Source organism: Vanellus vanellus, assembly GCF_965231255.1.
Source record: "Vanellus vanellus genome assembly, chromosome: Z".
Taxonomy (NCBI): domain Eukaryota; kingdom Metazoa; phylum Chordata; class Aves; order Charadriiformes; family Charadriidae; genus Vanellus; species Vanellus vanellus.
Window position 1 is genome coordinate 26,178,911 of NC_138908.1, and position 60,948 is coordinate 26,239,858.

General features: G+C 40.4%; 1 protein-coding gene across 1 annotated transcript; it reads left to right on the forward strand.

Annotated features, from left to right (window-relative positions):
* Positions 1-40,735: 40,735 nt before the first annotated feature.
* On the forward strand, positions 40,736-58,702 carry PJA2 (praja ring finger ubiquitin ligase 2). Its single transcript, XM_082497746.1, has 9 exons — positions 40,736-40,842; positions 41,745-41,942; positions 43,120-44,173; positions 45,170-45,358; positions 46,788-46,973; positions 48,867-48,975; positions 56,272-56,386; positions 56,689-56,804; positions 58,016-58,702. The coding sequence occupies exons 1-9, from the start codon at positions 40,824-40,826 to the stop codon at positions 58,145-58,147; spliced, it is 2,118 nt and encodes a 705-aa protein (XP_082353872.1). The 5' UTR covers positions 40,736-40,823; the 3' UTR covers positions 58,148-58,702.
* Positions 58,703-60,948: the final 2,246 nt, after the last annotated feature.

Genomic DNA, 60,948 nt, shown 5'->3' on the forward strand with positions numbered 1-60,948 from the left:
TTACACTCTCTCTTTGTTCCTGTTGGACAGCATTCTGCTCTAAAAACACATGCCTCTCATAGGTGTGAGGGAGAAAAGGCTTGTGGCCCTTTACTGCTAGTAATGCAGCCAAGTAAAACCTGGGTTAGCTGCTTGGGCCAGAAATGGAGGACAGAATCCAGTTAACATTATGCTTGAACGTCTTGAAGGGCACATGGGACGAATGGACAAGATGCTGATGGGGATACCACGCAGAGCTGGTCCACAGAGGTTGCTGAGGTCACCAAAGCTAATGCAATCCTGTCCTTTGAAGACATCATCTTCTGCTAGGATCAGTTCCTGGGGAGGCCAAAAGTCCTTTAAAAGCTCTTAGTATGGCACTCTTCTTTGCTAAGCGTGGCCTCAGGAAGAGGAGAATGTGTGTCATTGAGGGTTTACCCTGTGCATTCACCCATGACAATATATGGAGCACGATAAAAAACATATTGGAAGAAAACACCTGAATGCATGCTGCCATCTAAGACCTCCAATTACCTATTTCACAAGATGGCACAGGTCCTCTCTTGCCTTCTGCTGCACAATGACACAACTTCAGCAGCTTTCCCACCCACCCACTCTTCTAACCACAGTAGCTTACACACAACAAACTCTTAAGAAAGGCATAAAATGTGTGTTTGTATCCTTGGAGGGGGAGAACAGAACTGAACATGAACACAGAAGGAAACACGGTAACTCACTTCAAAACAACATGAGTGCTTTGAAACAGGCTCTGAGGATTTGCCCTGGATCGCTCTGTAAAGGGCAGCACCAGGTATGTCACATTTAGGTTCATTCAGGATCGTAACAAGTACGGATCACCTTTCAAAATCCTAGTTGTAGATCAAGATACTTACACCTCCACACACACTAAGCCCCATTTTAGGTGTATAAATCTTCTACCACAGGGCTCTGCTATCTCGGTTCACCAGCCAGTGCTGCAGAGGGGTTAAATGGATAAGTAACTTTTCTTGGTCACACAGAACCTGCTCAAAGTGGTCTTTTGTGGAAACCTTCAAGAAGGAGTGATTCATCTCCAAGTTTCATCATACGGGGCTTTGTTGGCCTGGGGGAACTATATACATTGTCAATGGTAGGGTGAATTTTCTTAATGGCACAGGAGAACAAGGCTGTGAGTTAGATAAAGCAACTGTTCAGGTGGAAAAGCTTATGAAAAAATACTAGTCTCTAGGCTCAGGCGAATAATTTGAAGAAATATACAAATAAGAAAGATGGAGACTTTGCTGAAGATACAGACATTGCAATTTGAGGTTAATACATTTCCCAAGAGTTTTAGAGAGTGATTCTGACATTACAGAAGTCTTCAAGCTGTTAATATAATACAATATTTATAAGATGTCTTTGAAATGTTTTAAAATGGGTGTTTGGAAACCATGATGATTTCATATATTTGATAATGATAGTGCAGTAATTACAAATTATTCTGTTTCCACTGAAGACTATGAATGATCAACACCTAGAAAGAAAAGCAATTTTACAGATTTCAAAAGGCAAAAGGAGCTACATCCAACGTGCATTACTTCTCCTTTAGATCCTTTAAGTGTAGACTCTAGTCTCTTGTAGGCACTAGAACAGAATTACTGAAATATTGTACTTTTAAAATATATAATCCTGAATGTTTCAGAAGCAATTTATAGAAGTTTGGAAACTTACCTAAAGCAGTAAAGCCAACTTGTAATGTGCTGGGCCCAAAACTACTGCTTTGTGAAAAGCATAGTCTGAAAAGCTGGTCCTGTCCAAGGCTTCATTAAATCAGCCTCTGGCTAAGACAGAGAAAACAACCACCATGCTGAACAGCCAGCAGAAGAAGGGAAAAAAATTCTCTCTGTTATTGCATGCATGCAAGTGTCTGATGCCATCTATGTATGTAAATAAAATAATAATGGTAAAGCAAAATATGGTTTTGGAAAAATCATTGAGGTCTTGAAAAAGTACTGATAAACAGATTAAATCCATGTTTCCAGTGGATGTTCAGGTGCTTTTGTAAAATTAACATTATATATAAACACAAATCAGTGTTTAAGTGCCAGATGGTTAATGAAGGCCAGCCAGGCAACTTCCATAATTCACAATAATGAGTATGGTAATGAGCCTGCATTATAAACTGAACATCCAAGTGATACATAGTGCCTACTTGAAGTAACAAAGCATTTGGAGTGTTTGATATTAGCGAAAAATTTTGCATTACCACAAAAAAAAAAAAAAAGACAGGGAATGTAAGTGATAGATTTGGTTAAGTTGAGTGAAAGGTTCCTCAAAGTTTGTTACTAATATTATAAATGAATTTAATCTCCATTAATAGCAAGCAACTAGATTTAAAATGAAATGACAGAAATTTAAACATTATATTAGTTCTACTAACGCTTCCAATAACAAACAGCTTTTCCATTCCAGCATTTTCTGTTTTCATTGGCTTCGCCAGTTGCAACACAGACTCCTAATGCTTTTTTGGGGCTTCATTCTTATGAAAGTCAGATTTGTTACAACCATGATAGCGGCACATCTAATACTTGCCTGTGATAATGAATTGATGTAATGATCTATTTGCATGTGCAGCTACAAGATGACACCTGCAGATTAGTCCTACAGTTGAAACAAACCATTCCCATTGTGGCCTCTGTACGGTTACGCTTTCTAAAAGAAAATAAGATTGAATTCTTTTCTTCGTTATTGACAGGGACCAGTCTGGATCATAGATCGTGCCTCAAATACTTAAGAGATGGCTGGGTAAAAACTGATGCTAAGACACAGTTACGGGGTAAGAAAAGCAAAGTCCTGTAGTTCTACCTGAAAGCTGATGAATTGTGAAGGTGGTTCCACCTCTTCCACTCATGGGTGGTCTCTGGTGGGAACTCTGTACTCTCCAGCTGTCAAAATGCTGTTCCCTTTCCTTAGACACAGGCTTTTGTCTTCAAACCATGCCTGAATAGCTGCTTTTATCTTTGCAGCAGACACCTTCACCTTGACCCTTTTCTTTTTCAGACAGCCTTTTAGCCTTCTGAAATGCTCATGTGATCTGACACATCTGTTTTGCTTTTCCTCCAGAGTAACCTTCAGAGTAGCAAAATTTCGATAAAACAAAGGCTTCTTCTTTCTTTCCCTGTTGTCTTCAGGATTTTAATGTCTGTTTTACCAGTACTCACATCTTCATTTTCTGGCTAGCTGTTCATGCTAGGTACCTCTTTAAGAAGAGATAAATTACAAGGCGTTGGTATTTTCACCAGTCAACATCAATATGTTAATAAACACAGGCTCAACAGATCTATACTACTACCAGTTCTAACATCATTATTTTTAAAGCTTTTATTCATGGAATAGCTAAAAAAAAAGTTAGAAATTGATTAGAAAAATCTGGATAAAGTCTTCTGTTTGGCCCATAGAAACAGGGAATTAAGTGCAAAATCTTCACTGGATTCAGTAACCCATTTATCATTGATTGAAATTCTTACTTTTTCACCAAAATTATTCTTGATCCCTTAAAGTCATTAAAGTTTCTGCAATTAATCAGTTCATCATTTTCATACCAACAACTTGTAAACTTCCATGGTCTATTCACTCACTTCCTTGCACCTTGTATAGCCCTCACTCAGTTGCAACCTGCTGATTTTTCTGGAGTCTGCAGATTTTTCTGCAATCTGGGCTGGTGAGAAATATGCTTGACACCATTTTATTAAAAGTCAGTTTGGAAATGAAACTGCTGCTGAAAACAGACTAGTGGCACCCTGCTTCTTCCAACAGCTCTGTGAACTGCCTCTTTTTACTACTCTACATCCTTCCTCCCTACCCTTCTGTCTTGTCAAACAGACACCATGACACCGCACTGTCAATAGAAAGCAGTTTAAGATGCCTATATAAGAATACTACACTTCCACAAAGTGGGTGCCCTCAGAATGAAAGTTCAATATTCCCTTTGGTTTCCTTTCACAGAAGGGTATCAGGGTGCAAAGATTTTGCTTTCTTAGCCTTATGTCTAGGATTAGACAGCCTTATGTCTAGGATTAGACCCCTAGACAAAAACCCGCTTGTTTCAAAGAAGTGTCAAAGCAAAAACAGTGGAATGACGGGCTTTCTGCAACACCTTTGCTTTAGCCACACTGTTCTTCCATTTCCTTCTTTCCTTTCATTATTATTATCAGGCACTTCAGGAGCCCATTTTTTCTGTCTGCCTCATTAATCCTTTTCTTGTATTTCATATGCTATTTCAGTCATTTCTGTACATTATTGTATGCTGTTTGTATTTGCTTGCTCTGCACAGCATGCCTTCCATTACCCAGTTTGCTTTCCCTTTGTTTCAAGCCATGTAGTTTCCCTGGATTCCTTTCTGGATGTTGGTTGCTTTGTTGCTTCTCAGCATTTCTACATGAGTCATTTCATTTGGGCTTTTGAGTCTGTTGTTCAGTTTTGGTATATATTTTAGATGTATTATATTGCAAAGTGTTCATAATTCTACTTTAAAACTGATGACTGCCATTACGGTATTAATTGATTTACTTCAAATTTCAATGTACCAAGGAAATTTTGAATATTAGTAATCAGAATTCAAGCATGATTTGATGGGGACTGGATATTATTGTGTCAGTGTTATTAACAGACTTTGAAAATTGTTTTTCATTATCTTCCATACACAATTTAAATAGGATAAATCAAATTTGATGACTATAAGATTTCTATGCAAGTGAAAGAAAAACACTGATTTTCTGTGGGAGGAATAATGATTGTTTACTTGTAAGACATAAACCTCCGGGACAAACCTGAGAGATGCTTTAAAATCCTGGCAGTAACAACCTGCAAGATTTCAATAGCTGCATAAGAAAAGGGTCAAATAAGAAGGATAACACATTACTGACTGAAATAGTCTGAAGCTACTTCAGACAGAAATCTTCATCCTAAATACTGGTGGGTTGGCTTTGCTTTCTTCCTTTACTCTACACCTGTCATTCTAACTTTCTCTCTCTTCCGCTTTTTCTCACTCCCCTTTTTCTTCCCCCCTCCTCTCCTTTTTCTCCTGAACATTTCTCTTTCTCTCATTTCGCTTATCTGTATTGATGGTTATCAGATTCTTAATAGTCCACAGGTCTTTTAACCCATTCTGGTTTTACTACAAGAAGAAACCAAAAATGAATAGATTCTGCAAGCATGGCCATCTAAGACAACATCTTGAATCAATGTTTTCAGAACAAGATCACTCAAATTCATAATATTATGAACTATGTTCAGCATAATTTTTCTTCTGTGTTGTTTTTTTTTAACTGCCAGAATATAACTGTGTTGTTTTCCGGTACACATGCTTTTTGCCATTTAAATGGAAGGATAATTTGTTGCATTCTAATTCTAATATACTTACAGGAATATATATAACTACAACTACTAAAGCCTTTGTCTAATACATTTGATATATACAGTATATGATACATGATAAAATATAAGGTATAAAATTGTAAAGAAATACAATTTACCTCATGGAATACAATATTAATGGGTTTGCTACTGTTGTTACTATGTTTGTGTAATGAGCTTGGGGGTCCTGGTAATACTGAGCTCTGAGCCTTTGTTTTGAAGAATTAATAATATATTCATTTCATTCAGGTATAGGTATTCCACTATAAACTTACACAAAGTTTATATACTCAAGATGATTTATAAATCAATAATGTCCATACTGAATGACTCCAGAAATATAATTTTAAAAGGGAAATCCAATGTGATTTAGTCTCTCTAAAAGGGATTTTAGTCTCTCAATGGGATTTAGGCTCTCTTGAAATTCAAGCTTTGTGATTATAAAATTGTATTTTATTAAATGTCTTACAGTTATGAATCTAAAATGAGTTGTCATTATTGCTTTTCAGTGTTAGTTGTATAATCAACTTGCTTCATTTGAGGGAAGTCAGGGACTAGCTATTTCTTCTTTAATGCCTTCCTGAATATTCTGACACACTTTGATTGAATACACATGATTTTTCTATACCTTCCAGGGATTTTTGCTCAGACCTGTGTCTGTGAGGATGGGATAGGAGATCAGTACAATGTCCTCACTGTTACTTTTTGAAGAGCATTAATTACTGTATATATAATTTAAAACATTTAAAATTAATTGTGAAAGATAGTGGAAAATTAAAAATGGATTCAGAATACAGAGACTTTCTTATGTGTGATTTGTGAAGGAGGAAAGCAGGAAAAAAGATTGTTTTCTGTCTTATAATGATTAGATAAAAAGCAAGAATAATTACCAGCTCAGTGGGTAGGCTGGTACAAAGAAAGAAACACTCATCGAGCAGTTGTTTTTTCAGCTTTGGCAGATTGCGCACATAAACACACAGACACCCCCCCTTGGTGAGTTTTGCGATCCTGTAAAATCTAATGAATTATCTTCACGGCACATTTTGATGCATATTGTTCCATACGATCGGTTGATGTCATTTCAGCTTTTATATTGTCTAAGACTCAACTAATGGCTGCAATTCAAATTAAGGATAACAAGGTAGGTATGGAAATGATGAGTGCATTTTCCCAAGTCTTTTCAGATTAAGCTTGTTACCAGCATGAAATACAATGATGATTCTATGAATAATTCTTAATAATCTTGAGTATAAAATGTAGACCAATCTGGATAAACACTAGTGAAATAAAGCTTCTGTTTCCTCACTTGGTATTCTGGAGTTTCTTCACATAAGAGGTTACTTCTTTTATCAACTATTTATTCAAGTAAATTTCAGAGTAGACCTAGGAGTTCTGTAAATTTGGTACACAGTAAACACTTTAATATTAAACAGTATGCTATTTGTCCAAAATTGCTTGAGGTACCTTACATTCTCCATCAAAATGCTCCGAAGGGTATCACGTGCATGGCTCACAGGAAGGGGACCTTTGGAAAACCAGGTTACAGAAATCCAGACTTGGTATCCAAGACAGGAATTGACAGACCAACACAGACCAACACAAAACACCAAATACAGAATTAGGTTCGTCAAGTTAGATAGTTCAATGGCTATAGTTTATTTCATTAATGTATGTCTGTTGGGAGACAAATTCTCCCTTAAGTGTTGCACAGACTTCTAAGTCTGAATCCACCAAAATACTAAGTTTCCTGCCTTCCATATCAGCATAGCTTCTGAGGGTTCAGCTGGTTATAATTCTTGTTTATGGAGTGGATATCATTAGTTTTAAGATGAGGAGAGGACATTTACAGAAATTGACAGTGGAAATATATCAGCAAGTACTGGAGAGGAGGAACAAGAAAATTTAAAAAGTATCCATCTTCTAGTCCCTTCCTCCTAGCAATAGGCGTGGGGGCTGCAGAGCCAAGGATTAGTGTCAGGAGAGAAGAAAGGCTTACTGAAATTCATGGTTCACATCACCCTGGTACCAAAGCATGCTTAGAAGATGTTTGCCCCCCCATTTTCTGTTCCCTGTCACTTAAAGCAATGCTTTACTCTCTTTAGAGTACTGGGTCCAACATAAACCAAAGACTGCACATAATCCTTTTTCCTTTTTTTTTAGGTTCTTTCACATCCTGTAATGATTTAAGGAACAAAACTATTTGCTTGCTAAACTATATGGTGCAACACACAGTTAATACACTGTCCATGCCTCTTTCAATGAAAGATCAAAATGATGTACCTAATTCCTTTCTCATTGGTACCAATTTTAAACCCATCATGGGAGTATTATGTGACATTTTACTGCTGTTCTAGTTTGTTCTTCTCAGTGATGCATACCACGTACTTAGATTTAAACAGATCTTAAACATTAGAAACACTCAGACCCAGTATTCGTTACAGGGAAACATCCATCAGTTGAATTATTTCAAGATATTAATTTGTGTAAAAATAAAGGGTCTGTACAGTAGGGAAAAGAGATGGGTGCAAAGCTTAAGACAGTAAAACTCAAGCAGATGAGGAAAAAGATTTTCCCAAAACAGAAAGTATAATCTGTCTTCTTTCGACTCACCTAATCTATGCAAATTTGCAATGTGTTCAGCAACCAGTAAATGTGGTCACAGTAAAGATGGATGTTCCATATAAAGGAAAGGCAATGCTTACCCAGATGCTGCAAAGCTATCTTAATTTGTGGCTCCTTTAGACCAAGAACAAAGCAGATTGCCTGCAACCATAGCTACTAGTTCAAATGTCAAACTTCTCTCTTAAATGTACTACGGAGGCGGCAGCAGCTGACAGGCAATCCAAGTGTAGAGGATAAGTGGATAATGGAAATTCCAGGAGAGATCCCTTGCAACAATTGAGGAAAGCCAAAGGTGAAAAGAAATGCTACAGTCACTTGGGTGTGAATGTTTGTGAATATTGCTGTTACATTCTGCTGTGAGCAGTGCAAATTCAGTATTGTTTCTGTCGTCTTCCTGTTGCCCTGCCAGAATACAAGATTCTTCTTTTTTTTTCTTTCTTTTTTTTTCTTTATTACTGGAAATGCAAGCTACAGCAACAACATCAAGTGAAAATCTGACCCACGCAGCAAAAATTGAGAAACGCAGCCAAAGATTCTCAGTTACCACCTCACATCTAAATGCAAAGAAATTCTGATATCTACCCAGGCAGAGCAGAAAGTTGTAAGGCTCCTTTACGTACAGTGATCCTGCATGAACACACTCCAGAAGTCAGCATCGCTGCCTAGCAGGCTTACTGGGCCAGGTGGCAAAACACGTAATTTTGAGCAGGTTTAACTTTTGCTCTGTTTTATACTGCTTTTGGATGGAGAGATCTGCCCTCACATTGCTTTAGAAGGTCATTCCTATTTCTACAACTCACCTTTGAGGAAGCAAGTGAAGATTTATTTATCTTTTGATATAAGATAAGCCAGATGAGAGCAGAAGAAAATTCCAGAGAAAAAGTCCCACTGTGAAGCATAGGGGTAGGACAGAATAGTTCAACTCGAGAGCACCATTTTTTAAAATGAAGTTCCTTGCTTAATGTGAGTTTTAACCATTGTCACACTGACAGCTGGGGTGCTGAATATGCTTGTTTGCGATATGAGCAAGCATTTGCATGTGTATGTGCTTACGTGTAATTTACATAGTTTTTTTGAGATACATCACAATTTGCATCACTTTTTCTAACATGCTTGCAATATACCAGATGGAATAATTGTGTTTCTTTTCTCAAGGATGATTTTAAAACAAGATCCAGTGCAGTACTTTATTTATAATCACAGAGAAAAGTAACAAGGAAGACATGAAGGAACTATATGAAATACTATTTTATTTTGTCAGAGTTCTTATATGTCATTTGACCTCAGGGAACAATTCCTGCTTATCTCCTTTCTAGGCTAAAAACCTCTTTTTTCCATATCCCAGGTTTCATTATAACAAAGTCAAGTGTCCTTTTGTCGTGGTTTAACCCCAGCCAGCAACTAAGCACCACGCAGCTGCTTGCTCACTTCCCTCAGTTTGGATGGGGGAGAGAATCGGAAGAGTAAAAGTGAGAAAAAACTCGTGGGCTGACATAAAGACAGTTTAATAAGTAAAGCAAAATCCGCGCATGCAAGCAAAGCAAAACAAGGAATTAATTCACTGCTTCCCATAGTCAGGCAGGTGTTCAGCCATCTCCAGGAAAGCAGGGCTCCATCACATGTAACTGTTTCTTGGGAAGACAAATGCCACCACTCTGAATGTCCCCCTCTTCCTTCTTCTTCTTCCCCCAGCTTTATATACTGATCCCATATAGTATTAAACATCCCTTTGGTCAGCTGGGGTCAGCTGTCACGGCTGTGTCTCTTTCCAAATTTTTGTGCGTCCCCAACCTGCTCGCTGGTGGGGTGGTGTGAGGAGCAGAAAACATCTTGACTGCTTAGCAACAACTAAAAACATGAGTGCGCTACCAACACTATTCTCATCCCAAATCCAAAACATAGCACTGCACCAGCTGCTAGCAAGAAAGTCAAATCCCATCCCAGCCGAAACCATGACACCTTTATATGCATTAGAATTTGAAATGGTCCTTTTTCACTGGAACTGCAGTGTTCTGACAGTACTGTCTGTTGCTTCAAAAGAAAACACAAGTATTCCTGCAGCAAATGGCTTAAGGAGAAAAAATATAGTTCAAGAAAAATCTTTAGCTAGGAGAACGGTTTGGTGTACCATAGTCCACTTTAAACCTTCTTGAAGGGAAAGTTAACCATGTGAAGCTTGGCTTTAGGCACCTTGTTTCAGATACCCAAGCTGGCTCATACAAAGCTAGTCAGGGCACCTCTGTAACACTTTACACCAAAAGTATACCTTAGCTTTGCTGCAAAGTTCATATAGCCTTCTAAATATAGCAAGGTTATAAAGTCAGTTTGCTTACTGACATAAAAAAAAGTATTTTTTTCTTTCTTTTTCAACACATTCAATTTGGTTACATATCATAAAGCGTATTTCACAAGCTATGTACAAGCTGATGGGTCTGACTAGATGGCGTAACAAAAGAAATACTGTTTGAGAGACAAACAATACACTCTCCAAGTTTTATTCCTATAGATTTTTGGAGTGTGCTGATTAGATGACAGACTGGTATGACAGACACATATAAATAAAATTAACAAAGAAATCTCCCGCCTTAGGGCACCATCTGATCCTCCTGCAACCCTGTGTGAAAGTAGTCAAAAGTCTAAATTTCAAATGTTATTATTACCCTTTCCCCCATATCTTCTGAAGGCCTAAATAGTGCATGACGACCTACGTGCCCCTCTTTCTGTCATATAGCTGAAACAATGACAGTACTCCATGTGTTTTATAGATTCTTTTGTCTAGGTACTACATATTTTGAGATCTGCATAATCTTCACAAAACCAAAAGGAAAATAATCCTTTTGAAACTATTTTGCAAGGCATATAGCTGTCATATAGCTGAAACAATGACAGTACTCCATGTGTTTTATAGATTCTTTTGTCTAGGTACTACATATTTTGAGATCTGCATAATCTTCACAAAACCAAAAGGAAAATAATCCTTTTGAAACTATTTTGCAAGGCCATCCTGAGAAAAGGAAACAAATTACTTAAAATTACTCTAAAAACTTTTTTGAAAGCTAAAAGCCTTGTGAAGTATGATATCACACAGCTCTTTTGCTTGATTAAACTAAACCTTTTCCAAATAATTTTTATTTTATTAGAAACATGACCTGCAAATTCTCATATAATTAAGATTTACAGTAGATTAGGGACAAGGTAAAATTTGCACTTGTTGTAGGTTTAAAAAAATTACCATCCTGTTTCTGGTAGACATACCTTTTTCACACATGTTCCTTAAAATTTTGTAGTAATACCCTGCAGTGAAATCAGTGAAAATGGTGCTGAGTCACAAGGACATCACTATTCATGGATAGAAACACCGAAAATAAGATAGTCCTTTCCAGCAGCGAATTGTAGATAACACCTTTTTCATCACGTCTCTCTCCTTAGTGTCTACCTATAATGCAAGCACAACTACTGTAAAAAACCAAATACGAAGTCCTGAAACAAGTCCCACTAAAAACCCTCACAATATTAAGATACAATGCTCACTTTGCAGAAATGATGCCAACAGCAACAGCTGTAAAAATCTATCATTCCTCATGTTTTTGTGAAGCTGAGAATATGGATAGCCTATTAGCTTGTGTGTTGTGCTGCTATTCCAGAGCACAGCAGTATTATTCAGAGGGAATTAGCTGTAACTGTACCAGTAGGAGGGTATTTGCATGATGAAAGGAGCACAGATGTAAGAAAAGACTTTTTAATGTTTTGGGAACTGAGAATTTGTTAGACCAAATCTGTAGCAGAACACATGCAAGAACTGCTACTGGCATGCTTTCTTTTAACGTACTGCATCTAACATTAGGATGCCACATAGAACAAAAACTTACAGTGCTATTTTATTTTAAACATTATTCTTGTAAGGTGGCTTTCCATTTTCCAGGAAAGCCATTCTGTTTCATTTTGTTCCTCACTCAAATGTTCAGAAAATAACTGACCCTTGAAGGATGCCTGTGGAAAAACTTGCTATGTTATCCTGAATGGACACAGTCCTAGTTGGGATATTTGGTCAAAAGAACAGCTGGAGACTAAACACCCATGGGGAAATTAGGAACAAATTGTTAAGCTCTTAGGACAGCACTCTGCACCCTTCTTGACTCCTCACAACTTCTACCCATTTGTCCCTTACTGATAGCAGTAATTCTCAGGCTGCAAAGTATGACCTTTGGAATGGCGTCATTGCTGGGCATCACAGCTATTACCTGACCCCTACTCCCACTAACAAGACCAGTCAACTTTTGGAAGATGTGAATGGTACAAAAGAGCTTTGACAACTACGAAATAAACGCAGTACAGTGCAGAGCCATCTGCCAGCCACTTTGGTAAACTGTTCCTCAGCCACAAAGCTCTGGCTGCTTGTGACTACCATGCTTTGCCACTCTCTGTTTACCATCTCTAAGGAGAAAGCACTCACACTGAATATGGTAATGAAAGTCAGTATAAGGTATATATAGCAGAAATTATATAAAAATATAATTTAGTGAATAGTTTATGAAGAATTTATCAGCTAGAATTGAGGGAGAAAGAGCAACTAGTGGCACTGACATGGGAAAAGGAAATACGGCATACAATACAGCTTGAAAGGAGAGGGGAAGTTAGCAAGATACAGATGGCAGGAAACGCAGAGAAGAAAACATCGACGACAATGGCTTGCACAGTCTGCAACAGAAAAAAGAAAGGAAGCACGTTAAAAAAGAAGTTTAAAATAAAAAAGTAAATTATGGTGGACAGGCAAGTTAGGGGCTATATCCGAGATAGTGGATATACAAGTTAGGGGCTATATCGGAGAGGTAAACTGCAGAAAAATTCATACAAATTTTTAAAAGAAAGAGGTGGTTTTGAACTGGATTCTAAAGGGTTGAGATGTCAGTTCAAGGTGATTTGTTTCTATTCTTAGTCCAAGTGGTAAGATCGGTTGCAGACTTCTGCAGGTACGAAGATGACAGAGGAATTTCAAGGACAACAAAAGGGAATTAAAAGGAATGTAAAGACAAACGGGACAGAAGATTTCAACACTGTCAGACAGTGCACTCAAACAGAAGTATGTGCTGACAGTGGGAAAAGCAACATAGTTCGGGATCCAGGACTCCATTGCTCTGAGAGAAGTCAAAGACAAGTAAGCAGGCACCAGTTTCCTCAGAATCCTCCTTAATGTTGTCATACAGTATCTTTAGCATTTTCTGGCATTATTTTCAAAGGAAGCCAGCACACCAGCCAGAAGCAGAAAACAAACAACTTTTGCCAGCTACCCACACTACCTGCCAATTGCAAATGGGGCCTGAAACTGCAAGAGTGACCATTAATGAGATTCCAGTATTATTTAACAACCCCTGGGTTTAACAACCTATCTCTAATTTAAAAATATATTTTGCCAGAGTGGCAGTTAAAAATTTTCTGAATTTTTAACGCTAGTGTGTACATTCCTATTTTACACAGTAGCCTCCACACTTCTAATAGAGATGTTTTCACCACGTGCTTGCATCCTGCTAAATAAAATAAATGCTTTGGAGTATCCAGAAGCCAGTAAGTCAGAAAGCTGGAAACAGAGTAAGCATTCACTGGTCTATGTAACAGCTGAAGTCCTACTGATACACAAAGGATTTCTAGCCCTCTATCACTTTTTAGAAGATTGAAGTTGTGTTGTTGTTTAATGACATTTACTCAGCTGAAGAATTCCATACAAACTTTACTCTGCATTAAAAAAAACACCAGACAAAAATATTTTTGAAATAAACTCCTCACCTTTAGTCTTTCTAAAAGAGCCTTTCTCTCTTCTTGGATACACCAGATACCTATTTCCAGCTTCCTAGTTTACAGACTTCTCTGTATAGTAACGTTTTGGCCTGTCAGCTGTGTGTCTGTTGACCTTATGCACTGTTGCCTTTATGGGTCTTAACCATATGTCCGGATCCCACAGCAACTGCAGCAGTGGATTATCACGAAGGCTTTACAGATAAGAAGTGACATCATGCTCTATTGTTTCTGTCTTTGCTAGCTCAGCAATACACATATCCATGCAGCCAAATACTTCATGGACTTCCTCTCCATGTTGCGTTCCAGTCGTTGCAGACATGACGCGTGGGACGGTCACAGAATTATCCAAACAGTTCTTCAATAACAGTTCTAATTCCGATACAAACTCCTTGTGTTACATATTTCTGTGCTACAGTAAGAGCTGTAATCTGTATGTGTAATCCTCTTTATGTTGTGACGCAGCACATGAGTTGGCTGTCTGATACAGTATTCCTATCCTCTCTGGACAAAGAAAAAAAAAAAAGAGCTAAATCACAGCTTATTAAGCTGTTTGTATCATAATGCCTTGGATACTCTCCACATTCTGAAAATATGGATTAAATTATACTTCCCACATCCTACCCTTGAAGAAATTAAAGCCATAAATAAGCATATAAAAAATAATCATGACACCGCAGCACCAATTTTACAGAAACACATGTAACCACTGGGCAGCTGCCAGAGGCCCAGCACCACCTTTCGCTGCTTTGCTACCTGTGTATGAAGTGTCCCTGGACACCGCATTCTTTGAAGGCGAAGCCCAGGAACAGAACTTCATTCCTTAACAGTTTATCTTCTTCCTGGCATCGTATCAGAATCAGTCCTTCCAAAAACACAACAGGGATTGTATTACAGCAAGGGAAAATTCCGCTACTGCAAGAAGGAAGTGATACGGTTCACAGATTAATGGCTCCTTATAAAAGAAAGTTAAATCTTTTCTTTTTTTTTTTTTTTATTAAGTAGTTTTTATTTATAAATACTCCAGTCCTCCAGAGTCGCTGAATCTCACCCTCTTTCTCTTCTCAACAAAGAGTTCTGCACCTTTTAGAAAGCCTCCTTCACTAAACGCTCCCCGCCGAGGGGCACAGCGGACTTTCGCCCTGCCGGTGGAGGGGCGCGGGTTCCCTCAGGGCCCCCACAGGCACAGGACACCCCCGCTCCGCCCCGGCCCAGCCCGGCCCGGTCCTGACAACATGGCGCCCCTCACCTCACCCCACCCCCGCCCTCCCCGGTGCCGGGGAGCGTTTCAGGGCTTTCCGGCGAGGCAAACCCGCCGTGGCTACTCCCCGCCCCGCTTGCCGGAGCGAGGAGAGGTTTTTTGCCTTCCTCCCCCACCCTCACCGAAGGCTCGCGGCGCACCCCCGCCCCCCGGTGCCCCGCCGCCCTGCGGAGGGGACGGGGGGGGAGCAGGGGGAGCGCGCGCGCTCAGGCCGCACAGCAGCGGCGCGGCGCCACCTGCCGGCCGGCCGCGTCCGGGGCGTGAGGGAGCCGGGGGGAGCCCCGCCCGTACCCTGGGTCGTGGAATCACGGAATGGTTTAGGTTGGAAGGGACCTTGAAGATCGTGGAGTTCCAACCCCCCTGCCATGGGCAGGGACACCTCCCAGTAGACCAGGTTGTTCAAAGCCCCATCCAGCCTGGCCTTAAACACCTCCAGGCATGCAGCCTCCACAACTTCCCTGGGCAACCTCACCACCCTCAGAGTGAAAGAAATTCTTCCTAATATCTATTCTAAATCTACCCTCTTCCAGTTTGAAGCCATTACCCCTCATCCTATCACTACATGCCCTTGTAAAAAGTCCCTCTCCAACTTTCTTGTAGGCCGCTTCAGACACTGGAAGGCTGCTACAAGGTTTCCCCGGAGTCTTCTCTTCTCCAGGCTGAACAACCCCAACTCTCTCAGCCTGTCCTCATAGCAGAGGTGCTCCAGCCCTCAGATCATCATTGCGGCTCCCTCTGGACCTGCTCCAACAGGGCCATGTCCTTCTTATGTTGGAGGACCCAGAGCTGGATGCAGTACTCCAGGTGGGGTCTCATGAGAGTGGAGTAGAGGGCAGAATCCCCTCCCATGCCTGCTGGCCATGCTGGCCATGCTTCTTCTGATGCAGCCCGGGATGTTATTGGCCTTCTGGGCTTCATGAGCTCATGTTGAGCTTCTCATCCACCAACACCCCCAAGTCCCTCTCCTCAGGGCTGCTCTCAATCCATTCTCCACCCAGACTATATTTATTCATGGGATTGTCCCAGCCCACGTGCAGGACCTTGCACTTGGCCTTGTTGAACTTCAGAGGTTGGCATGGGCCCATCTCTCAAGACTGTCCAGGTCCCTTTGGATGACCCCTTCCCTCCAGCATGTCAACTGCTCTACACAGCTTAGTGTTGTCGGCAAATTTGCTGAGAGTGCACTCCATCCCAACATCCATGTTGCTGACAAAGATGTTAAATATTACCAGTCCCACTACCAATCCCTGAGGGTTCATTAACCACAGACATAAAGCTGCTGCCTGCATTCCTAGGGGAGGCTTTTCCTTTCCTTGCTGAATGTCCCTCGCGAGATTAAACATGTCCTCATGGCAGCTGGGGCCTTGGGCGCCTGAGCTTGGCCACCTTGCCTGCCCAGTGCAGAGGGCAGCTGGCCCTGCTGGGTGCTACATTGTGTCTCTGGGGCCAGGGTTTCAGGAATACTTGACAAGACGAAGCTCAGAGGGGAAAAAACATCCTTGAAAATGGCTGCAGCGCAAGTTTGAGGCACTGAAGCTGGTTATAAGTTCACTTGCTGAGGTGCTGGTTACAGACATGGCAGCTGGGAGCTCAGCAAGCATTGGCTAACCTTCTGCTGCAACCTACAGCTCTACCCACCAGCCAGCGTCGTTAAGCTGGATCCATGTGATGCTGTCCAGATGTGGTGGTTTTCTTCTGGAGCTGAAAATGTCGACCTTTGGCAACAGCTGTCTCCTCTGATGATTGACTTCAGGGGCAGCCAGCAGATGCTTCCCCCACACCTCTGCAGCTCAAGTCCCAAGACCTAGATCTGCTACTGAGTGTCTTTATCTTTGACCAAAACCTCCCAGTTTTGACTCATTTAATAGCTGGATGCTTTGGAGCATTGTGATAGCCCAGAAGCTGTGTGAGATACAGTTATCCTTTAGTATTAGCTTTCCTTCTTGTGAATGGCAGGGGTAAAGTGCATAGGGAGACTCTGCTGGAAACCTTGACATAGCTGGCTAGCAGGCCCAATAGACAGCAGTGCAGTTCACCCTTGATCTTCTACAGAGCAAGCGGGGGAATAGGCTTTCAGCATAATAATTGGCTGTAATTTGAACTGAAGTCCACAGGAGGCTAGCTGACCATTAGTGACAGGTTGTGGGAACGCATTGCATACTGAACTCTTTGAAAAATATCCTTCCATTTCTAAAAATTTATATTGAGCGCTTGTAGCCAGTCACCAGCTGATGTTCTCTTGTACTGTGAGAATTCTCTTCCCTTGACTCAGTATCATTACACTGCAAGCTCTTCAAGGCTGGGGCAAACATGTTTTGTTTTGTCTGAAAAAAATAGAAAATTTTAAACATAGATAATATGTATTCACGTTGTGCTCTGATGTCTGCATATTCATACAGGATAAGGAAGTGCTCTAGGTCTGTGTGTGTTTGCAGGTCAAAGACGCTTGAAAATTATCTCTGTTTTGAAAATACCGGTTTTCAGAATGAACACCTCTGTGGAAATATCTCCATTCAGGAAAAAATCCATCCAGAAATTAATAGATAAGGTGATGGTTTCATAAGGTGAAACTGTGAAATTTCATTCTGGAAAAAAGCATTTAATTTTTTTCTGTTTCAAAAGCATATGATATCCTTTTTAAATTTTGTATGATAAAGCCCCTAAAAGCTGGAAATATACATTGGTTTGCAAACTATTCAGAACGTTCACTCACTCACTTTTTGTTAGCTGTATAAGGTATTGCTGACTTAGAGAGAGTTTTTACAGGCAGAGTAGGTCACCAGGGTTTCTTTCAGGATCTTCTGCTTAAGTGAATGTCACTCCAAATTTAATTGTTGACTCCTGCAAATGTGAGAGACAAAATTTTATTTTATTATAACTCTCTTTGTAATAGTGGGCTTTATTTTTTCTATGTTCACTTTGAACAATGAGCTTCTAAAATCTGTAAATTATCTACATAATGTAGATAATGTAATAATGTTGCAATATTTTCCATGATTTATTTTAACATAAGAGATAAGACTTTGGAAATTCTGCAAGTCAGCCTTCTGTGTGACTTGTTGGTTAGTTTCTCCCTAAAGCCTTTTTCTGAAGGCAGATAGTGAGACTAGTACCACCATATTTATTTTCTATTCTGATTTACATAAGGACAGTAGTATTGGATCTCATCCCTTAACGTTATCTCCGGGGCACACAGGACTGAATGCTGTCTCTTCAAATCTGTCCTGTGGTGCAGCTTCTTAATCAGAGCTGACTGGTAGTTTTTCCATTCCTATATATGTGGTAGGTGAAAAATATCTGAACTTATATGCTTATAAAGGTAGAATGGTCATTTGAAGGCTTTTCTCTTTTGAAATTAGATGAGATGTTGCTGCAGTGAAAACATTCTTTAACTGTTTATTTTCTGGATGAGACATTAAAATACTGTCATCAGGAAAATCAATACATTTTATTTGAAAGTGCACATAAGCAGTAAAAAATAAAGTTGAGCATAATTTTGCATGTTACAGCAATTGTTTTAAGTGAGATAACTGTGTTTTGTATGCTTATTAACTGGCTTAATTAGAATAGGCAATCTGACTGGCCAGGGAAGATTATAAACTCAATAAATAAAGAAAATTCAGACTGTGTATATATTCCACTTTCTCTGCCAGGAAGCAAATTAGCTTGAAGATGTAATAGAATAAACAAAGTAGACTTGGCTCTCACAGCATGATCTGCGAGGGTTGCAGAAGTTACGCAGAATGCTCTGATACTGCCAACAATCTCCTGATGTTTTATACATAAGAGATATGAACATAGCCAGCAGTTTCCAGAGGACAGGTAAGTATCTAGCAATCAATAGTATAGTAGATTATCAACAAACATAACAAAGTGGCTTGATTGGAAGTAAGTCAATATGTATACCCATTTTAATATTTTCAAGTTGTCCTACACAATGACTGCATAAAAATCAATCACTTTTTTTCTCAAAGATTTAGCAAAATTGCCATCTGGTTTGCTAGTTACATCAATAAAATCTTACAGGTGCTGTTACTGAAACAGAATGAAGATAAGTAGCAAGATAATTCCTATAATAACTCCTAGACAGATTCTAGTTGGTGAAAAAAATTCAATCTCTAGCAAATGAATTATACCATCCTATTTAATTTGGAAAGTTTACATTTTGAGTTTTCAGCCCCACTGTTAATTATCTTGTTTGTATCATTTTAAAATCAGTTGTTCCATGAAGAGAAGAACTGATGGGTCTGGTCTCCTGCGGATGAAAGAACTGATGCTGAACAAACATGGGAGTTACGCCACATGGGGTGAACTGTGCTGCTGTTTTTGCAGTGAAGGCTGTCCTACTCACTGCCTTTGCAACATATAGAAGCTGAAAAAACTCAGAGGCAGGCAGACAGAAAAATTAGGAAACCAAACTGCACAAATAAAAATATGACATATTTAACCATAGAACTTGAATATTTTAACTTTCTAATAGGTAGGCAGCATCAATTTTTGGATCAGTTAACTTTTTGATGAAGCTATATCTGAGAACTGTCAGGTTTTATCTTTCTCATAAGTTAGTTTTCATTACAACAATATTTGCCTTTCTTAGACTAATTTTAATTAAAGGGATAAAAATGTTTGTTTGCAAAACAAGTGTAGACTTTGTCTGGAGCTTCAGCCAGACTATCAAAGACATCTCTGCTATGCAATGTTAAGGAGAGAGGACCCTGTGATATTTTCCATGCAGTGATATTGTCAGACTTAGGCAGCTGTCTGAGTTTCTCTAGGGTGGTATGAGCAGAGGCTATATAATTACAGGATGGGTATCTACAGGGAGACATCTAAATTCCTCCTTAGCCCTTCAAATGAAGACTTGCTATAGCACTACCTGCATAGAACAACTTGTAAAGACAAGTAAAGACAGTAACTTGTAAAGACAGTCCTGAATTTGAGAAAAAACACACACTAAAAGGTATGAGAGACCAGAATCTATCAAATGTAAGCTCCCTATTTTGGTGGTGAAGGCACTGACACACCTATTTTAAGCCTGGTTGAAAATCTTAACCACAATACCTACAGGTAAGATTGCCATCCGCGTAATTATCATCTAAAATTGGCTGATCCCCCTTTGTTAAGCCAAGACCTATTTTGGTACATATGACTGTGAACATACTTTAAAAGTTCATTACGGTACCCATAGTCGGTAAGGAAAAAAATGCTGAAGTAGTGGAAAATAGATTCAAAGACCTATGGATTTGTGTTACTGTACTGGCTAAGGATTCTTTAACTTCAGTAGCCGAAGTTAACTGGAAAAAAGCTCAGTTCACTCTGTCAAGAAAAAATAAAAAAACAAACAACCCCCCAATCCTCTGTTGACACAAATACATACAACCTCACAAAAAGCAGGCAGTTTTAAAATAATAGGTTTTTGTAGTAATTTCTGAACAATTATTACATACAAGGGTTTGAAAGACATGCTTGCAGCAGCTATACCGCTCATACAGTTTTTTCCCTATTTAATATCAAGTCTTCACCAATAGCACCTACTAAATGAAAAAGTGCCTTAATGCATTAGATCTGCCTTCTCTCAAGTCCTATTTTTCATTATTTCGAGAAGGGGAAAGGAGTGTCTTTAGCAGTTGTGTATTCCAGGGTGTCAATAAAGACACTGAAAGAATCATTTGGAACTTGGAAAAAAATACAGTAACTCAAACTTTACTGTCAGTTACACAAATACAACTCCCAGGATCACCTTGTCTTTGCCAGAAATGCAGTCAGCAGTAAAAATGCATCAATGTTGTCTATGCTTGAACCTGCATCTCTGCACCTGAAAGCAGAAATTGGTTCAATACTTATAAATACATCTGCCAGACAACCAATAAGCTAAGACAAACTCCCCTTCCATGCTGGTTTAAGCTAAAATGCCAGGCTGTGGGCTGGACATCCTGAGACACAGGCACATTTTCCATTACGACTGCTCAAGAAAGGTAATCTTTATCTCCTCTGAGCTTGGGAATGGTAATCTTTATCTCCTCTGATCTTGGGAATGGTAATCTTTATCTTCTCCGAGAGGCAGAAATCCTTGCACTGTGCAAATTCAGAAGACACTTTTATTGAGCTTTTGAGGAGCTTTCCAAAACTTTGGCTCTTTCTACTTGACTAGGCTGGGATTTATTTTTTAATTTAATCATTACCATGATACCAAGAATGATAACACAGCAGACCTCTTAACTTATCTAGCTCCTAACAGATTAAAACCATTACTTATCTCTAAAGCTTTGAGATCCCTCTCTCAAGAAACAAAAAATTGCCAGCTTTAAACTGCAAAATTGTTTCTTTTTGCCCCCCTCCCCCCAAAAAAAACGAAAACCTGTACCAAAATGGCCTCAGGGTGCAGCAAGGCCTGGCTGCTCTGCAAAGGAAGGTGAGCCAGGACCCGAGAGTGACAGCAGGTCAGACGGGAGCAGCAGCCTCACCAACAATGTTGCAGGGGTCAGGATCAGGGCCAGAGATGATGATCACAGTCAGGCACTGTCCAGCAATGCCCTGGCAAGGCTGTCGTGCTGGTGCAGGTGTAGGCTGAGCTGGGAAGCCCAGTCAGTGAGTCCAGGTCAGGGCTGGACTCAGGGAGGTCCATGACTGGGTGCAGACCAGCTGTTGCACAGCTGTAGCACCAGTGGTAAAGCCACTGGTGGAAACAGCCCCCTTGGGGGTAAGGAGGAGCAAGTGCTTGTCTCCAGCTTTCTTCACTGCACTGGTGAAGGCACCCACCTTGAACGCAGCCAGCTGTACTCCTTCGCCCCACCAACTGAACACCAGAAGGGGTTCATGCTCACAGCCCTGACAAATTGGACTTTGTGCCAAAGTTTGAAGATGTGCATAGGCACACAGTGGGCTTCAATCAGTTCCAGAGAACACTGACAGCATTACTTCAGCTACCCTGGGCTTTGATATTGGAAGTATTTTGTAATTCTATTGTGAAAAGCAAAAATTAACCATTTTAGAACAATGGTTAGGCCTTTCCAATTAAGCTGGTTAGCTTGCTATAAATGGCCAAAAGTGTAATCTCTTGAAACTAGAGACCAAAACATTCTGCTATATATTTAAAAACTAATTCTAGTATCGCTTCATTTTTTTGAGCTGACAAACCTAATCAATCATTGTGACAGTATTGGTTTCTCTTGGTGGGCTTACAGGATGAAGTGTGAAGTGTCACCATTTTGCTGTGTTACAATAGCACACTGACACACTCGAGTAGAGGGGATCAGTTTTGCCCAGTTACAAGCTTGTATCTCACCCTTTTTGTTGGATCTTCCGTGCCTATTTTTAAAGTGTGTTGCATGCCTAGGATGTCGCAAGTTCAAAGCAACAGCTGTAACTACTACAGTAAAAGCAATTAGTTGTCTTTTAACATTTTTTTTTCTTTTTTTTCAGTACAGAAAAAGTTGACTGCTTCTGTTTAAATTTGATGCAATTTAGAAAGAAGGTGCAGGGAGAGATTTCCACAACCACAAGTGTAAGAAATACAAGAATCTAGGAAGCTAGCAGCCTTTGACTCGTTCATGCGTATGCCCTCATCCATCTGTTTGAGTGCTTTCCTGACAAAGAATATCCTCCTCACTACAGCCCTTTGAATTTTAATCCTAGTGTGTAGTAGGTTGGTGAATAAACAGGAATTATGTTTGTACATCGATTAGGATAGTCTTAGGTCTGTAGCTATAAATAGGACAGTACCTGTTTATGTAGTAGGTTTTCTGTGGAATTTCATGGGAGTCTGGGAGAATGTTGTTTGTTGGGGTTTTTTTTAATACAGAGCTGTTTGCTAGGATCTAAACTTTGAATGAACATATCACTGCTGAATGAATTGAATTAATCAGAGACCTTGCCAGGAATTTACGTTATAAATTGGTTTTATTTAGACAGTACTTTAGGACATAGAAAGATTGCATGCAGTACTTTGCTCATGCTTTATAGCCTGTATACAACTTGGTACATTATTATGAGCTATAAATACATGTAGAGTGCATTCAGTCTCTTTAATGAAACTTTAATTTGTTTTGGTTGCCCTGGGAATTTTTTGGTAGTTAGGATCTCATTTACTACTGTGAGTTATCCTGCACAGCTCAGTTTTTGTTAATGCGTACAGGAGGTATTTTAGGAGGCCTGGGCAATAGGAACATGGCTGAGTCAATAACATATAGTAGACAGGTGAGTTAAGTTCCCATCTAGCATAACACTGGAACAGGCTTCCTAGAGAGGTGGTCGATGCCCCAAGCCTGGCAGTGTTTCAGAGGCATTTGGATAATGGCCTTAATAACATGCTTTCACCTTTGGTCAGCCCTGAATTAGTCAGGCAATTGGACTAGATGGTCATTGTAGGTCCCTTCCAACTGAAATATTCTGTCCTGTCCTGTCCTATCCTATCCTATCCTATCCTATCCTATCCTATCCTATCCTATCCTATCCTATCCTATCCTATCCTATCCTAAGTAATTGCAATATAAAAGATATATTTATTAATCAGTTACTAATTGCTATGAATAGCAACCACATCTTACCAATAAAGCAACCATTTCAATATTGTTATTCTTTAATAACTGGTTTAATTATTCAGCCCAATTTCAAACTATAAGAGCAGAGGGAGGGGAGGGGAGGGGAGGGGAGGGGAGGGGAGGGAAATTTCTGTTGGAAGGGACCTACAACGATCATCTAGTTCAACTGCCTGACTAATTCAGGGCTGACCAAAGGTGAAAGCATGTTATTAAGGGCATAGTCCAAATGCCTCTGAAACACTGACAGGCTTGAGGCATCGACCACCTCTCTAGGAAGCCTGTTGCAGTTTTTCCCCACCCTGTCAGTAAAGAAATGTTTCCTAATATCAAGCCTAAACCTACTCTGATGCAGCTTTGAGCCATTCCCACACATCCTTTCACTGCATCTCAGTGAGAAGAGATCAGCACGTCCCTCTCCCCTTCCCCTCCTCAGGAAGTTGTAGAGAGCAATGAGGTTGCCCCTCAGGATCCTTTTCTCCAAACTAGATAAGTCCAAAGTCCTCAGTCGCTCTCACAGGACATGTCTTCCAACCCTTCCACCAGCTTTGATGTCCTCTTCTGGATGCATTCAAGGACCTTCACAGCCTTCTTAAATTGTGGTGCCCAGAACTGCACACAGTATTCAAGGTGAGGCCACCAACACTAAATACAGCGTTGACCAGCTGGCTATGCTGTTTGATGCATCCCAGGATGAGGTTTGCCCTCTTGGCTGCCAGGGCACACTGCTGACTCATGTTGAGCCTGCTGCCAACCAGCAACCCCAGATCCCTTTCTGCAGGGCTGCTCTGCAGCCACTCCTCTACCCATTTACACTCATGTCTGGCGTTACTCCGTCCCAGGTGCAGAATCTGGCATTTGGACTTGTTAAATTTCATGCCACCTCAATGCTCCAGTCTATCTAGATCCCTCTGCAAGGCATCTTGTCCCTCAAGAGAGTCAACAGCACCTCCCAGTTTAGTATCATTGGCAAACATTCAACTCCTGCATCCAGGTCATTGACAAACATACTGAACAGAACAGTCCTAGAATTGAGCCCTGAGGATCACTGCTGGTGGCCGGTTCCCAACCAGATGTAGCCTCATTCACTACAACCCATTGAGCTCTACCCTTCAGCCAGTTCTTCACCCAGTGCACCATGAACCTGCTCATCCCACAGATGGACAAATTGTCCAGATGGATGCTGTGAGTGCCAGTATCAAAAGCTTTACTAAAATCCAAAAAGACTACCACCACCTTCCCTTCATCCACTAGGTGGGTGACCTTATCACAGAATCACAGAATCACAGAACCACAGAATGGTCAGGGTTGGAAGGGACCTCTGAAGATATCTAGTCCAACCGCCCTGCCACAGCAGGGTCACCTACAGCAGGTTGCACAGGACAGCGTCCAGGTGAGTTTTGAATGTCTCCAGAGGGGGAGACTCCACAACCTCTCCGGGCAGCCTGTTCCAGTGCTTTGCCACCCTCAAAGTAAAGAAGTTCCTCCTCATGTTAAGACAGAACTTCCTATGTTCAAGTTTGTGCCTGTTACCTCTTGTCCTATCCCTGGGCACCACTGAAAAAAGACTGTTCCCATCCCCCTGGCACCCTCCCTTTAAGTATTTATAAGCATTAATAAGATCCCCCCTCAGTCTTCTTTTCTCTAGACTAAAAAGACCCAAGTCCCTCAGCCTTTCCTCATAAGACAGATGTTCCGATCCCCTAATCATCTTTGTAGCCCTTTGCTGGACCCTCTCCAGCAGATCCCTGTCCTTCTTGAACTGGGGAGCCCAGAACTAGACACAATTCTCCAGATGCGGCCTCACCAGGGCAAGCAGAGGGGAAGGATGACTTCCCTGGACCTGCTGGCCACACTCTTCTTGATGCACCCCAGAATGCCATTGGCCTTCTTGGCCACCAGGGCACATTGCTGGCTCGTGATTGTCCTGTTGTCCACCAGGACTCCCAGGTCCCTTTCCACAGAGCTCCTCTCCAGGAGGTCAGCCCCCAACCTGTACTGATGCATGGAGTTATTCCTCCCCAGGTGCAGTACCCTACACTTGCCCTTGTTGAATTTCATAAGGTTCTTCTTATGTGGGATATCCACAGAAGGATATCCCATTAGTTGAACAGGACTTTCTCTTTGTGAACCCATGTTAACTGTGCCTGATGATTGCATTTTCCTTTAAATGCCTTTCAATAGCACCCAGTATTATCTTCTCCATAATTTTTCCAAGTACTGAGGTTAGACTAACAGGTCTGTACTTCCCTGTATCTTTCCTCACACCCTTTTTGTAAATTGGACTAACACTGTCTAGCTTCCAGTCAGACTGGGCCTCCCCAGACTCGGTAGATGACCAAGAGTAGTCCTGCCATAACATTAGCTAGATCCTTCAGTGCCTGGGGATGAATCCCATCAGGCCCCATGGACTTGTGATCATTCAGCTGATACAGCTGGTCCCTTACAATTCCAGTGTCCACAGATGGAAAGGTCACTGTTCCCACTCTCATGATGCTCTGACTCAGGGGACCGGACAACCCAAAGTCTGTCAGTTTTATTAAAGACTCAGGTATAAAAAGCATTGAATGCCTCCACTTTTTCTTCATCCCTATTAGTCAGGTGACCATCTTCAACGTACTTAGATTAAGTTCTGCAAAAATTAGCAGCTATGTAAAGAAGAAAGCAAAGTCAGCACTTCTATTGAGCATGAAATCTCTTAGCCATTTATATTTATATAAAGTTTTTAATATATATTATTTATATTATAGTTATATATTTTATGTATATATTATGTACATATATAGAGTTAGCCATTTATATTTATGTTTAGTTTCCTGGCTAGCAGTCAGCATACATGTACTGGCTAAGCTATTAACACATAAAAAGCTAATAACCAGAGCATGCCTTCTTGCTTTTCTTGCTTAAAATGGATGGACGTGAAAAATAATTACAGAAAATATGGAAGGGCAAAAGAGCCAAAGGGCGAGAACTGAACTGGTAATGTGAGCGAGGACAGGAGGAGTTGTAAGAGAATGGATGATGGGGGACTCTTGATGCTGAGTGGCCGTAGGAATATGGGACACATTCATAGAAATCACATTTCATTAGGTCCAGTGTTCACTTGTTTTCTTCTTTGGAGATGAAGTTTAGTCTCTGTCTTGGTTGTTATGTTTCAACAAGTGGATATTGGTGTTCATAAATAATTAATTCCTAACTGTTACATTTAGAGTGTACCCAACATAATACTGGAGCTTTTGTTGTAGATGGAAGCAGGCTATGATGCCATTATCTCATATCTTTTTTTTTTTTTCGCAAGAACTGAATCTGTTTATTATTGGAACAGACTATAGGGATACTTATGCTGACAAGAGTATCAAACAATGTAAGTGTATGCTAGTTGGAATATTCTACATGAAGTTGACAATGAGAGATTTCCCTGAGGAATAACTAATCATATTAATAAAAAACTATATTCAAACTTTATGAAAACAATAGTTGAAAACAGGTGAAGCTCCATCACTGCAGACAACGTGCAGCATGTCTTCTCTGGCTTTGTTTTTGTATGGCATACTCTGTGCTCTGCCTTCATCCCAAATGCTGCGCGCTTCTCCTTTTTTCTGTACGCACAGAACACACCACGGTTCTTCACGCGTGCGGCCATTATTTTTCTTTTCCCTTGCTCTGCCCCTGTCTTTGTTTTCTCTCTCAAGTATATGTCTTTTTGCTTATCTCCCTCTTTAGTACAATGTATATCGCCTGATGTTCTGTGTAAATCTTTGTCCGGCCGTGAGCCACCTGTCCCCACTTCTCCACAGTAAGACTTGAAACTGCTGTCTGCCTGCCTCTGAATAATAAAATCTCCTTCTAAATTCGGGTAAAACTCACCGGCCCGGAGGTGAACTCACTCTGCATGATTAAACGACTAATTAAAAGTAATTTATGGAGTAACAGACAACACATAAAGACCAGAAACACGAAAACCGAGCAGCTCGGTGGTGGCTGGCGGTGATGAGGCACGCTGGCCGGCCCTGCTCCCCGCCGCGGCGGCCTCACGGCCGGCCCGGCCTTGTCACCTCGGCGGTGTCCGTCCCCCTCGCACGGCTCGGGAAGAGCAGCTCTGCCGCGGGAGCTCACCTCAGTCGGTACGGCCGCCGTGCGCCGCCGGCCTCCACCCACACCGGGCACCACCCGGGGGTGGCAGCCAGGCCACACGAGCCGGTCCTGCCGGCCGAGGGCTTAGGAAGGGACAGCAGCGGCCCCCGGGCCAGACCGGGCCGCGCCGGGCCGGGCCGCACCCCACTGCCCCACTCCCCCCGTCCCGCTCCGCACAGCGGCAACGCCCCCGCCCTTCCGTTGGGCGGCAGGGGCGAGCCCTCTGCCTCGGTTCCCGCCCCCCCGGCCGGGATTGGTCGCTGCTCCTTCACCCAGGCCATGTATTGGCCGCCTCTACCGGCTCTAAAGCTCTAGGATTGGCTGTAGTGGCGGACGCGGGCAGGCCGGCGGTTGCTGCGGGGAGCCGGGCTCGGGAGGGGTGAGTGCGAGCCCCCGCTGGGGCCGGCCTGGACTAGTCCGGCCCGGCGGCTGCGGGTCGAGCCCGGGACGGCCTGGGCTCTATCCCGGGGCTCTGCCTGCGGCCTCGGGCTGCGGAGGAAGGGCGGTAGTGGAGCCAGGCAAGGCCTGGCAGGTCTTCAGCCGTCGGGCGGTCGCTTGGGCCGCGCAGCTACGGTCTCTCCTCAGGGCCAGGCTTACGGGGAGCGGCCCGGCCCGGCGCGGGGGCGGCCCCGCTGGTGCTCTGGCCAAGGAAGGAGAGGGGCAGCGCAGCTCCTCCGTCTAGCGGGACGTGGGTGGCCCGACGTGTGCCTGTGCGTGAGGGGCTCCCTCGGTGGGCGGCGGGGAAGCCGGCGGTGCACGCAGCCTACGGCGCAGGCACGGGCAGGCCTTCAGCTCAAAGTTTGTTTGTTTGTTGGTTTGTCTTTTTTTTTTTTTTTTTTTTTTTCTGAAGTTGTTTTGGTTTTTTGGTGTCTTCCCCCACAACATTATGACGGTGACTCGGTATCCCCGGGCGGAAGGGGGAGCCCGCTGCCTGGTGCTGGGGCCGGGCAGCCGTCGGTGATGGCGAGCGCGGGCGCCCCGTCCTGCGCAGCAAGCCCCCGGGAGCAGCCCTGCCGGGGGGGTTTCCGCCGCGCCCCCTCAGACAAAAGAACGGGTGTGAGCAGGCTCACTTCTAAAGTTAGCCCCTTGACACTGCCTGAGCTCACTCACGACGCGCTGGCAATGCCTGCTCGCTGAAGGAGAGGTGGTACCACCCCCACGTTCAGGGACAGGAGGAATGTGTCTTGGGCCTGGAATCCAGAGGGGATGTGTTAAGCTGCATCAGCTAAAAGTGTGCATTTCTCTACACACGGGCGAAAATGCATTAACCTGCAGTTATGGTGCGCAGGATGGGTTTTGCACCTGGATGAAGGTGTTTCCTGTGTGTGCTTAGATGTTGCATCTTTAGTAGGTTCACTTGAAGTGCTTGACTTCAGTTGCACTGACTGCGGTGGAACTGAGTTCTCTCAGAATCCTGTGCACTGCAGATATGCTTGACTGGATGCTGCTGGTGAATTAACACTTTTATGAAGAATATGTATCTGTTGTGCACCATGCAGATTCATATGCTATACAAAGATTAAAAAGGTATCAAAAGTTGATGTTATAACTGTGATGCTGAGTACTTTATAGGATGTGTTTGAAAGCTTAGATACTGCACATAAGTCATTTTTCTATACTGACATGTTCAGAAACTTCCTTCTTTCAGTAAGGTTCTTTATTTGCAATTGTTTGTACAGTTAAGTGATTTAGAGGAATGATTTTTGATTAAAATTCTGTTATACTGTATCTAGAAAAAATAATGTCCTGTAGCAATAAAGAGTGCTGTCAGACTACTACTGTTCTCTCTTAATGCACAAATTGTGATGTATACATACTTCATAGATGTAAATTTCATTTAGGAGAAGTATGCATATTTAAATTTCTGTAAGCAAATATATGTAATTTCAGCTGAGTCCCACTTGCACAGAATTGATTTCCTGCTCTTTCTCATCCGTTACAGAAAGGAAAATGTCTGAAAAATGTTGTTCAGAAAAATCATTATTTTGAAGTTGTATTAAAATGCAGGATCAGGACACTTCTATGAAATACACCTTTTTTGTTTTTATTTCCTTTGCCAACTCAGTGAATTGCAATGCACTGTCAGTAGTGTGCAGAAGTTCTTGACAGATCAAAGCTTCATCAAAATAAGACATATTTATGAATTATTGCCTTGTTAAGCTTGCTGCTCCCATGAGGATGTTTACTTCTGCAAAAGCAGTTTAGCACAGGAAATGAAAAATGCTGACATGATATATTGGATTAGTTCAGCAAATACTGTTATGGATATTTGTAGCAAAAAGTTAAGAAGGCATTGCTACCATTTTTACATAGGAATCTCCCTTGTGGTCCATAGTACTTGTTGAGTTGTGTTTGTTTTGATTCTTGATCTTGTAGGAAGTCTGGCATAAAACAAAAATTCTTGCTGTGCTCTACAGCAGTAGAGGCCAAAATCCCATTGTACTGAGGACAATACTTTTGTAAGGCAGACAGTCCCCAGCTTGTGGTTTATGCTAGTATTTCTGAATAATATTTTGAACGAAGAAAGTATGGGGAACATCTTTGTTCTAATTCATTTAATCACTGATATGTTAATTATCCCCCTGCATTTTTATGGATAGGGCTGTAAATCTGATCATCTCCTGCAGAGTTATAATGATGCTTCAGCAGTCTTTTATCTATATGTTTAGTGGTGTATATGGACAGGTCCCAAAGGTCTGCTTTGCATTCATTTCAGCTGGCAAATATGTTAAAAACTTCAGTTAATATCTTGAAACAATGTTTGAGTTACAGAAACAACTTTGAACGTGGGATCAATATAGGTAAACCAAAACCACTGGAGGAAGGGAATGCTAGCTATGCTCAGCATTCTGTTCAGAGTATCTGTGGAGAAGTGATATGTTGAATGTCCTTAAAAGGCACGCTAACTTGATCTTAGGATGGTACTTCCCATCAGTGTTTGGAACTTCAGCTTCTGTGGTTTTGATGGCCTGAGCTTGAATAAAGCACACTTCGTGCTGGTTGTCACGGGAATATCCTGAAATGCTTGGAGTAATGATGTACACGTTTAGTATTGGGGCACCTATTTGAGTTGTCAAAGTGTAAAATATAGTAGGTCTTGCAAGAACCTCAGTTCTCTTACAAGCCACACCTGGCTTGCTGTTTTCGGGTGTTTGTGGAGCAGGGCTATAACTTATTTATATGCAAAATTGAGGTAATTATTAATGAGCTTTTAGTAATGAGCGGAATACTCTGCAAGGATGATAGAGCAGATGGCCATGTAAATTGCTAAATGTTCATGTGTCACAGTGGGAAAAAGTATTTAGAAATTCTGCTGCCAATGGTGTTAATAACTCTGAATGGTTTTAAAACAGCTTTTCAAATTTGATTCATTTTAAGTGTGATATTTTGATACTAGAACCTTATGCAGCACTTCAGGTAACCAAATACATGACTATGGAAGCAGAGTGAATTCCAGCTGGCACATATGTGTGTGTCCTTCCATGTGTGCTTACAGTTATTAAAATGTGACCTGAAAAGTTTGCAGTTGTTCAGATGCTGAAATCCCCTGTGGTTTTTATGTATTGCTGCAACATCATCAATATCTCTCTGCTAGATGCTAAGCAGGGAAAAGAAAATCCAAGGTGATCATTGATTTGCGTATGAAATGATGTGACTACTTGATACTATAGAAAAGTAGAATACAGAGAAATGGTTCTGATCCTGAGGGTGGTTTGTGGGTGATTGCTCAGGTGATTAGTGATAATTGGTTACATTGAAATATCCTACCCCAGCAGCTCGGTGTCAGAGATGAAATTTCTGAAACAATTGAGAGAGAAGTTTCCATAACCCAAATAATTCTAAAACAATGGCAAACCCCACCTTCTGTTTTAGTGGCTCTGTAGTTCACTTTATATCTTAAATAGGTGTGTCTTCATCACATGTTTGGTGAGCAAGTTATTTGCAGCTTGGTGACAGCTTAAAAAAATAACTGTGGTGTAAAATTTTGAGCAGTTCTCAGAGTCAGGAACCTGCAACAATTTTTCTGAGGCCTAAAAATCGGTTCCTAGGTAATGGACCTGTAATATGTGTCCAAGATTGTAGTAAGGTGCTTTAAGTGCAAAGTGGTTGTTTTTAAAAGGAGATGACAAAAAATAATCGAGTGTTTGTACCCCACACAGTAAAATTGGTGCAATTTCATACAGCATATCAATTGTGTAACCTTTTACACATTTTTAAAAAAGAAAAAAATGTGTAAAAGTAACAGAAGACATCACAATTTCTCCAACTTCTCAAAGTTATGTGAAAGTGAGCAAATAGTGATTGGGAGTCACATTGTAGGTTGTATCTTACTCTACATACCAAGTCTTTGGGGGGAAAAAAACAGGTTTTTCTCCTCCACCCTAACATAGTTATGTATGATTGTGATTCTAGCCCTGGAGCAGAATAAATATGTGAAATTCTGGAGGGCTAGCTTAGGGAAATGATTGTGGGGCTGGTAGGGACCTCAAACACTTACCCTGTCAGGCTTTTGCTCTCTCCCAACCCTTCCTCACAGTCATTCTTCAATAGATGTTTGTTTGCATCCCTTTCTGTGAGCTGGATTGCTGATTTATATTCTTCAGCCTCCCCAGGCAATCTGTTTAAATGATGTGATATTCCTACTGGTAGAAACATTTCCCTTATGTCATTTCCATGTGTTGTTTCCAAGTGTCAGGGAAATCTTGCTTGCTGCCATTTAAGGGTGATCTTTTTGAAGTATGGTACTTAAAACTGTATGCAGAGTGCTAGATCTGATTTTAACAGCATCAATCAAGATAGACGGGTTACTTTTCCTGTCTTGTAGCTTTCACTCTAATTTCACTCTAATACAGGTCCTTATGTTGCTGTTTTCCAAAACAGAGGGAACCATTAACTTCTGTGTAACTTGTGGTCCTCTGTATTCTTCCACTGCCCTTCTGCTTAGCTGCACATTGCCAATTATTCCCCCTTTGTTAATGTGCTCAGTAGTTTATTCCTACCTGACAATAATATCCTGCACTTCTTTTTAAGAATGATCTCACTTTCTTCAAAGGTATATCATAATCATTTCGCATTGCTTCTGAAATTTGAAAGTTCTGAAGGCCCAACTGACTTTGGGTGATCTCTCCTGGCTGTCAGTTGCATCAGAGGCTTTTGTTGCCCTTGTATCCAAGATACAGAATTCTGTTTATGAAAGGAAAAGAAAGAGCTTAAAGCAGTGAGTTTTCTCTGTCCTTCAGGAAAAAAAATTAGTTCCAAAAAAATGACTTTCAGTACTTGTGGTAGTGTATAAGGATTGATTACATGTTTTGGGTTAACTTTGCTTTAATAAGGACAGGTATGTAAGAGGAAAGACAACAATGTGAAAGTACATCTTTGGGCTTGATAGTTTGCTGAACTCTGGAGAATTGTTGGCTTGGTTCTACTGGCTCAGCTGTGATAATGCAACTGTCTACTGAGCTTTAAAAGACCCAGAGAGAATTAGACCCTCAAAGAAAGGGATTTGGTAAAGCTGAGTAAGCTTACTCAGTCCAATTTACAGCTTGATGGCCAACTACTGTAACCACAGCTGAAGCCGCATCAGAGCAAGCCAGCCTAACTCTGGCTCCTTGGCTGAAGTGAACAGATGGCAGACATCTCTGTAGAGGGATTCAGTGCACCCGTGTTTGTCAGAAGAGCCTGGATGAAGGAGTAAGAACTGTGCAGGATCTTGAACTCTAGGAGGATGTCTAAGGATAGAAAGGAACTGTATCAAGGTGGTGGTTTGTAGCAACTCACCCGTTAAGACACCTTTACATGGGAGGTGGTGACTGGGTTCCACTTGTAAAGGGATTTCTGGACTTGAGGCAATTTTGTGTGTCTGTGGTTTGTGTGTGTGTGTTTGTTTTTTTTTAATGACTTCGCTACATACTACTTGCCCTGTGAATATATCTAATGCATTTCATTCAGAGCAACCACTTAGAACTTCCTGCAAATACTTGAATTCATTGTTTGTATAGTGCCAGCACCCCTTCCCTTTACAGTCTGGCAAAATTTTTTGTAATTTGGATAGAGTTGTGAATTGTTTGTGCTGATTATAGGAGGTCAGTAATTGAGATTAACTTTATGGAGACAAAGGCCAAAATAGTAACCGACTTTGTTTAGCCTGCATGTTGACTAATGCTTTGAGAATTGCAGAAATCAAACTATTTATATTTGTATGCCTTAATGGATTGCAATATTTCAGAACCTCAGTTTTGCATTTACGGCACAAAATGCATGTTGGGGTAATGCAAAACGGAAACTGTTTAGTATTGAAGCGGAAGGAAGCTGCCTGTGTATTTTGTTCTTGCCCTTCAGTTTGACCAGCAGGTCTCAACTCAGCCATGCTGATCTCTTGCCTTCCTCTCTTGATTTCTTACACCTGGGGATCGAGAGCTCCTGAGGTCTATGGAAAGCATCCTTAAAGATCTGCCAGCTCTGTTCTGCTCCCTTGTCCCTGAGGGCAGTTTCCCAGGGGGTTCTATTGACTGACTCCTTGAAGAGCTGGAATTTTGCTTTCCTAAAATTCAGGGTCCTGACTTTATTCTTTGCCTGACCCATATCCCTCAGGACTGGTTAGCTCTGGTTATCTCACTTGTATGGGTGAACCACAGGTCCCGTAATGTGTCCCCTTTGGTAGGGCTGTGTATTTCCTGACTTAAGAAGTTATCTTTCCACTCCAGGAGACTCCTGGATTGCCTGTAGCTTGCTGTGCTACTTTTCCAGCAGATGTCGAGGTGGTTGAAGTCCCCCAGCAGGATGAGAGCCTGTGAGCGCAGTGCCTCCTGTAGCTGGAGTAAGAAGGCTTTGTCAGTAGGCTCCCCTTGGTTGGGCAGCCTGTAGTAGACACCAACCACTTGGTCTCTAATTCCTACCCATAGGCTTTCAACCTGCTCATGGCTATGCTTCGGAGACAGCTCTTCACACTCGACCCATTTCTTGCCATAGAGGGCAGTGCCTCCACCCCTCCTTCCTCGTCTCTCCCTTCTGAACAGCCTGTAGCCATTGATAGCTGCACTGCAGTCATGGGATTTGTCTCACCAGGTGACAATAAGCATTTTCTTTATTCACAAAGGTGTTCAGATATCTTTACTTGCCTGTGCTGCATTCAATAGTTAGGCCCACAGTGGAAAAAAAAAAAATCCCAATTCATGTTTGCTGAAAGGGTATTTGCACTGTTGAGATTCCAGAGACCTAAACTGGTCAATCAGTTTGAAGGTGCAGCCAGCTGCTGTTTCAGTCATTAACAAAATAATCAGTTTCTATAATCTGAGAGGTAAAAAAAAAAAGTTTTATTTTCATTTAAAGTGAATTCAGTGGTAGACCAGCCTGCCAGCTTATTGAACTTGGATCATAGGCTAGTTTCAGCCTCAGGCAAAGAGAAGGAACTGTACTAAGTAAAAACATTTACTTAGTGGAATCTATAGCTCAAAGAAAAGTGCAAAATGACCTAGAATGTTAATGAAAAAACAATAATTAATGCCTGAAAAATGAATCCCTGAAGCATATTCCATTCTTCAGTGTACATGTATCTGAGCTGATACTGCTTATGGAAATAATCACTACTGTGTTCTCAAGTATCCTAGACAGCAGCCTAAAGTCATTGCTCACCAAATACTTTGAAGAAGAAAGTTTTGGATGAATAAGTCTGATCCTTTAGGAAACACTTAATTCTTGCTTATGATATGGTGTACTGGTTTCAGCTGAGATAGAGTTAAATTTCTTCATAGAACCTTGTATGAGGCTGTATTTTTGGATTTTTTTTTGTTCTGAAAACAGTGTTGATAACACAGGGATGTTTTGGTTGTTGTTGAGCAGTGCTTAGAGAGCCAAGGCCACCTCTGCTTCACACACTGTCCCACCAGGGAGGAGGCTGGGAGTGCACAAGAGGGAGGGAAGGGGGACACAAACAGGACAGACCACGTGTTGCATGCTCGGCAGTTTAAGTGATGAGGGGGGAAAGGATGTTTGCCAGGCTGCTTTTACTTTGGAACTGTCTTACGCATCGTCTGGTTGCTGGTGAGCAATTTCGGTTTGGGTTTGGTTTGTTTTTTTATCATCCTTTTTCCTTGCTTTTGTTTCTTTCCCTCTTTATTTTATTACTTTCTGGGTTTTGGTTTTGTTTTTTTTTTTTTAAATTATACTGCTTTTGTCTCAGCCCATGAATTTTCTCAGTTGTACTCTTCCGATTCTCTCCCCCATATCACTAGATAGGGCAGTGAGTGAGTGGCTCCATGGTTCTTAGCTACTTACTGGGGTTAGGCTGTGGCATTCAGCTTTCTGAGGTTTAGATACATCCCAGATAGTGAAGATAGGTTCTAACTGTATATTTGTTGTTTTGGGTAGAAATTTCCCAGTGTATGTAGTTTGAAGTTTGTAAGCATAATAAAACAGTTAAAAAATTTCAGTGTTAATCTGCCCATAGTGGCAAGAGAGGGAAATTGTGACAATAATATGTTGGTTTAAGTTATTGAAATATTTCTTTCCCTTTTGGGGATTAGTCCATGCCTTTCTTCCATTAACTGACTGTCCTGAGCAGTGGTGCTTAAAGTTCTCCACTCTAATTCACATTTCTTCTTAATTAATCTGCTTTTGGAAGCTTTCAAAACCTGCAGGATAGAAAGAAATGTAGAATATTGGTTACAGCTGAAGAATATTGGATAATACATTTTAAAAGATAATGTGAATATTTTTACCTGCAACTTTTTATCTGAGTTGATCAGAGGTATGCTTTCATTGTGGTTCAGAATTAGGCAGGTAAGGGAGAGGGTGTCAAGAATGTGAGTTCTTTTTAAGATTCACCGATTTGACAGCCAAATGCGTTCATATGCTTCTAGGAGTAAAGGCGTGTTTGTTTTTTTTAAGACAGTAGCCTATAAAACAGTAATTGTCAGCATTACATGCATTCCCTTTTCAAACCTTGAATGTGAAATCCCGTTCTTGAACTGTGGAAGAAAATGGTTTCTGTAATTCCTAGATGTAAAAGAAGAAAGAGTGTTGGTGAGACTGAGACAAGAATATGCATACAAGTTTTTTTAAGAGTGTTGGGAAAAATCTGAGGAAAACTAGAAGTTATGAGTTATTAAAAGATTCAAAAAATACTATTAGGGAGATATTTGAAGCTCACTTTACATGTATTTAAAAAAAAAAAAAAAACCACCACAACCAACCAAATACCTAAATATCTTCTGCAGCAGAAAATTACAATCCTGCCTTCCCCTCTTTGGGATGAAGAACACTTGAGACTGCTGCCCACCCCCAGGTTCCCATGCCACACAGTCCTAACTTTGTTTTTCCCCTGTGAGGTATGTAACAGGCCTAGGAGACGACTGTATGTGTGAGGAAAACAAAATTGGACATAATAGAGTGAAAACAGTGGAATAATTAACTGAAAATGTCCTTGTGAGCTTTCTAGGGCTATAGGATATACTTTTTTTCAGTGGAAGTTGCCAAACTCGGTTACCTTCTTAAACTACAAAAATTGCTAGGTATGTAAGGGAGGGTTTTCAGTATTTCAGCTCTTGGAAGGCAAGGTTTTGTTCAGATGTTCAGAATGGTGTTAGATAAACTGCAATTTCTTTAATTTATGTAATTTTTTTTTTACCATTGCTTTTATGGACTAGGCTCTGTTCCAACAAAGTGGTGCGGTCCCGGTAGGTCACAGCATTTCTGGGAGTCATGAATAAGACCAGCCTACCGGCCTCTGTGGCAGTCGACATTGCCCTGTTCAGGAGACAGGTGTATGCCACAATTGGTGTCTTACAGCTGCACAGGTGATGGTGATTTGTTTGAGTAGTGTTGTATCTCGATCATGCACTCCTTGATCCCAGAAAGCTGCTTCTCCTTTTTTTTTTTTTTTTTTCCTAGTGTGTGGCATGTGAGGGGGTTGAGAGGATAGGGGAGAACAAAAGGTAACAGACGAGAGTAAAGGGAGGTGTCTGGGTTTCAGTGGCTGAGGACTGGGACACTGTCGGAGGACTCAGCATGTAACTGAGCAGAAAAGACTCCAGTCATCCTAAATCTGACTCTAAATTAGAATTGTTTGAGATCTGTATATAGGATTGTGGTCAAGGGGATGGATTGTTCCTGACTGCTTGAGTTATGATGCTAGACTGTGAACACGTGTGTGCAGGTGTCTACAGTTAACCTTGAACATTGTGTTATTTCTGGGAAAACAGCAGGATTTTTTTTTGTGGGAGAGGACAAGTTGGTTGTGCGAGTCAGCTGGATTTGGTCTAGATTCTCAGGCTTTCTACATTACAGCCTGCAGTTTGCTGGCTCTAGGGACTGGAGTCCTTAGCGCAGTATTTGTAGAAGTAAAGAAGCAGCACGCTGTTCTGTGTCAGTGGTTAAGGCAGTGCCTGGGAAAGGCTGAACTGACCTGTTTGTGAACTGTGCATTTTAGGAGACTCTGTGGTGTGTGTGTTGTTTTGTTGGGTTTTTTTTTTCCTAATCCAGCTCTGGTAATCTAAAATGCTTTTCTGCTTTATGACAGTTGCTAATGATTCTTTGGGGAATTCACCTTTTGAAAGGGTGGAGTTGTGTATATAAATGTCTTTAGACTGAGAAGTGAATAAACAGCCTGTTTCCCCTACCTTGGTTATTTAGTCACTGGTGTGTTGCGTCTCTACAACTGGTCCGTTTTGCAGAACTGTGTCTTGTCAGCAGATACTGGGTGCTCAAAAGAACAGGCCAACTGAACTGGGCTTCTGAAAGAAGATAGAGCAATACTCACTTTTAAGGTTGGGTTAGCTTGGAACAACGACCTGACAGAGGATATTGTGTCTTGGAACTTGATTGCCTGAAGGGTTTCTTGTAAATTGGTCTCTGGATTCATATGCCTAAATGCTGCCCATTTTAGGCACATAGGCAAATAACTGCATGGCTACTGCTCTTATTTTGAGATATTTTGTATCTAAGTAGAAGTTAACCTCTCCTGTAAACCAAATGTGACATCTAGACTTTCAGTAAATGGTGAAAGCTTTCACTATCTTGATCCAATAAATCTTTCCAAAGGTGGAAAAATAACTTCATGATGTATCTTTTCAGAACAATTGAATACAGGATGAGATATTCCGTATGTGAGAGAATTATCTAGAACAAAAAATGTAGTGCATTGCACCCAGCTTCAAAGATTTTGCATGCTGTGAACATAATTTTTAAAAAATAAAACATTTACATTCAGAGAGTCTGACTCTTTTGAGTGGACATCTGGTTTTGAACAATACTGTGTGTTTGAGAACAAACCAAAATGAAGAATAAAGCAGTCTTGTATTTTTACCTTTTTGTTTCAGCCACTTGCATTTACCATGTTTGAGGGCAGATTTCTCTGTTGCTGTGCTGATTTACTAATCTAACTGTAAGATTCTGCTCTGCAAGTTTGGATGTGACTGATTATTGTCAACTCCCTCTGGCAGTCTGCTAACAAGCAGTGTTACAATCAGTAGAAATTTAAGAATTGTCAGAGCTTGCTTGAATAAACATGACTTGCTGGTTGACCTTATTAGTCATCCAGTTAATATCCTTAATAAGAAAGTTAATTGTAAGGCCACTTTTTCTTGCATTAGTTGCAGAGGCTTTTGGCAAAGATGGTAGAGAGTTTTCACCTTTCAAAGGATTGCGGCAGTAGTAAAGTTAATAACAAATTGACCATCTTAGCTACTGTTGTTTAGTGTGGGATGGGCAGGCTTGGACAAATACCTGAAAATATTTTCGAGGGAGAGCATGTGTAATCAAACTACACAGAGCTTCATAGAGAAATGAGGAAAGAAGCCTCTGATACCTGCTAATTTTTTTCTGCAAAGGTTCAACTGAGTTGTGTCCCAGGTCTGTAGGGATAAGCAGTATCACCATATTGCAGCAGGTGATGGACATATTTGGACTTCTGCAGTGTTTGTGGAGCTGAGCTGTGGTTGGAGAGATTTCGTGCATGGGAAGAGGACTGGAAAGAAGTCATGACTAGGATTACATGTTTTAAGGGAGATGTAGAGCCATAGACATAATGTGGTGAGCTATACTACAACATTTTTTGTAGCAAATGGTTTCTTAGAATTGGCTAAAGGTAATAGAAAGTGAAGCTGACAACATTAGAAAAAAGACTTCTTATGTTATAGTTTGCTTAAATGTTGCAATTTTAAGCAATTGAATTGTAAATATTTGCCTTTTCATTTCAAGCACGGCAGGTATCTTCACTGTTACTGTCAATTTCCCTTGGAATGAAACAGTAATATTTTAGACCCTTGTGGCAGGTATTCTGTTGTGAGTTTAATTTTGTTTTGTTTACTCCAACCTTAATTTTTTCCATGTCAGGCTGAAAAAGAAAGTGATTATTTTTCTTCTTCTGGAACTTGCATTTTTTTCTGAGGCCCTGAATCTTCTGCTATCATTAGACTACTCATGTTTCTGTCCGTCCCGTCCGTCCCGTTTCCCCCCCTTCCCCCCCCGAATACTTGGATTTTTTTCCACATAATCTTGACTGAAGAACAGATTGCTGGGAAATGTTTTCAGCATTGCCATGCTGGCAATTGTAGACCAAATCCTTGTAGGATGTTGTGTCTGAACCTCTTAAGACTATCTCTTGTTTACAGTAGGTAGCTTTCTTCTTTTTGCTTCTTCATTAAAGCTTTTAAGGGATCATGTAATCTCTGAGAGTGCAGCCCTGACAAAAATATTTCCTTTTTTCCTGTTGCATTTTATTTTTCATGCTTTATGTTAGGTAGGCAGCAATGGTTAGTTTCCTGTATGTCAGTACTAGCAAAATGACAGCTTCAACAGTGATGCTAGTTTAAAAAACAAAGAAGAAAAAACCAAACAAACAAACACCTGCTTGGACTCTTTGACAGTTTGTACATGTGTGCAGTTGTATCATTTGGGCAGTCCACATACTGCAACTACCCACCTTACTAGTGTCTATACTACTCAAAGCTGCATAAAATAACTGCTAATAAATGGTATCTTTGCATGTAGATAATCTTTGTAAGGGTTATCAAGAGATCAGTTAAACAGGCAGGACATAAAGCTTTGTTGTTTTTCTGAAGTTGAGAACGCTTTGTTAATGGTTGCAAACTTTACCTTCCTGGACTTCAATGCCTCCTTTTCAGTTTGGTAAGTTTTAAGCACAGAAAATCTACTATGTTAATTCCATATCCAGTAAAGATTAAAAGTCACTTAGAGGGATGTGAAAAAGCTAGTGAACATCTGAAATACTGAATGTCTAATTATATTTGTACAAGCAACAGTCTTTGGACTTGAATACTTACGTCAGATTATTAATAGCTCATACTACTGCTATATTAAAATCTTTCTTCATTACAATATTGGCAGCCTTCCCCCACTGTTTTTCATTTCCTTGTACTACTTATCTCATGTTTTCTTGGTAAAAGCATTAAAATCCATTAATATGGAATACTGCTATAATAATAGGAGCCATATGTGGGCAATTACCTTGTATGGTCATGTGTGAACATACTACCTAGTGTAAAGAATGAAGCGTTCTTCCTGAGACTTGGGACTTCTGTTGTGCTCTTCCTATCACAGAGATAAACTAGCTAGGGTTGGTTGAATTGTGCTGCGTTACCTGAAGGCTTTTTCCTTTATAGGGCTTGCAAATGTTTTTCTGCAAGCTGACATACATGTTGTGTCAGAGCTATGTGAAGAAGTGTATCACATTATTAAAGAAATTAAAACTCAAGTCCAGATGTCACATGACTTACATGACTTTTTTAAGTCTCTTGTTACTTACTACAAACATGTTAAGATGTGGAAAATACCAGGGTTTGTCAATATTATTTAATGTAGATGAAAACTGTTATGTGCTTTCATAACATATGTGCCCAGAGCACTTGAGGTTCTTAATAATTTTTAGTGAAGCTCAAGACTTCAGTGAAATGGGAAATACCTTGCTAAAAAAATTATATCTATGTGCTGAGGAAGAGGTAAACTATAAAGACATATTGTTGTCTAATGCAGCTTCTCTGTCTCTTTCTTTCCTCTGTGATCTCATGTAGCAATGGGTCAAGAAGCTGGCAAACCTGCCCAGCCCAAACCATCAGGAGGTTATCAAACTATTACAGGTAGAAGATATGGAAGAAGACACACCTGTGCCAGTTTTAAACCATCTTTGAATAGCCAAGACAGAGATGAACATCAACGTGAAGACTGTGAACGATTAGAATGTGAGAATGTTCATAATAATAATTCTTTACGTAAGTGCATGTCTCTGTGTATGTGCCATTTATTTGCAAACTGAGATGTGAGGGGGTGGAGGGGAGGTGCACACAGAGAAATGTGGAGAGAAGAGAGCAGCCAGTTAAATAACACATGTAAAGTACATTTCATATGGCTTTACAGAATGAAAATTAACATGAAGGCAAATTAAAGTATAGTATATCTTAGACTCTTTAATTTTGCCTGAAGTGCATTTCTGAATGAGTTAATGGGTTCTAACCAGCTAGATAGCCATAAAACTGTATAATTAAAATTATTTTGTCTTCAAATCAAATTATGAATAATATTTGGAAGAGAATACCTATTCTAACATTCTATTTGGAACTAGGCTGTGAAATATTTGATGCTAGGGAGTCCTTTCAATTAATAATGCGTGTTTAATTTTTTTCCTTTTTAAGTTTCCAAATCTCTTAATATTAACTTAAAAACTTTTAATTACTCTAAAGTTATGCAAGCCATTATATATTCAAAAATAGTTTGGACTGTCGCCTTGGTTAGGAGTTTACAAATGACTTGAACTAAGCATAAATTTTGTAGTAGCCACAGTATATGTTTTTACTGTCTCCAACTCTTGCTGCTGGGTTTGATATTTATTGCCCCTTTATGCAAGAGGTGTTCAAGTGTAATGTAACCAGACTGAACTTGTAATAAAGGTAACTACTAACCATAATTCCACGTTCATCCCTGCTATTATTTTCTTATGAGGAGTGGCACTCACAGCTGCATGTACCAAATACAGTGCTATTAGTATGTAATTTATAGTGGCAATAAATGGCTTTATCTGAGTATGGCAGGAGGCACAATTTAGCTAGTTAATGAATGCATAGTCCATTTTTTAACTTATGGAAGGAAATGTTGCAGCTTTTTTAATCTTCTGGTGTTTTTTCATATTTCCTGTTCTCATCTTAAAATTCCCTTTTACATAAACAATGCAAAAATGCTGCTTATAAATGTGGTCCTTTAATACTTGTGGTTTTGCTATTGGGTGAGCTGAAATTTTGTTTAAGTCTACTATGACTGCATCTCTGGTAAATATTTCTCTTTATTAAATTGCACTGTAGTCCTAGGGAGTTATCCTTTCTTTTTCATGAGCAGTTGCTGTAGATGAGAGTATTTAAATTGTTTTTGATTGTTCCAATGCATTCTTTCTTACAGTTTTCTGTGACGGTTCCAATCCATTGGTTCGTGTCTCTTCTGATTTATTAGATGAGCCTTTATTAGAAAATACTGGAACTGGAGAACCCATTTGCCAAACTGTATCGAGCCAAACTTTTGAAGCAAATGTGACACCATTTTCTCTATTCTCTTATGGTCTGGAAGGCAACAGAATCTCAGGGAACTCTGTGAATCCTTATGAAGACCTTGCAGAATATGCATCTGGGGGGTGTAGTGATTTGAATGGTCAGAATGGAATTGCTTTTGTAAACATTGACTCTTATGAACCAGATAGCAGTGATGGAGAGGAAGATGATGCTCAGGACAAATTTTCTTTGGCAAGAGAAGCAGAAAGGGTGTTTCAGGGAACACTAGATAACATGTTTTCTGAGTTAGAAAATGGCATAGAGTATTTTACTGACTTACAGTCCCGATTGTCCACTCTCACCCACAGTGTTTCTAGAGAATGTTGTGAAGCAGCAGGACCAATGCCTTTAATGAGTTATTTTAGCATAGATTCAAGCTTGGCATGTCCAGACAATGGGACATTTAAAATGCCTGCTGAAGATCAAGCTATACCAAAAAGTAACTTGAGTGGTGCCAGTTGTGAAACACAGCAGATAAGAAACATAGTGGATGTTGGAATCGGAACTGCTATAATGATTGCTGATGAATTAAATGTCAGTGATGGAAGGACCGACCAAGGAAATTCACCTGAGCTAGTAGTGAGACCTAAAATAAGAAAACGAAATGCTGCAAATCAGTTGGAGAGAGAGAGGCTTTTCCCTAATGATAAAGAAGAGGAGAGCAGTTCCTGGAGAACTGAAGTTGCTGAAGTCCAGCAAGGTCATAGTGAGCATGCCTTGAGCTATAGTGAAGAGATGAGTTCTAGTATATTCTTTGACTCAAGAGACTATGAAGGTCATCAAAAGAACACAGAAATAGTCCTAGGGACAGCTAAAGAACATAAAGAAGTGACAGATGATGGCACTGTCTGGGATGATTTTGAAGACTGCAACAGACACTCACCAGTGTCCCACAATGATGAAGACAGGTAAAACTTAATTTCTATATCTGTATTACTATTGACTATTTTGTGTAAATAATGTGAAAATCTGAATAATTTGTTAGCAAATGGGACGTGAAAACTTAAGCAATTTCAGAATATGATCAAATAATACTCATACACATAGACATACTGGGTTTAGCAGATTGAAAACTGAGCTGTAGGTGTTGTGGATTGCCGTGTGAGGTGTGCTCTATTAAGCATGTTTCTTTGCATATTAATTAGTTTTCTGTAACTTTTTCAAGTGACGTAGCAAGTTGATTATACTTTGAAGTTTGGTAGGTGTCAACTGTCACTGTTTGTATTGAGTGAACTTTCTAAGCAGCATTACCAAAGGTAGCAGCAGGTTAGTTCATCCTCCTTGAGATTCTACTAACATCACTATTTTGTTTAAGCTGCCCACAACTTGTTATTTACTGCCCTTTTTTATGTGGTGGCTGAGCAAGTTCTTCTTGGAAAAACTCCCTGCCATTCATCTGTTCAGGCTAGTGGATTATGTAATTTACAGTAAGTCATCTGTTGTATCTTTGTATGATTAAAAAAAAAAGGGACTGTTGTACATGGTTTAGGGATTGAGACCTTTTGAATTTTGTTTGGCTGGGAGGTAAGGCCAACATTGCTTATTTTTGTTAAGCAAGCATTGGTGTTCTCAGCATCACTGCTGCTGTTTTCTGTTTGTGTGCTAGGAGAAAGATGTGTAGTGGATCTGGGCTTGTATTCCTGAGTTATGTACTCTGCAAATGTGGAGGGGGAAGAAAAAAACCTTTTTGCAAAATGGGATGGGCAGAATTCTTTCTTAGGAACTGATACTTTTTTAATCAGCTCTTTATGTATACTTGCCTTATAATACATCGCTAAATAGTGCAAAATTAATTTCTGCTAGAAAATGTTCATAGAACAGCAGGAAATAACATGTTTGTGTTTGTTTTCTTTCCCCTAAAGGAGTGTTTAAATTCACACCCTTTTGCCTTGTTTAAATTGCAGGTCAGAATGCAGTGATGGAGAATGGTCTGCAGCTGTGCCTGTGCCTTCTACTGTCACTGGAAAAGACCAGTCCTCAAGTGATGAGGGCTGTGAGACTGTTCCAGTCAGGGGTGAATGTGAGCCTGAAGTGCAGAGCAGCAGCAGTAGTGGCTTAGAAGAGGAGAATACAGATGTTTGTTTCCAAGGATGGTATGGTTTTATTTTATTAACTAACTTCCTGTAATTTCTGACATCAGCAGTAACACAGAATCCCTATGACACGACACAGAATCACATCAGTTCTAAAACTAGTTACTATACTAGCAATAATCATTCACGTACATCAAAATAATCTCAGTTGTATGTATTTCAAAGTGAGGGGGGAAAGGCATGTTGTGCAAACAATTTGATTTTATGAAAGATACAGCAATAATGAGACAGCATTGACATGTAGTGTCAATAAGGATAATAGGCTGGATATACTGACTTTAAAAAGCCATATTAGGCGAGTTAATTGTAAAGACATATGTTGCATACACATGTTCTGATACTGCTTATTACTCCTAACAAAAAAGTTATCTCTTTGCTTTTTCACTTCCAATATTCCACTGCTGCTCTTTATTTCTGCAGCCCTATCAGTGATTAAACTTGAACTACTTGCTGAGAACTTATTTTTCCAGTCATTCAGTACTTTACTTTATAAAATGTATCTGCCTTTGCAAAGCAAAATTTGTAGCTATAAATAGCCAAGGAAAGTGTTGTTTGTTTTTTTTTTCCCTAAGCATCTAATATTGACCTTACATTCTTAGTCTGGGTCTTCATAAAGCAACAAGTCATGCCTAAGTGTTCTTTCAGCTTCTTCTACTCTTAGGTAGACAGTACCTATTACTGAGCAGTCCAAATCTGTTACCACTTTTTAGTATGGCTGTCTCTTGAGGCTTGGAGAATTAGCGTGGCTTTATGAAAATGTTATGAAAATTCATCTGTTTCAGAACAACAACAATGGAGCTGCGTGTTCTTTAGCTTTCTTTGATGTGAACAGCCAGAAAATGTACCCATTTCTAATATGATTCCTGTTTATTTGCCCTTTGATAAGGAAAGTGGGACTCACAGCCTTGGGGCTTTAAACATCCAGGTGACTTGTGCTCCTCTAGAAAATCCAGCAATGAGAGGAGTCTTTCTCCTTATGCAGACAGCTTCTCTTGCAAATAATATCTCTTTGCAGTCAGGCCAAGTTTCCCCAAGAAGGCTGTTGCAGGGTGTCAAGAGACCCTTTCTTTTTAGTGGTTTTAACACCTTGTAGATGAATAAGATCTTTAGTACCAAATTTACTAGCCCTGGCAGAGATGTTGCCTGTACTAGGGGAATATGCAAAACAAGCTACTTATCATACTGCTGGCATTGAGCATTAGACAAATAACTTTCTGACAGAATCATGGTATTACTAGATTCTGAGTCCAGAGCTGATAGCACTTGGAGTTTCTTGTTTTTTAGAGAAAATACTAAATTCCTGAACTGGGACTGCAGTCTAAGAAACATGCAGCTGCAGCTGTTGTAATATGTGTAGCTTTTATTACCTGCATGTGTTTGTAAATTCTCCTAGGCTTTCAGTTTTAGCTTTTCATTTATATCTTTGAAGGGAACAGACCTTATTGGAGGAAGGAGAGGTTCCTTGGTTACAGTACCGTGAAGAAGTAGAAAGTAGCAGTGGTGAGGAAAATGATCTAGTTAGTGATTTTGCACATCCTGGATTCTTTCTGCTTGATGGAAATAACAACCTTGAGGATGACTCCAGTGTGAGTGAAGACCTGGATGTGGAGTGGAGGTATGCCTTTGATAGTTTTTGGCATTGATTTCAGAGGTTTTTTTAGTTATTGTTTTGCTTTTTATGTAAAATGTCAAAAATACTCATCGCTATCAGTATGTACTTGCTTCAAAGGCTGATAACCTGAGTTTAAAGGCTTAAGCTACTATGAATTTAATCAGCAGTCAGGTCAGTGCAATTCCATAGTTGGTCTTTCTCTTTTGCATCTGGTGTAAGTTATATGCTATAGGCCTATTTTTGTATCACTTTGAAATGCCATGCAATTACCTAATATTATCATAATTTTGAATGCTTCACTCAATTTTGTCATTAGATTACTGAAGAATATTGCAATATATTTATTGCAATATATTTATTACAAAAACTCTGCAAATACCAGGAAGAAAGTGATCAGAGCCACTTGCACAGCTTACTCCTAGAATAGTATAGTATGTGTGTTTTGAAGTACAAACGAGCTAGACAGAATGCTTTCCAGTGAGAGACTTAATGCTTGCTCTCTTCTGCTTATTAAAAATAACTACAGTGTAGACATACCAAGGACACTGGTGTTTTCTCCTTATGAAGTTTTTGTGAAAAAGCACAACAGGGATTAATGCATGAGAGTCCAAGCTAGAAGTAAGTTACATGTTCTTACAGTGCCAGGCTGCAAGCTAGCAAAGGAATTGTAGGATATGGACAAAAAATGTTGTTTAAGTGTTGGAGGTTAGCCTTGATAAACTTCCTAATTAGTCAAAATGTGGAGGAAGATGCTTCTGTAGTAGTCTGTTAAGTTTTGTCTGTTGCACATATGCGGATCTGTACATGTTTTTGCTTGTGCCTATTTTAAGATTTGATCTCTGAATGTCGAAAATGGAACTCAAAGCAGCTGCCAAGCTATGAACTGTGACACACAACATAATCAAAATCTGAATGCTTAGTTGTAAAACGAGCTTAGTAGCATACATACAAAATTTATTAGCTGAACTGAATGTCCTTTTACTCTGGAGTAGTCAACAGTAAAAGCTCCCATCATGTTCTTCTGAAGTCTGTATTGTCTTGAGTGTACCACTGTACTGGGAGCAGGTGCTGGCAGTGGGGGCTGCAGGGCAGCTTCTGTGAAGAGAGGCTGGGGCTGCCCTGTGTGGGACACAGCTGGCTCCAACAGACCTGCTGCAGGGTGGTGCCTCTGGGAAAGTGTATTTAAGAAAGGGTAAAAAATGCTGCAGAGCAGAGTGAGAGAGAGGAGTGAGGATGATGTGAGAGAAACAACCCTACAGACACCAAGGTCAGAAGATGGGGGAGGAGGTGCTCCAGGTGCTGGAGGAGAGATTTCCCTGAAGCCCCTGGAGAAGACCACAGTGGAGCGGGTAGGTATTTGCTGAAGAAACTGTGCCTGTGGAAAGCTCACACTGGAGCAGGTGGTGAAGAAGTACATGTAGTGGGAAAGACCCACACAGGAGCAAGTTTATCCTGAAGGGCTGCAGCCTGTGGGAGGGACCCCACACTGGAGCAGGGGAGTAGTTTGAGAAGGAAGGAGTAGCAGGGAGGAGCTGCCACAGACTGACCACAGCCTCTGTTCTCTGTTTCTCTACACTGCTTGGGGTAGGGGGACATAAAGGAGTAGGGAATGAAGGAGTGAAGTTGAGCCTGGCAAGAAAGAGAGGGCTAAGGGGAGGGTATTTTAGTTTTTGTCTGTTTCTCACCACCTAAATCCATTTTTATTGGCAATGAATTCATAGAATCATAGAACAGCCCAGATTGGAAAGGACCTCACAAAGGACCAACACAACCACTTCATGAGTGTGTGCACACAGTTGTTAACAGGTGATGGGCAGTAATTTGATGTACCCAGTACTGATGTTATTACTATTTACTTTGAAATGAGGACCATGTTTCTTAACTCATGTTTTTCAGGATACTTGAGGAGTTTGGGGATGGCCTAGGGCTTGCTCGAGCCATTCCTTATATGGATCCTCAGTTTCTCACATTTGTGGCACTGGAGGGACGCATACAAGCTATGGAGGTATTAAAATATTCTTGCTCATATCAGTGATGTTGTGACATAAGTTTTCATTATTGAATCCTCTTTCAGCTTAATCAGGGGAAAAATTACTTTTTTGTTTTAGCATCAACTTTCAGATCTGCAAGCTTGAAAATAAGTGTTGAAAGTTCTTCTAAATGATGTAGTGCAAGAAGTCATTGATCAGTGCTACTCCTTTTAGAATATGTATTTATTTTCTCTTAAAGGAAAAAAGATACCGTTTTCTATCAGTATAAACATGTCATTTAAATTATTCTAAAGAATGTTGCTAAATTCCCTACATAACAAAGGGAAGTTCATAACTGGGTCTGTGCCTGTGGATTGTCCCAGCGTTTTTGTTTTTTTTTTTTTTTTGCAAGAGTACCATTAGATGTCTTATTTTTATTCCTCAGTAGAAGATTTTTCTGTATTTGGCTGTCTTGACTCCATGTGTGTTAAATTGAAAAAAGAAAACCAACCAAACACCAAACCACCCAAAAGCAAAAAAGGCTTTTATCTTTATCTTGTTCTAGTCTCATTTCATCTATCTAACTTTGGATAAACCAGAGCATTTGTTATGGAAACCAGCACAGTTATGATTTTTGTCTTCTGTGTTACATGACTTTGGTCACTGTCAGAGTGAATATGGAGCTAGCTGAAATTCACTTTAATGCAATGCGACAATTCTTGCACTGCCAGAAGTCTGCCCTGCAGGGTATTTGTCAAAATAAGAGTTAAATAATGTGTAGACATATAATATGGTGTTACAACAATTAAATTGAATCTCTTGTGTGTGACATAAGTTTAGGGGCATCAAGGGCCAGTTTGACTCCTAGCTTTTAGTTAAAAGGGGTGAACAGGGCAGACTATATGTCATAGTGTGCCTGCAGACAAAATACCGAGGATGCTTTAAATTGCTTTCTAAAGCTGACAGTCAGTGAAAGAGCCATAACTCTTTTTCCATAGATATGTTCAAAATCAATGATTTTGTGAATAAACTTCATGGGACTTTTCCAAGGGGATGGAAATGTTTTTCCCTGAAGTTGGCAATCATTCAGTTTCCAGGTATTGTGGATCCCACAAGATATATGGGAGGTTAGCGTTATTCATGATCAAGGACCATAGGGTCTTCTCCAGCTGTGTAGTATCTTGTTAGCATTACTTGTCTGGAGACACTTTAGACCTGCTTATTATTGTCTGATATCCTTACTATAAAAGCAGCATTTTGAAGTTGCATAGAGAAAATTCCTTGTCTCTTTCATAGCTGCTGGTTCTCACTACATCAAAAAGGACAGAACTCCAGAAGCAGTTGACCACCTCCTTTGCACCAGAGCAAGAGGATCTATTTAAAGAGGGGAAACTAATCCCATCTTTTTTTTTTTTTAATCTTTATGTTAACACTTGGAGAGGAGACTCAGGTTACTATGGCTCTGAGGTTTTCTTTCTCATTACTGTGTAACAACATCTCCCTAGTTACTCTTTCAGAAGAAATGTGTGCTCTCTTGTCAGGCTGACCTGTAAAAGCAATCCTAGGTGGCTATGTGCATGGCTGGCTGAGAAGATGCTGTAATTATGTTAGTGTCACCAGGAACCGGAGTGTCATTGAACACACTTGGCAAGGAAGTAGATGACTACAAAGGTAGTTATTCTCTGGTACCTGTGGTGCAGGTCACTGTGGATGTTGGATAAGAGGGAAAGCCAATTCTCTTAAACAGTATTAGTGCTTGAAAGCAGTACTTAGGTATCTGAAACTTTATGGTGGGCATAGAAGTCTGGCATAACGGTATGCAGAAAATGGTAACTGAGTAATAAAAGGAACAGCTGTATTGACTGTGACTAAGTGGACCACGCAGGTTTAGAATAATATTGAATATAGAATTTGAATAATTCTGAGTATTTCCTCCAAATCTCAAGCAGAATATATAGAGCTCCTCTCTTTTCAGTATGAAGATAGTTACTAAAACTGTTCAGAAAATAAGATCAAGGGTTACCCAAAACTGTTCAACGTTTCTCTTGGGCAATATTGCAAGTATTTCTGGAATTTGAGAGAAAGTGAGCAAAGGATCTGGCTTTAGGGTAAACAGCTGTTACTTAAATCTTGCTTAGTCTGATTCTACCTAATGGGTGCAAAGTACCTCTGCTTTTGCTTCAAGTTTAAAAAGTAACCCATCTTCTTCGTGGTAATAAGTATTTTTGTACCAGGGGTTTTATAATGGAGAAGTCTGAGCTTTGACTGGCTTTAAGTTATTATTTTGGTTTGAACAGGTTGGGTTGAGTTTAATTAAAACATCATTAATAATCTGTCTAATGACTGACTTTATTCAACTTCTTACTGATCTACTTAATCCACTTCCTTAAATTTCCCAAAATTCTCTTATCGGTAATAGTGGATTCATTAACCAGATTTTTTTCACCTGAAAAAACATGATTTATTACAAGGGTCTGTTATAGCTCAGAAAATTTCCCGAAAATTTCTCTCTCCAGCAAACTAATTTACTGTAGCTGTGAAATACTTGAAAGGGATGTGACATGGCAGTGCATCCAAAATTCAAGTGTATCTTAAATGGGGCAGGGGGAGATCTGTCCCAATTAATTGTGACATTTGGAGAGGAGAAGTAGCGAATACATTATTTTTTTTTTAAAGCTATGTTCTGTAAGACTCTGGGATCCTAAAACATAATAACTTGTATGCACAATTTTTTTTTTTTACTTCCATTTGTTTTAAAGAAATTACTTAGCTTGGAGTGTTTGGTTTACTTCATTAGCAGTATAGAAAAGGTTGGGTGTCTCTGCAGCATCAGTGACTTCATTTATGAATACTTCCTGCGCTGATTCACAGATGAGAGGAGCTCAAACCCCTGTAGGCTATCGCAGTCCCATTTTTAGCAGTGTCCAGGATTTGGTTTATGGTACATGGACTGGTAAGCAGTCACACAAATAATAGGAAGGAAATAAAGGTATCTTTGAAGTTACAAAGGTATCTTACAAAAATTGGAAAACAGATGCTTCTTTGCTCTGCTTTGGTTTTGAAGATGTGGTTTTAAGCATCAGAGTCATTGTGAGGCTTTCCCTCTGAAGTTTCTTTTGTGTAGCTTTCAAAAGCAAACAACACAATGCTTTTGTCAATTGTTTTCTGTTTCAGAGTAGTAACACTGGATAGAGACAGAGAGACTTGACACACGTAATACTGCATCCTTCTGTCTGCCTGGGGTCTTATCTAATTTTTTCAGCTATAGTAGTTAATCTGACTAAGCATAGTATTTTGACCTGAAAATTATTCTCAGACCATTGCAGCTGTATCAAGTCAGGGTTACAAAAACTAAAATCACCTTAATGTTAGTAAGGCAGTATTGTCTACTGCAGCAGAATTGAATGTTTTTAAGCTGTTAAATTGGAGGCATGTACCTGTCTTGCAGGTGGACTTGCATACTGCACTAGGGATAACGGTTCTAGGATCTCCTTTAAATTAGCAGATTTCTAGATGAGAATGTGTGGCAGTAGGAGCTGTAAATATTTGTTACCTCATGCTGATATCTCTGCTGCCACAAACATTTGACTGTAAGTGTAAACCAGCTTGTTTAGAACTATGGTGAGATGGTTGCCCGGGCTACGTTGCCACTGCAGTAGAAGTGCAGGTGTGTCTTCAGGCTGCAGCTCTAGTAACTTTAGAGAAAGTTTAAGATGAAAGACTGCTGAAGGTGTTTCTGTATAATCCAGTGTTTCTACAGTATGTTTTTGGCTTTTTAGTTAAGTGTACCCCCAACATTACAAAAATGTCAGGTTATCTTAAGCTTCTTACCAGGGGAGTTTTGTGGCCATTACAGAATCACAGAATCACAGAATCATCAGAGTTGGAAGGGACCTCTAGAGATCATCTAGTCCAACTCCCCTGCTAAAGCAGGACCGCCTAGAGCACATTACTCAGGACTGCATCCAGGCGGGTCTTGAAAATCTCCAGGGAAGGGGACTCCACAACCTCCCTGGGCAGCCTGTGCCAGTGCTCTGTCACCCTCACCGTAAAGAACTGTTCCCGTGTATTTGAACGGAACTTCCTGTGTTCTAACTTGTGCCCATTGCCCCTCGTCCTGTCACTTGGAACCATTGAAAAGAGCCTGGCTCCATCCTCCTTCAACCCACCCTTTAGATACTTGTATGCCATAATAAGGTCTCCCCTCAGCCTTCTCTTCTCCAGGCTAAAGAGTCCCAGCTCTCTCAGCCTTTCCTCATAAGGCAGATGCTCCAAGCCCTTAATCATCTTAGTTGCTCTTCGCTGGACTCGCTCCAGCAGTTCCCTGTCCCTCTTGAACTGGGGAGCCCAAAACTGGACACAGTATTCCAGTTGTGGCCTCACCAGTGCAGAGTAGAGGGGGAGAATGACCTCCCTCGACCTACTGGCCACACTCTTACCTATGCAGCCCAGGATTCCATTGGCCTTTTTGGCGACAAGGGCACATTGCTGGGCCATGGATAATTTACTGTCTACCACGACCCCCAGATCCTTCTCCTCCGAGCTGCTTCCCAGCAGGTCCGCCCCTAACCTGTACTGGTGCCTAGCATTCTTCCTCCCCAAGTGCAGGACCTTGCACTTGGTTTTGTTGAAGCTCATTAGGTTCTTCTCTGCCCAGCTCTCCAGTCTGTCCAGGTCACGCTGGATGGCAGCACGGCCCTCTGGGGTGTCAGCCACCCCACCCAGTTTGGTATCATCAGCAAACTTGCTGAGGATACACTCTGTCCCCTCATCCAGGTCATTAATGAATATATTGAACAAAATTGGACCAAGTATTGACCCCTGGGGGACACCACTGGTTACAGGCCTCCAACTAGACTCTGTGCCACTGATCACAACCCTCTGAGTTCTGTCCCGCAGCCAACTCTCAATCCACCTCACTGTCACCTCATCTAGCCCATACTTCCTCAGCTTCCTAATGAGGATGTCATGGGAGACAGTGTCAAAAGCCTTGCTAAAGTCAAGGTAGATGACATCCACAACTTTCCCCTCATCCAGCCAACCAGTTATAACATCATAGAAAGCTATCAGATTGGTCAAGCATGATTTACCCTTGGTAAATCCATGTTGACCACTTCCAATAACTTCCTGTTCCTCGACGTGTTTGGAGATGACATCCAGAATGAGTCGCTCCAATACCTTCCCAGGGACAGAGGTTAGACTAACCGGTCTGTAGTTCCCTGGGTCCTCCTTCTTGCCTTTTTTGAAGATTGGAGTGATGTCGGCCTTCCTCCAGTCCTCAGGCACCTCTCCTGTTCTCCATGACCATTCAAAGACGATGGAGAGTGGTCTAGCAATAACATCCGCCAGCTCTCTCAGCACTCGCGGATGCATGCCATCAGGGCCCATGGACTTGTGAATGTCCAGCTTGGCCAAGTGGTCTCTGACACGGTCCTCCTCAACTGAGGGAAAATCTTCCTCTCTCCAGACCTTCCCCTTTGCCTGCAGAGTGTGGGATTCATGAGGGACAGCTTTAGCAGTGAAGACCGAAGAAAAGAAGGCATTCAGTAACTCTGCCTTCTCTGCGTCCTCCACCACTAGGGCACCCATCTCATTCACCAGTGGGCCTACATTTTCCCTAGTCTTCCTTTTTCTGCTGATATACTCAAAGAATCTCTTCTTATTGTCTTTAACTGCAGTGGCCAAGCTGAGTTCTGACTGAGCTTTTGCCCTTCTCATTTTCCCCCTACACAGCTTTGTTATATCTTGATAGTCCTCGTAAGTTGCCAGCCCCCTTTTCCAGAGAATGTAAACTTTCCTTTTTTTTCTGAGGTCCAGCCAAAGTTCTCTATTTAGCCAGGCTGGTCGTCTTCCCCATCTGCTCATTTTTTGAGACAAGGGGATGGCCTTCTCCTGCGCCTTTAAGAGCACCTGCTTGAAGTATGCCCAGCCTTCCTGGGCACCTTTGCTCTTCAAAACTGCCTCCCAAGGGACACTCTCGACCATGCTCCTAAACAGGCTAAAGTCTGCCCTTCGGAAATCCAAGGTGGCAGTTCTGCTGGCTCCCCGCCTTACGTGATCAAGAATTGAAAATTCTATCATTTCGTGATCACTCTGCCCAAGGCGACCTCCAACCTTTACATCCCCCACAAGACCTTCTCTGTTAACAAACAGTAGGTCCAGTAGGGCACTTCCCCTAGTTGGTTCCTTCACCAGCTGTGTTAGGAAGTTGTCTTCCACACACTCCAGGAACCTCCATGACTGTTCCCTCTCTGCTGCATTGTATTTCCAGCAGACGTCTGGGAAGTTGAAGTCCCCCACAAGAACAAGGGCAGATGATCGTGAGACCTCTGCCAGCTGCTTATAGAATACTTCATCGGCTTCTACATCCTGATTAGGAGGTCTATAACAAACTCCCATCACGATGTCTGCCTTATTGGCCTTCCCCTTAATTCTTATCCATACACACTCAGTGTTGTCATCCACACTGTTAAGTTCCAGACATTCAAAACTGCCCCTAACAGTTATTAGAATAACAGTATTAGAATAAATACTTTTCATGCTGATTAGAGCAGTGAGTAGTTGTACTATAGGGTTGTGACTAGTGTTCTTGGCTCTTCAGTTTCAGTTTGTTCTGCTGTTCAAACAGGTATATCTAGTACATTTTTTAGCGAATATAACTAATCTGAATTCTGTTTTGCATTTTTTTTTTTCTACTAGAGATCCTGTGTGGGTCTTGTGGGGTTGAATGTATGATGTGAACAACAAATCTGCCTGCTGTAGCATCAGAGTCTTAAAGATTTAGTATGGTGAAAAATTTAAGTCTCAAACAAGAGGACTTCAGAGCACTACGTCTTAAGTCATTGTACCAATGAGAAACATCTATGGGGATCCTGTTTTTTTTCTGAAAGACTACATTGGTAGTGTAGCCATGGTACTTACTTTTTTGTTCGTACCTGAGTAATTCAATAATTGAAGCCAGGAAACACGAGGCTTTTATTTTCAGAAAACAAAATGTAATGACAGTTTTGTATTCAGAAGCTTTATAAGATTTTCAGCTTGCTGCCACTTCTGAAGCTTTATAAAATGAACACATATTCATTAGAGAATAAATTGTGGCTCTGTCTTGGTACTGTGAGAAAGCTTAGAAACCAAGCTGCTACTGTTTTGACCTTCAGTTTAATCTCATTCATTACAAAAATAAAAATGATGTAATGGTTAGTCTGACAGACATAACTTCCATTTAAGAAAGTAATACTATTAGAATTGGATTCCTTTTCTTGATTATTTGTTTTTACATGGAATGTTACACTTTTGAGTAAGAGGACTTGGTCTCTGCTAATCCTTTTCAGGCTGCTGTTGTCCATTTGGACTCTCTTGGATTTGATAGTGAACAAGCTTGTCCACCAGCTACGAAAGAAACCATAGATTGTCTTCCACAGATTGTTGTCACAGATGACCACGAAGGTATGAAAAATAATTAACAATTCATTTCCATGAAGTTTACAAGAAGAAATCTAGTTTTCTGTGATACCGTAGGTGCAGTATTTAAACGTACTTATTGTGGAGCTGGCAATGCTGTTCTAAGAGCTTTTGAATCTTGAATCAGACTGAATGTAACTTTGGTCAGTTTGGAAACCTAATCTTTACTGGAGTGTAATTTTATTTTGTAATAATCAGTGATACTGTTGATACTATATGTATTTTAGTTTCAGCTCATTTTAAATGTAAAACAAGCTAATAGTCCTTTTTCTTCATCATGGGTGTAGGTCAAGAGCAGTGTTGCACGATCTGTTGCAGTGAATATGTGAAATGCGAACTCGTGACAGAGCTACCCTGTCATCATTTGTTTCACCTACTTTGTGTAACTCTTTGGTTACAGAAGGTAAGTACTACAGGATTGATGGGGGGGTTGTGGGTTTTTTGAGTATTTGCATTTTTCTGGGAAGAACAGTTTTTGTAACTTTTTGAAAACGTGGGATGAAGTATCAAGGAATAACTGCCTGTTAATTTTATGCCTTATGGTACCAAATTCTAGTACAAGTGAGGAGTCATATCTGTACTCACCCAGAGGGGAATTTCGTGAATAGAGGGACATGTTTTTGTGAGGAAGAACATGCTCTGCTTTTAGTAAGAGTGAACGAGATGGATGAGTTAACTTGTTTTGGTATGAGAAGAGCTTTCTTTACTGTACTCATACCTTGAAGTGAAGAAGGTGGCTTGGTTTTCTCTAAGAGCAAAGGATCTGATCTGTCTTGCCAGAATGTCAGGCCCATTTATGGTGATAGCTAAGGTTGGCGGGAGAAATACTTGAATGTTTGTAGATAGTTTTAAAACTTTTACCTTTGGTAAATCTATATTGTTAGATTTCACTTTTGGAATCCGTCATTAGTTTCCTTCCAGATGTCTTAAAGGGTTACATCATATTGATGCTAGACTAAAATTAACGAATTGGTATTTTTTTTTCCTCGTGCTTCCACTTGGCTTTACTCACAGTAGAAGCCTGGACTTGCTAGCTCTCAGTGGGCCTACAGTGTAACACGTCATTTCCTCAAGAGGTACAAGAAGGAGGTTAATTGATTCAGATTAGGGAGATCAGATCAGAGCACCTCCAGCATGGGTTGGTGGTGGGTTTATAATTTTGTTTTTTTAAAATCTTGATAGGGTTGATTGCCGTGTTGGTACTGCTTGTATTATGTCTTGCCTTTTTGCTGTCATAGTAAACTGCTCTTGCTGAAAACTAGGACAAAATAATTCCTGTTAGATCTGAGCTGTACCTAGGGGTTTTTTTTAATGCTTGCCTCAAATAAAACAAAACAAATTCCCACCTGTAAAATGAATTCTTTGAGGAAGGCCTTGCAGGGAGCCTGATGTGTCTGCTCTCTAACTGGTGTGAAAGCAAACAAAGCTTTCTTCTGACACTGTTGGCTGTCTCTTAGCTCCAGGTAGCCATCCAGCCAAATTTGACTTTGAGACAGTGCTCTTGTGAAGACATTAAATACTTCATAAATAATAACCTTTAGCTTTTCGATAGAATTGAATGCAAACTGTGTAGATGACCTGGGTTTTTTCTCCTTTTTTTTTTTTTTTTTGTAGTCAGGAACATGCCCAGTCTGTCGTCATGTGCTTGCACCTGTGCCTCCTGAAGCAGCTGCTGCCACCGTTTCCTTTCTGTCTGATGATAATCCAGCATCTTCTTTTCACAGTGCTACAGGAACTCTGAACTAGGATCTGAAAATAAATCTTTGCCACCCAAACAAAAATGTAAATTTTGCCCGTTTAATTACAACGTGAAAATAAATATGTAAAAAAAAGTATGTAAAATACTGTCTAAATTATATATTTTAGTTTAGAAAGAGGTGCAAGACTTTCTAAACTCTTCAGGTTCACGATAACAGCTTAAATTTCCAAAGAAGAACATGCAACCTTTTTTCTTGGCAGAATGTTGCTGTTAACTGTAATGTCTAAAGCTGATGTTGTAGTAAATTTTTCCGCAAACATAATTAATGTGTTACTTTGTTCAAGTTCTTGCAGCTGCCATGCAGTCTCAGCATATTATAGTTCTGCTAACAAGATGTACAATGGATTAGAACTGACCTATTTGTTTTTGTAAAAATCAATGCCACTGAATGACTTTGTAATTGATCTTTATCTCCATCAAATGTGAAGATATTCTGTGATTCCACCAGTGGTAGAAGTTGATTTCACTGGAAACAAATTGCTTAATGGCACAATATTTTGTACCAGTTTATTCTAGAATAAACTTGATTGCTAATGACAGAAGTGCTACTAAATTGCTGCTGTCTGTTTTGTTTATTTTTTTCCTTATAAATACTAGCATCATTTTTAAGTCTGTGTCCTGAATAAGTATATGAACTATGGAACTTCAACATTTGAAGTTCTAACTTCCTAAGAAGTTGCATTTATAAGAGCTGGGCAGCAGGTTCCTTCAATTTGTGTTTAAATTCCATTCTATTGAGGTTTCCTGTATGTGCGCATGCTGTCTCTTTTTAAGATATACTTATTTTTATATATATCAGGGTTAGGGTTGCTTTCTAATGCAGACGTATTCCAAGACCCAAAAATGTTTTAACTATTAAGTTTGAAAAGGTAGTAGAGACTTCACACCTGTAATTGAAACACACATTTGAATACTTGGCATGTAAAGTTATTTCAGAAACTTTAACATTGGTAATGTTTCTGGTATTTGCACTGGTTGCAGTGGGTTATGCTGCAGTTAATATTTTAAAGGAGAAAAGACTGGTCTCTAAAATGTATTTCTATAAATAATACTCCAGTATATGCAAAAACTTTAAGGGACATGGAGTTAATTGTTAGAGGACAGAAAGTTAGTATTTGAATGTGCATATGTATACTAATGGCTTCACATTTTTTGTGGCCTTTGGATAGACACACAATTCCTAAAATGTTGGTGCATGAGAATAATGTACAAGGGGTCTAATCAAACCCTCTTAAAACAGTTATGGATTTTTCCAGTAACTTTGAAATTAAGGTGAATTAATCTCTTGGAAAAGTAATTGATTAAAAATTAACAATCTTATAGTAGCTCGCTGGCTGCTCAGTTATGATTATGGCTGCCATTGTAGTATCTCATTTGTTTACAAATATTAATGTATTCTTTTATTAGTGGTAGAAGGTAGCAATATTCATGTTTGAGGGACACAATGAGTTGTGTGATGCACTTTGCAGTGTAGTTTGTAGACTGCAGCAGAACAAAGAATTGGTGGCAATTGCCAAGAAGTCTGCTCCTGAGGTTTTCAATTACGCAATTCCAAAATTTAAAGTATAAGGAAGCCAAAACAATAGGATACTGGTGAAAAGGGGCAGATGTGTACCTCCCTGTTCACTTATTTTCCTGTATTGAAACTTTATATTTGCTGAAGTAGGTATCAGTAGGATTTTGGGAAACATGGCAAGGAACGTAGACTTCTAGGTGTACTCACCAGCAGAATGCATATGAATCTGGTAAGTGCTGTGATCTTCCACATCTCTGTTACAAACTAGTGCTGTGGAGAGTGGTTGATCATGGCTGCCAGCTACCACAGGTGATAAAATAGTAATACAGCCTTTAAAGTTAATCTTAGGTGCATATGGGATGTATGTGGATTTAAGAGAAAGTGGAAATTAAGACATCTGTGTAGCTTGAAGGGGAAAGAAAGCACCAGAAGGATGGACTTTTCTTCAGTAGCTCCCCTGCAGCAAATGTTGCAGGTATTTTAATCAGTCTGTACTACGTTTCTTTTTGGAATAGCACAGTATGTTGGCCTTCATTTAATCTCTTAAGCATGGTGTTTCATAAAGAGAATAACTTCTGTGGCAAGACTTGGAAATCCTCTTGCTAGACACTTTTGATTCCAGATGGTGTCAAGAGCTAAGCTAGAAGATTTTTCCTTCCCTTGTTATCTGTTATTGGCCTCAGCTGTTTAGAAATAGAAAGAAGTCTGAGCTGTCTAAAAGAAGAGTGTTCATGTTGTGTTTTTCTTTTTTTTTTTTATGTACATGTAGAGATCTTCCTTACAGATCTTTCCTGGCTCCTCATCTGAGAAAACAGCAGATGAAAGGTCTTTCTAATGAGGTGTTTGAAAAGGCATATGCTAGGTCATACTGAAAAGATTACCAGTAGAAGTGTTTAACACAAAATAGAAAGTAAAAAAAAAAAAAAATCCAAACCTTTGGATCATCTCCAGATGTTTGTTGTGATTATTTAATTTTTGGGGTAAATGAAGCCATAACAGACTGCTGTGCAGATTCTGTGTGTCCTGTTTCAAATATAAAATTATTTGGTTAAAGTGGAGCTGGTTGTAGAAAAGGCCCTGCAAAGTATAACGTTTTTCTAGAATAATAATTAATTTTCTTTTTGCTCAAAGAGAATATCCTAGACGTTTTCAAGTAAAAACTCTTAGCTGCAAGGCAGATCTTCGTCCTCCCACCCCCCCCATGTTGAGTAAAGCCAAGCTTGTTTCTGTAAAAGGTTCATGTTGTCTATACCTGCACTGGTGCATTGGAAA

Coding starts and splice junctions, on each gene's coding strand:
- PJA2 (XM_082497746.1), top strand. Junction 41,943..43,119: donor TCATAATAATAATTCTTTAC/GTAAGTGCATGT, acceptor TCTTTCTTACAG/TTTTCTGTGACGGTTCCAAT. Junction 48,976..56,271: donor GACGCATACAAGCTATGGAG/GTATTAAAATAT, acceptor AATCCTTTTCAG/GCTGCTGTTGTCCATTTGGA.